Source organism: Populus trichocarpa, chromosome 4 (assembly GCF_000002775.5).
Source record: "Populus trichocarpa isolate Nisqually-1 chromosome 4, P.trichocarpa_v4.1, whole genome shotgun sequence".
Classification (NCBI taxonomy): domain Eukaryota; kingdom Viridiplantae; phylum Streptophyta; class Magnoliopsida; order Malpighiales; family Salicaceae; genus Populus; species Populus trichocarpa.
This window is the reverse complement of record NC_037288.2, coordinates 15969391-16033890: the sequence shown is the minus strand read 5'-3', so window position 1 is coordinate 16033890 and position 64500 is coordinate 15969391. Positions and strand designations below refer to the sequence as shown.

The following is a 64500-nucleotide window of genomic DNA, read 5'->3' as shown; positions in this document are numbered from 1 at the left end:
AATTCCTTAGTCTTGGCACTTCACTCCCAATTTGAAGGGGATGATATGAACACTTTCGACATGGGTGAACCGCAAGCAATCAAAGCTATCACCGTGGCGCCTGTGTTCCAAATGGTTCAACCTTAAAGTAATCCAAATTAACACAAGAAATACAAACATAAGAGAGAATGAGCCTAGAGTTCTCATTAATCTATTTATTTTAAAGTACGGCTTTTAACTTAAATACAAAGAGATTACTTATAGGTTAACCTAAAAATATTATTCTACCCTTAATAAATAAAACAAGATAAATATATTTCTTAACATCTTCCCTCAAACTCATGATGTGTCAGTTACAAGTATCGAGAGTTTGTCAATTAGAAAACGAAAATGAGAAATGGAATGCGACTTGGTAAAGAAATCTACAAGGAAGAAGAAATAAAAGGCAAAGTAATGGTGCCATGTTTGAGATGATGACGAGTAAGATGACAATCGATCTCAATGTGCTTAGTTCGTTCATAAAAAACCTGAGTTGTGAGCAATTTAAATAGAATTCTAATTGTCACAATACATAAGAGTAGGATGAGAAAGGAAAACTTCCATATCTGCAAGTAACCAACATAACCAAACAATCTCTTTGGTAGTAGATGGCATAACACGATATTCTGCTTCAGTTGAGGATTGAGAAATAATAGATTGTTTTTTTCTCTTCCAAGAAATAAGAGAATCACCTAAAAATACAAAAACCAGTAACAGACTTGCGATCCGTGAGATCATTGTCATGATTAGCATCAGAGCATGCAAGCAACTTTAAAGAAGAGGTGGATGGAAGTAAAAGACTCTGAAAGACTGTACCCCGAAGATATCGCAAAATACAAAAAACAGTTGCCCGATGAATAGTAATAGGAGAAGCAACAAAATGACTAACAACATGAACAACATATGCAATATCTGGACGAATAATAGTGAGATATACCAAGCTCCTAACAATAGTACGGTATAAAGTAGGATCTATCAAAGATAAATCATTAGAAGAAGAATACATTGTATTAACCTCAATGAGAGTATATATAGTCTTGTTATCAGTAAGTCTAGCCCACTCAATAATATCTGCAACATATTTCGACTGAGAAAGGTAACCTCTGGGTGAGTAAGCTACCGCAGTACCTATGAAATATCGAAGATAACTCAAATCCTTCATTTCAAACTGTCTAGCCAACTCTATCTTCAAAACTAAAATATCATCAATGTCATCACTAGTAATAATCATGTCATCAACATATAAGGACAGAATGATACGACCTACATCAGTGCACTTAATAAAAATAACAGAATCATGACTACTAGAAACAAATCCAAGAGACAAGAACACAATAGAAAATTTCTCAAATTAAGCACGAAATGCTTATTTGAGACCATATAACGCTTTCTTGAGTTTCCAAACATACCCAGATTCATGTGAACACTAGGAGGAGGTGCCATATAAACTTCTTCTTGAAGATCTCCATTCAAGAAGACATTTTTTGACATCAAGGTGAGAGATATGCCACTGACGAATCAAAGCTATAACAATAAGAGTACGAATAGTAGCATTTTTGCAACAGGGGCAAATATCTCCTCATAATCTATACCATATTGTTGAGAGTATCTTTTTGCAACCAACCTAGCTTTCTATTGCTCAATAGACCCATCATAATTAGTCTTGATCTTATACACCCAACGACAACCAACAATATTCTTACTAGGAGGTAGAGGAACTAAATCCTAAATATTCATCTTATGTAAAGCAGAAAGTTCCTCATCTGTAACTTTTTATCAAAGAGGATCAATAATTGCCTCTTTATAGGAAGAAGGCTTAGAGAGACAATGAATAGAAGCTAAAAATGAAGTAAATGATGAAGAATAACAAGAATAAGAAACATCTGGTAGTTTTGTGGACTTACGAATGCGTATGGATTGAAATAGAGGTGGATCCACAATCTCAAATGAAGCTTGAGAGCTTGTAGATGAGAATAGAGCTTCAGGTGTGCTAGAGAGTAGTGTTAGTACCTGCAGAATGATAAATACAAATTGGTCGAACATGGAGAAGGGTATCTGAGGTACAAGGAACCTAAGATGATAAACTATCAGAATCCTCAGAAAAAAAGATTTATATGAATAAGATCAGAACTAGTCAAGCTATGAGTAGTGGATGGAATAGAAAAGAAATGTATATGCTCAAGAAAGATAAATGACGAGACATATAAAGTTTCTAAGTTATTGGATCAAAATAATGATACCCCTTTTTACCTTCACCATAACCTAGAAAGACACAAATAACAGATTGAGAGGACAACTTATTGCGTTCTATGTGAGGATAAAGAACAAAACAAGTACAAAAAAAAAACTTTAAAGGAGAAATAATCAGGGATATACCCATATAACTTTTTGAAAGGAGAAATACCTGAAATATAAAAAGATAGAATTGTTTTAATTAAACTTATAACAGTAAGGACAGCTTCTCCCCAAAACTCACTAGGAACAAAAGCAGACAACAAGAGATAACAAACAGTTTTGATAATGTGCCTATGTTTTCTTTTAGCAACTCTATTTTGCTCAAGAGTATCTGTACATGAAGTTTGATGAATAGTTCAATCTAAGGCAAACAACTCATAAAATTTATTAGAGGTGTATTCCTCACCCAAATCACATCTAAAACATTTGATAACAGTAGAATGTTGAGTTTTGACATGAGTTTGAAAGGCCGTATATATCTCAAAGAATTCAGAATGATGTTTCATTAAATAAACCCAATAAAAATGAGTATGATCATCAATAAAAGAAACATATTATTAAGACCCTTCTTTTATGACAACAGGAAAAGGTCTTCATACATCAGAATAAATCAAGTCAAATAGGAAAGAAGAAATAGAAATACTTCGATTAAAAAGTAAAGCGGAAAATTTCATCAGTTTACATTCACTACAATAAAAATATCACAAGTTTGTAAATTTTCTAAAGCTCTTGTGGATGCTAAAAATATCAAACGAGAAGACAAAACATGACCTAGACGAGAATGCCATAAATAAAAATTAGAAGAGGAAGGACTCAAACAAAAAAAAGATAAATTAATAGTAGTTGTAGCAACAACAACAACAACAACTGATACTTTTAATTCATCCAAAACATATAGTCCATTATCCTTACGACTTATCCTAAATAGCTTTTGAGACTGCAGATCTTGTACACGATAAAAATAAAAAGAGAAAAATGACTAAATAATCACAAGAATCACATAATTGACCAACAAAAGCAAGATTCAATCTGAGTTTCTGAATAAGATAAACATTAAAGAGAGACATGTGAGATGTGACAACAGAACCAATATTTGCTGAGGGCATAAGAGTGTCATCAGCTATCATAACTAGAATAGAGGGTGAAGGGGACACAAAGGTAAAAGGTGAAGAATCTAGAGATATATAATGTGAAGCACTAGAATCCAAAACCCATTCAAAATATGACATACCTGAGGAACTATGAGACAACTGACCTACAGAAGAAGAAGCGGACATTGCTTGTGGCTGTAAGGGGAGAAACTTCTGAAATTGCATCGCCAGGGTAGTAGGATCGGTGATAGAGCCTGATAAAGTTACTGGCAGTATTGTGGTGTTGTGGTTTATAACCTTGAGATGGTCTATGAGAATTAGATTGTGACTGACTGTCAGGCTTTCAAACTTGATTTGTTGTCTCAACTTGAGATATTGAGCCTTCCAATGACCTTTTTGCTGCTTATAGAAACTGCACTTGTCGAAGGCAACCCTTGTGTAAGGCTTATTTTGATGATTAAAGAATGATTTAGAGGGTATTGCTAGTATAGAGGGATTCGAAGCAAAAAACAATTCCTTTTCAGAATAAGACTAATGATGAATTTTTTCAGCAAATAGCTCACTAACAACAGAGTCAACAAAAGATAGTGGAGAACGATACAGAATTGAACCTCTAAGTCCTTTAAAATCACTACGAAGTGCTGTTAAAAATTGTATCAATCATTGCTACTCTCTATGATCAATATAGGCCCCACATGCCTTTAATTCTGCAAATTCTGTAAAAGCCAATTGATTCCAAAGATCTATCATAGCATAATAAAACTCTTGAATACTCATATTTTTCCTGATGAAGAGCTTATATGTCATTCTCTAATTGATACTGCTTTGTAATATTTAATTGTGTAAATAACCTTTGCAGATGATCTCAAACCTCTTTTGTTATCTCATGCTTCGCCAACTGCGTAATGCTCAACATAATTGTTGATCCAAGTAATAATCTTTGCATTGTTTGCAAGTTCCACTAGCACATTTCCATATCTTTTTACCATAAGAGTGAATTGTGTATATGGACTCATTTTATGTGGATTTCAATAAATCCATGATTGTTTTGCCCTTTATTTTATTAGAAACTTTATTTAGGACTTTTTCATTAAAAACAATATTATCAAGGCTCGAGTTTCTTCACCTATAATCATGATCCAAGATTGTTTGAATGGTCCTATTCAAACAATGCGTCTCGGATGGTTTTTTTCAGATGATGTACATGCAGGATTCAAAGCAGGTTCTATGACCTATGTTTCTTTTGTAGTGGACACGGTGTGTTACGCTTTTCTCTGTCTATCTATTTTCTTCTTTGTTCAAACACCCTGTAACAAACATGGAGCTCTTCTCATCAGCCCATGATGAAACTGCAGACAAGCCTTTGCCTCCAACCCTCAACGAATCAAAGCTGCCAACAAAGAAACGACGCTCCTCAACACCATAAATTGTCATGCATTTTTTAGGTGCTTGCAAATTCTTTAAACACTACGATATTTCATTCTTCTAATTTGTCCCTTGGTATATCGGTGCGTGTTGACATTCTATTGTCCTTGACTACTGCTACATCTGCATCTTCTGCTTTTTTTGCTTGCACAAATTAAGCTAATGTCACTTTCCCTTTGCATATACAAGACTGCCTGATCCAACAACTTGCAGGAGCATCTTTCTTCCACTATTTGTAAATGTTTTTCTTTCAATCCCATCACAAACGTAAAAAACTTCTTCCATGTTTCTTGCCTTTCCACCATTTGATATGTTGAGCCTTTGCTGTTATTTTCAAAGATTTTCATTTTCATTTTTTCTTTTCGGGTTTCTTGACAAAATCTCAGTACAATAACTCAGTTGAAATAGACAGAGTCCATTGTCATGTTCTTCAAGATGTTGTTTCTGCACTGCCCACTATCATTTTTTTACCTTTTAGTTACATTTCAATGAGTTGCACATTGATTTCCATTTTAGCTTCAACTTGCTCTACGTTTGTAGTTTTTTTTTTTTTTTTAATTCAATTGCCATCCATTAAGCGTTTGCTCTTTCACTCTTCACCTTTTCGTTTACCATGCATGCTAACAACATATCATTTGAATGTAGGAAAACTTGCTCTGAAACCGTTGTTGTATGTTTTTTGCCTTCCCTTGGAAATGGTTGCTTATCTTCTCCATCGACATTCCAACTACGGTGGTCATCCACAGAATACTCCCACCAACTCTATTTTCTTCTGCATATCACTTTTGGTCTTTGTTTTACAGCTGCCACTGTTGAATGTGGATTGAGCATCGTTTTTTTAATAAAAAAAAAATCAGAGATTTTTAAAACTAAATTAGAGCTCAATTGTATGTTTTTTTTTTTTTTTGTAAGGGAGGGTTGAATTGAAAAAAAGATGATTGAAGTGAAAAAACAGATAACATAGGTGACGAATTGAAAATCTCTGTCAAAAATTCATTTGAGTCTCCAATATTTTTTATCTATTGGGTTATTGGTCCCTAGACTTTTACAATATTCGATTTTGATAGTGAACTTTATTTTACTCATTTTTCAGTCTTTTTTTTTTTTGTTAGAGAAGAGAGAATAATTTTAAATCTTGGTCATTGATTCAAACAGGAAAAATCTCAATCGTTGGCCAAAAGATATCACCACAAGTTGTGAAATTTGGCTGCAAAAGGCTGATCAGGTCAGCCTTTTTAGGGCGGCGTCGCAACGACTATAGAGATGACTAGATGACAAGAATTATGTTGAGGTATAGCACAATATCGGGTCTTTAGAGCAGTGTCTTGTTTGTTCTGTTTGGTGGAGAGATGAGACATTAAATTCCCTTGAAAAATAGCCATCTAAGCAGCTTTTTGGGTATAAAAGGATGAAGATGATGAATAGTGGCCAGACAATAAGTCGTCTGGCACCCTTTTTTTGTTAGTCAAAATGACGTCGTTTTGTACCAAAACAAACCATTTTGGTCAAAATACACTATTTCATTTAAATAAAACATCGTTGTTTTGACACCCTTAGATTTTTAATTAGGAATTTGATTAAAATTCAATTTAGTCCTTTGTCTTTTGATTTCTTTTAATTGCATCCTTAATTGATTTTTAAACTTTTAATTTTATGCGAATTTTTTCTTGCCAAACTCCAATATCAACCCTGAAGTTCAATGCCTTTTCATTTTGATCCTTGATTTTGGATTTATGTAAATTGATCCTCAATTGACCATCTAACTTTTAATTTGCTTTAATTTCACCCATGTTTTCAATCCAATTGAGTCCTCAAAGTTTAGCGTCTTTTTTCAAAAAGGTATTGGTTGTGAATTTCTTTAATTTGACCCTTAATTGACCCTAAACTTTGATTTTCATGCGATTTTATCCCTACTTTCAATTAAATGACTTTGTAAAAATTATGTTTGGTCCTCTAAAACTTCAATCTTCTCGATTAAGCCCAAATTGAGCTTACAAATTCAATTTTTCACCAATTAAATCCCTAATAAAATTAATTTGACTCATTAAAAGTATAATCTAGTCCTTGCACCTAATTAAATATTTTAATTTGACCCAAATTAATCCTTAAAAATAATTAAAATTTTAATTTGGCCCATGATTAAATCAAAATGGCCTATTAAAAATCAAATTAAGTTCCTGAACTTAATTTTCATATAGATTCATCAAATAATTATTTAATTTGACCTTGAATCTACATTTTCTGTTTAGTTTTTGGTACAATGAGGGTGTAATGAGGCTCATAATTTGTCCAAAACTCCAGTTTGATTCTTCTATACGTTTGAAACCCATCTCGACCTGTTTTTGCCAAGTTATCAGTTTTTATTATTATTATTATTATTATTATTATTATTTTTTGTTTTTTTATTATTAAAAGAAAAACGGTAAAAAAAAAAAATTGGGAAACCCAAAAAGTTTATGACCTTATTGATCGTTTGTTAGTTTAAGGTATGTGGTACGTTGTAGTGACTTGAAGCAGTGACTTATGGTGTGCCAATGTTGCCTTGGCCATTGTATGCAGAGCAGAAGTTAAATGGTGTGGTTTAGGCAGAGGAAATAAAGCTGGCATCAATGCCTATTTGAACAGAAGAAGGAAAAGGAAGGAGTGGTGCGCTCAAAGGAGGTGGAGAGAAAGGTAAGAGAGTTGAAGAGATTGCATCAATGCCTATTCTTTCACGCTAAAATAATAAAAATTCATTCTAAAATTATTTTATATATATATATATATATATATATATATTGAATGTAAAATAAAGAGTGCTCATCGATATTCTATCCCTCCAGTTGATAATGTATCTAGCCGGGTACAAATAATTTGTCTCAAATAAGATAAGTGTTATCCTATAAATTTTAGGATATGGATTAGTTTTTTTTCATGCCAAAAAAATTGCATCCATACATGTTAAAATATCCATTTGGATGGAGATAAACGTTACCAAGTGCATGAATTATTCTGTTCTAGCATCAAAAGAGTGCCTATCCAAAATTGCAATAATAAATTCTTCAAGCCAACTCCACAAGATTACTTTTCATCAGATAGTGACCAAAAATTTGTATTTGTCCATCTTCAATCCAAGGTCCATGTCATTTATGATAGTAACTCTCTACCCTCTCCTTGTGAGAGTACTTGTAACATCTCGCTTTTTTTAATTACGAGTTATAAGTTTGTCGGATTAACTTGTAGGTTGTTAAATTAATTTAGATTTATTATTGTTTAAAAAACAAAGTTGTTCAATATGTTATTTTTTGGATATAAAATCTTTGATATGATTATTTAGATTACATGGTTAAAATTTTTTTATATTTCAAAAACAAATTTGATCTAAGTTTAGATCCCGAGTTTCTAAACCATTAAATCGGACTGTCTAATCGATCTAATTTTGATAAATATGATTGAAACAATTTTGTCATTATACAAATTCTTTCATTCATGATAGTATAATCTAACTATAGATATGTTGGCACCCAAAACATTATGCAAGTACGATAAATTCTTATATAAATATGTAAATAAGAAGAAAACAAATAAAAGTGAAGAATATAAAAAATAAAGGCAAATCTCAAATTAATCCCTCAACAATTCATAAATTCTCAACCATGCATAGAAGCTAAGAGTTTCTTCAATTGGATCTTCAAAATATTAAACATTTCTTAATTGAGTTACTTCTTGTCTACTAGTCTTTTCTGTCTTATTGTACAATAAAGTATGCAACTATGAGGAAGATTTAACATTTTCTATGAAAAATTGGAAATATTTGGGGACCAGTTAAAGAATGCATGATCCTATGAGGATTCACATGAAAATATTTTAGTTTTGGGACTAGAATGAAACTCAGTTCATAGTTCAGGAACTATATTGAATTGTCCCCAAAATTAAACAAAAATGGGGGGTGTTGAGAAGTCACTCGTTATAACTTAACATGATGGTTCAGTTAGTTTACATGCATTTCAATTAATTTTATATGCATCTCAATTAAATTTATAAGTAATAATATAAGCTTCCACAAATTTTAAAAGAATTCAAACTTTTTTTATGATTATATATATCTCACTCCAAAAAGTTGATCATTGAAATAGTGTGTTTTTTCTGGTTTCTCTCCCCACAAGTTTGGTTTTTGCGTTAGACATCTTTGAATTGGATAAAACAGAAACAAGTTTGGTTCTTTTTTGTGTTTTAGTATTGAAGATAATGAAATGATGATGAATTGTGGAGCGATGAATGCTACTACCCCTTCTTCTACTTCTTGGTCTGCTTCTCACAGCTCCAAAATTCCCATGTAAGGACAATTCGCTACCTCTCTTTTTCTCCGGCTCTGAGTTTCAGTGAGAATTTTGAATTGTGGGTTGTGTAGAATTCAGGATTTTATCAAGTGGGGTACTAGTATTTGATGTGAAAGTTGATGGTTTGATATGTTTTTATTGTTTGTTGTTCTCATAGGTTGTTGCCTAGGGCAATTTGTAGCACACAAAGAATGTGTTGTGGCTCTGGTGTTCACGTGGATGCTTGTGTTAGTACTAATGTCTCAAGAAATGCTAAAGACTCAATGGTTTGGTCTGGAACATCACCATCTTTATATTCTAAGCAGCCAATCAACAAATTTTTGTTGCCTTTGAGAGCATTAGTGACTTCTACATCTCAAGATGTTCCCATTGCATCTCTTATTGGTCGAGAAAAGGTAGGAGTTTTGTTGCTTAATCTTGGTGGTCCTGAGACTCTTGAAGACGTGCAGCCTTTCCTTTTTAATCTTTTTGCTGACCCGGTAAGAGATTCCTGCCTTTGCATTTGATCTTAGAGCACGACTGTACATAAATATTTTGATTAAAGGACTGGAATGGATGTAATTGCTTTTTAGGACAAATGGATATAAGGCACTTGAACTTTGGACTGCTGGTTATGCTATGCATGTTAAGTAAGAGAAGCTGCTAGCTCTCTTCATTTTATTGATACAGAGTGCATATTGTACGAGTGCCAAACAAATGAGATTATCATGGAATTTTGTTATGTTGTCATTTTCATCAATGATTATCTACCAGATGTTATTCTAGCCACCTTACCTTATAATATAACAGGACATTATACGATTGCCAAGGTTGTTTCGGTTTCTTCAAAAGCCCTTGGCCCAATTTATATCTGTCGCGAGGGCACCAAAGAGCAAAGAAGGCTATGCTTCAATTGGTGGTGGCTCTCCTTTGCGGCATATAACTGATGCACAGGCATGATGTTGTTTTTCCTTTTCAAATAAGTTTGTGTTTTCTTAGTAGCTTATATTTGTTCCTTCAATATCTGGAGCATTAAAATAATTGAATAGAATCAGAATACAGTAGCTGATGGGAAGCGAATCCTATGCTACAAGGGACATACACACCCTATGAGCATTTTGCTTGGAATTGGTCTCTTTATTTTGCCAGGCAATTGTCTTCTGTTTTAATTGTTATTTCTTGTCTATTGTCTTCTTTCAGGCTGAAGAACTGAGGAAATCTCTGTGGGAAAAGCAAGTCCCAGCAAAGGTGTATGTTGGTATGCGCTACTGGCACCCATTCACTGAAGAAGCCATTGAACAGGTACTCTTATCAGTTCAGTTACTAATTTCTTTCTTGGTTATGTTCAATGAAATATTAACACACTATGCTAGTATGTAAGCTTCTAACATTGAACTGTTAAAAGGCTCGGAGTCTTTTTATATTTGAAGTAATTACTCCAGTCAGTCAATCTCTTTGCCTGCTTTTGACCACTGAAAATTATGGCTTTACATGATGATATTATACTAGTTTGTGTTTCTATCTTGACAATAAAAGCTTTTAATAATTGCTTCCAGTAAGCTTCATTATCTGATATATGGGTTATGAATGATGAAGTTATTGTGGTTCTAATTCTTTCTTTTTATTTGCTTTGTAGATAAAAAGAGATGGAATCACAAAGCTTGTTGTCCTTCCGCTTTATCCACAGTTTTCAATATCAACTAGTGGTTCAAGCCTTCGACTCTTGGAGAGTATATTCCGGTGATTAAAAATTGCATACTCTGTCCCTTTGTGATGCTAAAAAAATAGTAATGTAATCTAATTTTTATACTTTCTGATGGTCAACCAGGGAAGATGAATATCTGGTAAGCATGCAGCATACAGTGATACCTTCTTGGTACCAGCGTGAAGGATACATCAAAGCTATGGCAAATTTAATTGGAAAGGAATTAGAAACATTTGACCATCCTGAGCAGGTAATACCTTGTCGAATGCTTTTGCAGTATTGTGTTCTTCAAATTTAATTTCATGGTTCCTGCATTGTTCTCTCTTAGCGTAAAGTAAAGCTTGGAGCTAGCCAAGTACATGTGGTTGTGTGCATGTTTATGTTGGTGTATATCACAACATTTTAATCCCTCATGTTGCTTTAAATGCCTTTTTGCTGTACCTTTGCATTTAAAATGTAAGCTCAATTTGAAAATGTGCATTATAGGTTCTGATATTTTTTAGTGCACATGGTGTGCCACTTGCATATGTGGAAGAGGCTGGTGATCCGTATAAAGCAGAAATGGAGGAATGCATAGATTTGATAATGGAGGAATTAGAAAAGAGAAAGATTATGAATGCATACACTCTTGCTTATCAGGTACTTCTGTGTTTCTTCTTGATGTCATCTGGGTCGTAATTAGAGTATTTAGATTCACAAATTATCAGTAACAATGTGTTGCCTAGTTAACTTTACTTTGATTGTGAAAGCTTCCAAAGATTGTTGGCCCAAAAAAGAATCCTAGGTTGAGAAAACTGAATATCTGGCAGGAACACTAAAATTGTTCTGATTTGATGAACAAGCTGACTTTCTAAAAGCAAGTTCATATTTGCTGACATTCATTAAAAACTATAAATGGCGACATAGTTGTTCCTTTTTTTAAACTTAGACCCAAGGTGCGGTGCGGGAGAAAGCATATAGCATACCAGCTTTTAAATAAAGATATGGTTGGCACAATTGGAAATAAGAACGAGAAAGGTGTCAAATGAAGTTTTTAACTGAGTCAAGTTCTGGCCTAGTGTTTGAGTATGGAAGTTGATGAATTTTTATATTGAACAGCATATAGAATAAAAAAAAAATGGCAAAGGCATCATCTTATGGTAGCATCTGATTTGTAATTCTGGGCGGGATGAATAGAAATTAAAATTACAGAGTAGAAATCAAAATAATGCATAAAATACAGAGTAGAAATCAAAATAATGCATTAAACACACAAAAGCAAATAAAATATGGTAATAATCTGTAGGGAGATATCAGTGGTGATATTCACATAGATGTGACCTCCCAAGTGGAAATAAGCCGCCATAGTAGATATAAGGGCCCTTTTTGTGTGTCTACACAAACTTCAGTAGCATTTTGCGATGTTTTCTTGCATATTACAATAGCTTAATACTGAAGACTTCATTGACCTTTCAAACATCTCTCTTTCACCAACATGTAAAGGCAATGCATTCCAGAATGGAAGATTGATGCTGTATTCCTTTTCCCACTGAGAATTCTCAGGGACCTTCAACATCCAAATATCAATAATGAAAGTCGTACCACCCTGTACATGTTAGACTCAATTGACCCTTGAAACCTACCAGAGAAAAATAATTACCAGAAGGATATGAACATTCTAATGGTTCATCAATTATCAAGAAATCTTCTTTCATAATATCTATTGAGATTATCTTTTCCTTCTTCCTTTCCTGGCCATAGTGGTCAGGTTTCATCCACCAATAAACTGTTCCATCAACATTTTCTACAACATGCATTAACCATGGATATGAATGAGGAAACTGTTCAGGGACTAACCTCCAGGAATGGGAACCAGATTTACCATCATTCCTAATATCATATATCCAGAATGAAGTACGCAAAACCAAATCATTTTCTTCACAGTGAATATGGATCAAGGGAAGTAACTTGGACTTACTGGCAAAAGGTATATACATTAGAGCAAAGTATTTGGTGGTGATACTATTACCACACGGCTTAGGCAACTCGACTAGTTCATGGGTGTTAAGGTTACACAAAAAAATACACCCCCTTCCCTCTTTTAAGACAAACCAATTCGTGACCAGGAGGAATTACAATGACATCACCTTAACCTTCCAAAGACAACTCAAACTTGTCACAAACCCTACTGTTAGCATCCATTATAATTAAACAATGAGTTCCTTTCACAATAGACCTTCTCTCAGGAAACCATTCCTCGTCAAGGTTCATGCAAATACTTGGACTTTCTCGAGGAGATAGATCATGGTATATCAAAAGAGGAAGGTTCTCTTTCCAGTACTTGTCATGATACGGTTTCACAATCTTAGTGTCAAGCATCAAATTGCTCCATTGTTTTGATATGCACCTGAATCTGCAGAGTGACTTTGAGGGAAGTCTTAAAAGTATGTCAACGATCATATATCATTAGAAAGATTATCCTTGTCCCCAACCCTTTTAGCCCTTTCATGTTATAGTCTTGTGTGGGTTATCAAAGCAGATGGCTAAGAAATCCACAAAAAAAAAGAAATGAAGTTTTGATGAGATTAGAAGAAAGAAAGAAAACAAGATGGTTATCTAATGAGTTCCTGTTACCGGAAGTTTTAATGCACGAAGCTAGGGCTTGTTAAGGATTGCAAATAAAGGAAAAAATAGCAGGGTTCCTTAAGTTTAATTGGGTTTGTTTACTAAAGAAGAGATTTGGATGGCCTTAAGGTATCTGTTGTAGGGTTTTGGTATCCGTGTTTGAAAAGGACTGAACTCAAAGAAATTTTAATAATTATTATCCGAGTATTTTCCTTCTCTTTAACTAAAAAAAATACTATTAAGTGCATTAACTTGATGTCAGATTAGGTAAAAAAGAAATGTGGGAAGAATTATCTAATGAAAAGGAAAAGAAAAAAAAGTGGAAGAAGCATAAGTAATTATTGTGTGGTCATATTTGGTTTGCTTATGATTTCTATGTCCACTAGTGAGATTGATAGTTTTGTTCGAAATAAGATATGCTATAACTGCTAAACAATGTTTTATTTTTATTTTTATTTGTTTAGAAAGGTCTCTAATGACATGATGAGTTTTGATGCAAGTATGCAAATACATAGCACTAAGTGTGTTTTTTTTTCCTTATATTTTTTCCATGTTTTACGTTACTTCTGTTTGCATGAAACTTTCACAGCAAGTCACTTGATGATCTGGATATTCTAACAGAGCAGAGTTGGACCTGTCGAATGGTTGAAACCTTATACTGATGAGACAATCATTGAGCTTGGGAAGAGAGGGGTGAAATGTCTCTTGGCTGTTCCAATTAGGTAATTTAATTTTGCCATCATCAGGCTAAGACACTGATTTAACTGGATTTTTTACTCCAAGTTGTTGGTTCATTGCTGACTTGTTGTTCTAATTTATGCATTGAAGTTCTCAAAATTTTGAACGCTGATTCGCAGTTTTGTCAGTGAGCATATTGAAACTTTGGAAGAAATTGATGTTGAGTACAAAGAGTTGGCTCTTAAGTCTGGTATAGAAAAATGGGGACGTGTTCCTGCACTAGGATGTGAACCAACGTTCATTTCAGATTTGGCAGATGCAGTGATTGAGAGTCTTCCATATGTAGGAGCTATGGCAGTCTCAAATATTGAAGCTCGACAGGTACCCTTATTTTCTCAACAACTTAGAAGCAAAATAAGATGCTTGAAGTTTGCTGTTTGTAGATGCCAGCATGAAACTTCTCAATGCCAGTGGAACTTTTTATGTACAATGTTGTTTTGCTGTACTTCTGCCTGTTTGTGTGTTAGTGCCATGTTATCTTGTCTGTGTGCGTGTGCTCTCCTGTCTGTCGCTCCCTCTCTCTCATCCGTGTATGTGTGTACACATTTGTGTTTTTTAGATGAAATGAATTTCAGAGATCCTCCATCATAGTAACATAGTTGCCTATCCCAAGTTAAACATTAACCTGTGGTATTCCGTTTTGTTTTCTAAATATGTTTCACCAAAATTGTTCTTGTTGCCATGTAACATAGATTGCAACAGTTTGGTCTTCCCCTTCCCGGTCCTTACCCCTTTGAATTTTGCCCATTTTGTTCCTGCATTTCCAAATTAGCTGAGTTGTGACAGGGTGGGGCCTTTTCTGAATTCCAAATCTTTTCTCCTTTACTGACCCATTAAATTAAGCAGAATGGCATATAATCACCGTTGAACATTTACATGTCACTCCTTTTCTCATTGAATTTGGAAACCAGCTCTGAGAAGAACATGGGCATCTCAAAATGTAATTTTTCTCCTTCAATATCTAAATGAAAGCTTGCTAGAATGGTTGTTATCTTCTACTCAGTCTCTGTGCTGATGAGCTGCATGTATATTCTCAACTGACTTTTGTCTGATTATTAGTTTGGGATCTTCGCAGTCTTTAGTTCCACTCGGCAGTGTAGAGGAGCTACTGGCAGTGTATGATTTAAAACGAAGGGAGCTACAATCGCCTGTGATGGTATGGGAATGGGGTTGGACAAGAAGTGCAGAAACCTGGAACGGACGAGCAGCTATGCTGGCAGTTCTTGTTCTATTGGTTCTAGAAGTCACCACCGGGCAGGGTTTTTTGCACCAATGGGGTATACTGCCATTTTTTCATTGAACAACAGCGAACAAAACCTTCCCCACCTCTATCAAACGAACTATGCCAATTGTTACTGAAATCGACATGCTTAATTCCTTATGTATCATATATATATACATGCTAATTTGAACACTATGGCATTATTGTATATGGCCATACTTGGTTGGATTTGGGTTAATGGCATCGTACAGGCTGTGCAACCCTTCAATGGGTGAAAGTAATTGTATGCTAGATGTTCTATTATTTGTTTACTTACAGAATGTTCTTCGATTTATAGTTATAAAGTTTTGCACTGTATATCCTCTTTAAGCAAACTCTTAAAACCCCTGGCTCACTATACTTCTGTGAAGTGCGAAGACAGCTTGTAAGCTGTCAGCATATTGAATCTAAGTTCCCCACGGTCAACTTCTGGTTTTGTTGGTGCTTCAAACCATAGTTTTTAGATCCAGCCTGATCCAAAGCCCGGGTTCCGGGTTTTGACCGGGTTACCAGATCTTCCGGGTCAATTTTTTTAAAAAAAAAATTAAAACGATATCATTTTAGTAAAAAAACAAAAAAAAACAAAAGTCAACAGGTTGCAACCGGGTTTTTGACCGGGTCAACCAGGTCACACCGGTTTTTTCTTTTCCTATTTTTTCTTCAACCCGGCCTGGTTGCAGCCACGGGTCGACTGGGTCCCGGTTCGACCCGCCGGGCCGGTTTCAAAACTATGCTTGAAACAATTGTCTTCTCCATTTGAACTCCCATACAAGATAATTGCATTGTTCATGAAAATTAAACAAGCTTGTGATATATTCTATGTTATGATCCATACAATTAAACAAGCCATCCATCATTTCTTAAGGAGAATCAATGATGCATTACATGAACAGTGATACAAGTTAGAACATACCGAGTTTCAAGTTCACAAATTTATAGGTTTATGCAGCAGTTATAATATACATGAATAGCAATCCACTAAGGTTCACATTACTACTGAATTCATGTAATAATTTAACAAAGACCATACTGCTTAACTGATATGAAACTCTCCACTTGCATGAACCTCCTTGACCCTCTTATCATACTCATCTTCTCCGTCGTCCTCTTCTACCTCTGCATCGATGTCTTCATCATCTTCATCTTCTTCTACTTCCCAACCAAAACTTCTGACAGGCTTGGATGATGGAGGTGGCTGTCTTGCCTCGGCCACAATTTTCATGATCTCCTCCACACTTTGAACAGAAAAGCTTGGATTATCTCTCTGGTAATAAATGGCTTGTGATGATTCACTCAGTTCCTTTGGCAAGTTCTTTAAGAACCATGAGTGGCTTTTGATTTCTGAGAGTGAAATTCTCTGCAACAAAATCAGTCGATGTTCATATACAGGTTTATGGTAACTTAGCACTGCAAAATCAAGCCATTTAGAGAATTATACCCTGGAAGGGTTTGCAACGAATATACGAGATAGCAGGTGTCTGCAAGCTTGAGATACATGAACATAGTCAGGAATTTTGTATTGGACAGCCATAATTTTCTGCAGAAGAAACACAAGGAAAAAATGAGTAATGATAACTCATGGATTCTTCCAAGATCAAGGATGATAGAGATGTTTCACCTGAATTGTTTTCCTAAAATTTTTGGGGTCATCTTGGTCTTCAAATGGGTATGCCCCCACCAGCATCACATAAAGAGTAACTCCACATGACCAAACATCTGCCATCTGAACCAGAAAAAGATAAAAACAAAGGAATTTTTAAGGCTTGATTAACAAAATTGAAGATGGCCCCAAGAACCAGAGATTAAAGAAATGTAATGCAGAAAAGAAAAACCAGTGAATAAAATCAATGTTGTCTTGAATGAATTATGAAGGAAATGAATGTGCAGCATTTTGCGTTTAACCTCCAAAACATGGAGAGTTTTGTCAATGTTGAAGACTGATAAGATTGTGGATCATTAGCTACCACTAGTTCATAGTCTAATCATTTAATTATTATTAGGTTATCTCTAGAATCAAGTCTTTAACACAATGTCTATGGTATACATAAACTAATTCAGGGAATTGACCTTCTTACATCCAAAACCAAATTCACTTGGAAAGCCCGCTGCACTTCTGCATCCTACACCTTCTTGGTTACACACACACAAAGACAACTACTCATAAATATTAAACAACCAAATCATTTCTGTTATTCAAGATCTTTACAGATAAAATAACTTGCCGAAATCTGAAACTGATATAGCAACTGGTTAATGTAATTCAAGGTCCATCATTTTCTGATATCATTTATTCATATATTTTGTCTCAAATTTGAGCTTTATTAATTTACAGATCATGGTTTTTGGATTTCAGTCTGGTGAAAAAAATTGGTAATGCAAGCTGAAGTGACAAATCACTCGGCTGTGCATCAGCTAGTATCAATCATACTAATTGGTGCCATATTGTCAACACTTGAACAAATCCAAACACTAAGCAACCCTTCGAGATCTGCCAAAACCAAAATTAAAAACCACATGGCACATGGATCTGAAGTGTCTATGAAGCCAATTGGAAGCTTGTCTATGCAAAAAGATAACGAAGTCATATAGAACAATCAATAGGATATGATAAAATCTGTTATCTGCCTTGCATGTGCAATTAAGCTTATCCTTTCATAATGTATTCAGGAAAATAAAAAATGTCCACTAGGAAATAAACCAAAATGCATCCATCTCCTAACCCAAATTAGAAAACCATGTGCTTAATGCTTGAAAATGACAAAAGCCCTAACACAGGGACAAAAGTCCACTCTCTTGCACATAAAAGAAATGGATTCCCACTTGTCCCAGTTAGCATCCACCTCTTTTTTTATGGTTGTATGTTGGAAACAAGATTAGATCATTCAAGATAGTGCTGTCCTCACTAGTGATGTCCAACAAAAGTGCAGATGTGGACTAGATAGTGGGTTTTGTTAAAGCTAGAATGAGACCAATTCCTCCTGAAACTTGTGTTCTAAGGTGACTTGATATTCAGTTTGACAGACTAAAAGATTGGACAAGAAAAAGAAACTTACCTTTCCGTCATACTCTCTCCGAGAGAGAACTTCCGGTGCTATGTATGCCGGAGTTCCTACAGTTGATTTCGGCCTTGAATGCAGCAAAGAGGACTAAACCAGTATGAAACCAAAAAGGTTAGGAACATTAAGTAAAAAAGATGAAACTTGTTACCAAATTAACAAATCAAGTGTGATTTAGGAAGTTACAAACCTTAGAGTAACCAAAATCACAGATTTTCAATCGAGGCGCAGGACTTCCATCTAACAGAGTATTTTCCAGTTTCAAATCTCTATGGCAGATTTGCTACAAAAAAATAGAAACAAACACATTCAGAAATTGTAGCAATTTCTAGTAAACAGACAGAGAAGGTGAGATTTATGATAATTATAGATAACTCTGAGTTTTGATTATACCATGTTGTGACAAAAATTAACCCCAGAGATCAGCTGCTGAAAGAAATATCTAGCCTGAAAATTTAAAAAAAAAATGACAAAAACCACACTTGATTACTACTAAATAACTGCAATCAATCAATTAAATCAAAATAAATCAGAGAGGAATTTAACCTCATCTTCACTGAATCTACCAGCATTGCAGATTCTTTCAAAGAGTTCTCCACCAGCTGCATACTCCATCACAATTACCAAATGAGTTGGGGTCAAAACCACCTGCAAAAAATTTCAATTCACTTAATAATCAAACATAATTAACAACTGTGTTTATTGAACTTGTAAAATTAAACCATATTTCTAGTACTTGCCTCCTTGAATCGAATTATATTAGGGTGCCTTAATGATCTGTGATTTATAATCTCCCTTGCAACATTCTCGTCTATCTGTAACATCAAGAACCAAAAAGAAAAACCCAAAAAATCCTCAATCTTCCTTCTTGGTATTTCACAAGAGAATCAAAGAACCAACAAACTAGGTATATTATGAACATTAGCAAACATTTTAAGGATGCCCCATGTGACAAAACACAGAACTTTCTCTGGAAAAACTAACTTTCTCAGAAACCAAACAGAAAGAAGGACAAAAAGACAAATTACCTTGTGACCTCTTTCTATGTATTTCATGGCAACAAGTTCTTTGGTTTCTTTGTGCCTCAAAAGCCTTGCCACCCCAAAATTCCCAGCTCCTAAATCTTTCACCAACTCATATTTCTCCATCTCCCTTTCTTTCTCACTCACTATGCAATATGCCTTCTTGTTTTAGCTAAACAAATGTTATGCTACTCTCTGCAATATGCACGTACAGATCATATTACATGCAAAATCCCTTCTCTTTCTGTTCTCTTTATAGCCTGCTCATTTCTTGGTATCAGACAAGCATGTGTGATTTTCTATAAACCTGTATCAAAATGTTAAGAAATGTTAGTACAAATATATTTTTTTAATCTCAACCATTTGTGATAGCATCATGTCAGTTGTCTAGCCACCATATATTACTTTTCTAGGACAAGGACATTCATTTTTCCCTAAGAAAAATAATAGGAAGTTTTTGAACTTTTCTACATGATAAGAGAATCTTTTCCATCGAGTATTAATAAATTATTTATACTCGAAATTATACATTCACGATTTATTTTTTCATGGTCTTTTCTTTAATTCAAACATGAAATATAGATATATATAAAACAAAAACCGGATTACTAGCCACGCAAAATCTAAAATATAAGACAAGTGTTATATTTAAGCTCTAAGAAGTCTTCTCGGGCTGTGTTTGTTTTGCAGCTATTTTTGTGTTTACTGTGCAAGAAACATAGTAAAGTATTTAGTAATAAATTAAATTGTATTTTATATTGCGGGGTCCACTAAAAAATTAAGTTTGAAGCGCAGTTTTATAAAGCAGTTTTTATAAGTTTTTTTAACTGAGTTTCGTAAAACCTTGTTTATTTTTGCGTTTCAAAAACTCTTAAGAAAAAATTTACAAATTTTTTATTTTTTTACTTCAAATTAATATTTTTTTGTGTTTTCAAATTATTTTGATGCGCTGATATTAAAAATAATTTTAAAAAAATAAAAAAAAAATTATTTTGATACATTTACAAGTAAAAAACACTTTGAAAAACAACCGCAACCACACTTCCAAACACAACCACCAAATATTTTATACATGTTTTTGCTACACATAAACTTCAACCACAATTTTTACGAAACACGTATCTAAATCCAACTAACCACACCTAACCATATTTTTTTAAAACCATAATTATAAAAGCTACATCAAAAACAAACACACTTATAATATTAATTATAAGTTTGTGTAACATTACATTATTTTGGATTAATCACAATTAATTTATTTAATTTATAATTTAAGTTAGAGTTTAATAATTTAATTACAAAAATATAAATAAATAAATTGAATTTCAATATTAAAAAACTAGTAAAATAACATGGTGTCTACCTTATCTCACCTATAATTGGACATGGTAGTTAGGAATCATTGAGCAAGAAAGTGAATGGTGATGAATGAAATGTTCGAGACTTTGTTTTATTTAAAAATATATTATAATAATATTTTTTATTTTTTTAAAATTATATTTAATATAAACATATTAAAACAATTTTAAAATATTAAAAAATAATTTTAAACTTTTTAAATTTTAAATCAACAATGTTTTACCTATTAGAGAATAATATAAATCATATCCTGGGACCTCACCTAATAGTTTAAGCTATTGGGTTGAGATGGTTCTTTGCCATGGTATCAGAGCCTTGATGACCAAGTGGTCTCGAGTTCGAATCTCACCATCCCCATTTATTTGATAAAAAAAATTAAGCACAAGGTAATGTGGGCCTGTGCAAGTTTCAAGCCCAAAGGGTTTTCACTTGAGGGGATGTGTTAGAGAATAATATAAATCATATCCTGGAACCTCACCTAATAATTTAAGCTATTGGGTTGAGATGGTTCTTTGACATTACCCGCACTCTCAAACGGCCGACCTAAGAAAGTGAGAAGAGAGTGAGTGGACGTCTAGAGGATGTTAAATTATTGATATTTTGAAGAAGAAAAAGAAAAGAAAGAAGGGTTTGGGAAGCCATCCATCATCACCAGCAAAGCATGGCCTTGAATCTAATCACTGCCCCTTCATTCTTCACCAGTTCTTCCACTTTCTATTTGTTTATTTTTAGTTTTTGTGGTGTTGGATCTCTAAATACGCCGCTGTGCTAGGAAGCACAGCACGGCCGTCTTTGACTTTTGCACGCAATGGGATCTCCGTCACTTCACTTGGATCAAACACACTTGACTTCCAAGCTACTTTCACACTTGTTCTTCCTATTTTTTTATTTTCAACAAATCTCTTAATTAATGATTTTTTTTGCTTCCTGCATAACTAATCTATAAAAGTTCTTCTTGATGATAATCTTTTGTTTTTTTAGATTAATTTAAAAGTATATTTTCGTGTTAATTCATTTTCTCATGTTGAAATTAAGTTTATCTTTTCAATTTAATTAAAAGCATATCAACTTTTACTTCTCATAACTCTTAAAATCTTGTTGAACTATCAACCCAACTTCCCTTCTTCTTAGACCTAATTTTTAAAAGAAACAATACATGAAAGAAGACAACACTTTTCAATTCAATAACAAAGATTACTTCATTTGAATTCAATCATGAAACCTGAAATAAAATGTTTTTTTATTAATGTGGGTGTCCGGGTCAGCTTGAACGCACCTCGACTAATTCTACGGACCCTGAAGTTAACGATCATGTAAACCTCTAGTGGTTCTCAGAGAATACGAACTCATGATTATTAAGGAGTAAATTCAAAACTTAACGATTGATCTCAGAGTTTGAAATAACATGTTCTTGATTGGCATTGTGATGTGTAACATAGCATGTGAGGTACATGTGCAAGTGTCCATAGCCATTTATCAAACCATTATTTTTTGGGTATTTTTTTCAGCTGCAAAGGAAAGATACCTAAATCTCTCAAGTTGCTCCCATCTTTTTCCCTAGATGCCATGATTTTTTTTTTCTGGAATACTGATTTAGAGCCCGTTTGTTTTTGTATTTTAAAAGTATTTATGAAAAATGATTTTTTTTTATTGTTTTTGCATTAAAATAATTATTTTTTGTTTTCATATCGTTCTTACATGCTAATATTAAAATTAATTTTTTTTAAAATTAAAAAAAATATTATTTTAATATATTTTTAAATAAAATACATTCTAAAAATCAATCCCTACATACTCTCAAATCTCCCCAAATCTTTATAATGGCTGTGAAGACTTCAACTTGAGTATCACAAATATGGGATATGGACAAACTTAGATATTTACATGCATCCTTTTCAAAGTTAGGTTGGTCCTGTCTGAATATATATATATATATATATATATATATATATATATATTGAATCTCAGTAGTCTTCCTGAGCCATAACCAAACATCGCAGTCACCTCCACTGCCTGTCAGCTTTTAATATTTAATTCTTTATACTCCGGATAGATATTTTGGAGAGAACTTTCATACCAGTGGAGACTGGATTTTCTTTCCAAACATCTTTACTGAAACGGGACCTGACTGATATAAATCTCTTCTATTGGAATTTCTTGTTTTCCCCTTCTTCTCTGGGGTCGAGCTACGCAGCTGGGAGCATGCAGAGACTTGCTTGAACGATGCATAGAACAAGTAAAATTTGGGCCATAGATTTTGTGCATATTCTTTCTTTTGGTCTTTATGTGTAGCCTTATCTGATTTCTAGTTACATCCAATAAATAATACATGAATTATAGGCTCAATTTGGGCCAGGACTTGGGAGAATATGGAGATGTACTTTGCCAAGCTCAAATGGGCTTCAAGACCCAACAAACTTGGACCAACCTGGCCCAATAACATGAACTATATAAAATATATACTTGGCCCAAACTTATAAGTTAAAAATCCAAGGCAATTTTAGACTAACTGAAGGAAATAAGAGAAAAGAAGATCTAAAGAGGAGTTGGGAATGTTTGACTGGATCCACTTAGCTCAATTTTAAAAAGTTGGTATTGGACTGAAACAACATCAGAAGCTAACTTCACCCAATAGCGTATAAAAGCCACAAACTACTGTTGGAGGCTTTAGCTTGATTTGCACAAACCGGTGTGCTTTATACGTTACAAATATAAAAATAATGCTCTCATTTTACCATCCATTGCAATAGTGTGATGATAAATTTACCTTTTAATAATAAAACCTTTTAACTATACATCAAAGAGTAATTCGGTTTTTTTACTATGATGCAAGTTTTATTTTCAAATTATGTAGGAACAAATTAGTCTTTTTCTTTTTGTTTCCATAAAAAAAGGACTTAAGTACGCTTGGAATAAAAATAATAATTAAACTTGTATTCAAAGCCTTTTAATCTTTTAATTTTTTTTAGCATAATAAAATGATTTAATTACCTTTAAAAATAAAATCCACTAAATGATTTTTCAAAGGCTTTTTTGTCCTTTTATTTCTCTGTTATCATGAAGTTGATTAAGGAGAATTTCTATATTTTAATAAATATTTTAAAAATTTGTTGTCAGCAAGTGAGCGACCTCACTTGCCTTTCAAGTGGTGCATGCGGCACTGTTTGGTAATAATAAGCCACCTTCCACAACGATACTTGAATTGTTTCGGTAGCCCCTCTATTATGTGGCAAATCATGTGGCCAACATGCCTCTAGTTTGGTGTCCATGACTTATTTTTCTCTTTCTTCCTCGATTTCTACATTTGACCTTTTAGAATTTCAAAGTAATCTTTCAATTTGTTTTTCATTTAAATTCGATCACTATTCCTTTGATTACTATTTATTTTATTTATAAAAATTTATAAAATTAGATTTTTTTTAATTAAATCCCCTTTTGATTTTTTTTTTTTTATCTTTCAAATTTGATTCATATTCTTTTGATTGCTATTTGTTTCATTTGAGGTAATTTTTTAAATTGATTTTATTTGTTTCATTTGAGGTAATTTTTTTAATTGATTTTCTTAAAATCTCATCCTCCTTGAGTTTTTTTTCTTATCAATAAGTCCTTATCCTTTTGATTATTGTTTTCATTTATTTCGATAAAATTTTTAAATTGATATTTTTTTTTCAATTTCAATCACTTAACATTAAATTGATTGTGAATTGGGCTTATTGATGAAGTACAAGTCTAAGATTTCACGGGTGTCTAGTTTTAGAGATTAACCTAGGTTTAGGAGGTTTGCCTCGGTTTGACTATTTTTATTCAATTGAAGATTGAGTTATGTTATTTTTATTTATTTATTTATTTATTTGTAGATTTTTTCACCGTTTTAAAACTTGACCTGACTTTGTGGGTTGACCCATGACCCAGGTAACTCGAAGCATAGGTTGGGTCGAGTTTTCTACAAAAAAAAGGGAAGGATTAACTTAATGCTAACTAGTCAAAAAGTCGAGTTGCCCTATGACCCGGTTAAAGCCCATTGACTTTTTGCTTTTTAATTTTTTTTCTCTCAAAATGAAGCCATTTTTATTTTATTTTTATGTAAAATAAAAAAGATTTTTGGTTTACCCGGGTTAACTAGGGTTGACTCACTTGACCCGTGACCCAAGACTTGCTCGATCGACCTCTAGGTCAAGTTTAAAAACTATGAGTTTTTTCACTAATTTTAAAAATGACCTGGGTTATCTTTAGTATTTTTATTTGTCGTTCTTTATTGAATTTGTTTGGCTAATTTTTAAATTTATGTTTTTGTTATTGCATATTTCAACATTGAATTGGTTGTGAATTAAACCTCTTAATCTAGCCTGAGTCTAGGATTATTGGGTTGAAAGTTTAAAGAGATTAGCTTAAGTTTAGGACGTTCGTCAGGGTTTGCTTTTTTTTTTTCCCCTGTTTTTAGGCTCATTTTTTTAGTTTCATCTTTTGACATTTATGCAATTGGAGATTGGGTTCCATCTTTTTTATTTGGCTTTTATAGAATTTTTCACTAATTTAAAAAATAATCCAATTTATGTTGAGTTTTTTTTATTTGTCGTTCTTTGTTAAATTTGATTTTTTTTAAAAAAATTTGAGTTAAATTAGATTTTGATTATTTAAATATAAGCATGAGGTACTCACTTCATGGTATCTTGTTTGGATTGTTTTTCGAGTCATTGCTTTGACGACGCATGCGACCTCTTTCCATGTCATCGTGCAATCTTTCGCAATAACGCTAGAACTATCTTGGTGAGCTATTTCTAGTGGTGGGGTGGTTTTAATGGTGGAGCGATGATGAGTGTCAAAAGAGCTATTCTTTCAGTTTGATTCTAAGTATGATATTGACATCTTATTTTTTATATGTAATTATTGCCATGTTTTTTGTTCGTTCTATTTACTATCGATATCTTTTTTTAATCATATTATTAAATTAAGAGAGTTTATTGAACCTAATCAAGTCAATGACCGAAGTCTTAAATTTTTCGTGCTTTTTTAAAAAATATTAGCATAACCAAAACATATTTTTTTTTGCATTAAAAAAAATTTGACCATCTCGCGAGGAACACATGACTAGTTATCATCCAAATCTCAAATCCTGAAACTAAAGATATAAATCTTACACTTAAGATCTTATTACAAAGGAATTTAGTTTTGATATGGAAAAGGTAGTTTAAGAACAACCTAATTAAATAAGTTATTAACCCAATAAAAATTAATTTACTCAGCTATGTCAACATCAAATCTTTTTGATAAAAATTACTTGATCCGGTGGTTCTTGAGATGACTAGTAACCCAAACTACCTATTAGTCTTTGGATTAGGTGTGATAATTATGATTGAAAAAAAAATCATTTTCAGTTTCGAGTCATCTGTCTATCACTGATCTATTGTTCATCTCCTCATGTTATTTCACAAAGTGTGAAAAAAGGCTAATTTTAATCCGTTATTCTACCAAATAACCTCAACGGTTTCGCATAATTAACATTCATTGCATTACATAAATGTATTATTAACATTGATTGCCGCAGCTAATTATTTCTAAAACACCGAAATTCTTCGAGGGTTGGCAGGCACATCGATTGAGAGTTGGCCTGCCTGACCTAAAGCAATGAAGAATGTCAAGCATCTGGGCCCACTAGATGAGCTGGTCCCACTTCTTTTTCCACGGTTGGGATAATCCAACTGGCCACGAGACAGTGACATGAGGATCTTAGGTGTGTCCAACACAGCATCATCCAACGGTCTCTTTTTCATCATCTTTCTCTTCTTTCTTTGCAGACTGTTGTAGGGTCACAGACACTCCCACAGCGCATAAAAAAGAATACAAAATGCCTGCACATCCGGCGATGATTTCTAACTGTTGGAAGGGTAAACTACACTTTCATCCCTGTGGATTTATCAATGTGCCGTTGCGGCTAGCATGGTTTAGAGCATGCTTGAGCTCGTGACTTTTCAAAATGATTTTTACTTGGAGATGTATTAAAATAATATATATTTTTTATTTTTAAAAATTTATTTTTAACATCAGCACATCAAAACGATCCAAAAACACATAAAAAATAATTAATTTGAAGCAAAAGAAACATAGCCGTAATTTTCTTCAGAATTCTATTTATTTTTTTAAGATTTTTCATTTTCATCCCTGAATATGAAGTAGTTAATGAAATTCAACGATTCACTCACTTTCAGATAAGGTAGGAATGGAGTGTTTTTAAGTCATTTACATGTCCTGAAGAAAAAAAAGGAGGGTGATGAGCACGAAGCCCTTTAGTAAGAGAATGAGTTGACTTTACTTCTTCGTTTTCCCCTTGTTTCATATCTTTTTAGTGGTAAGCCATGGCGATGAAAATGAGAGCTCTCTGTTGAATGAGCTTTTTTTACTAGCTTAATGTGTGTTTTGTTTGACCAGACAATTTTGAATTTTTCTAGGCTTTCAAATACTCCTTATGAGATATCATCCATGTGTATAGATCTGATACGAATAATGGAGAGCTTTTCAAATTATTTAAACGGTTAGGAGCAACATCAAAACTTATATAGAACTAGATTGAAAACCATTAAACTATGGGCATGGAGATGAAACATTTGTAAACTTATAGGGACTAAAATGTTGTTTACCCTACAAAGAAAGTACGCCCGTTACAAATGGGGCAGAGAAGAAGGGGTCTAAGATCCAAGAAAATTAAGAACAAATGGATAGTTATGGGTCCACACACACACACACACACACACACACACAGAATCATAGACTTCAAGCTGGCTTTGTGGTTTGCACAGCTTGGCCCTTTTACCCAGCCCCCTCCTCCACACTCCACTCTTTATAACTCCCCACCTCTCCCCCCTAACCCCTCACAACACCCTCAAGGCACGAGCATTTCAAGAATTCAAGTGGCCATAGCCCTCTCCCTCTCCTTGTATATCTCTAAAATTTCTTGTTTTGTCATAAAGAGGTGGTGCAGAGAATGAGTCAAGAACAAGATGTTGTGGTGGTAACTGATGTTCCACAAGCTGAGAAAACAGCTCCAGTGCCACCAACAATGCCAGTGGTGGTGGAGAAAGAGCCACCAGTGCCAGTCCCTGAGACTGAAGAGGAGCCAATGAAGCCAAAGCAGGTTGAGGAGGGTGCTGTAGAGACTCAGGTGTTGAAACCTAGTGGAGGTGACGATGAAAAGATGCCTCAGTTGGTTTCTTTTAAGGAGGAAAGTACTAAAGTTGCTGATCTTCTTGATTCTGAGAAGAAAGCACTTCAAGAATTTAAGCAGCTTGTTCAAGAAGCACTTAACAAGCATGAATTTAGTGCTTTGACTACACCACCAGCATCAGCTAAAAAAGAGGAGAAGAAAGAAGATGTGGTGGTGGTAGCCGAGGAGGAGAAAAAGCCAGCCCAAGAAGAGGAAACATCAGCAGTAACAGAAGACAAGGAAAAAGTAGAGACTGAAGCTGCAGCAGAAAAAGAAGAGAAGAATGAAGTGGTGGAAAGTGAGGTTCTTGATGATCAAGGAAAGGTGGCTACTGCTGTTGCTAGTGATACTACTGCTGGTACTTCTGTGGATGATGATGGTGCTAAGACGGTGGAAGCCATTGAAGAGACCATCGTAGCTGTCTCCTCTTCAGTGGCTTCACAAGAGGAGACTCAAGCTCAGGCTACAAAAGAGCCCGAGGGAGAGACAAAGGCTGCCTCATCATTGGATGAGGAAGCTAAAGAAGTTGAATCTGAGACCGTGGAAGTGACACCAGAAGAAGTATCAATCTGGGGAATACCACTTCTTGCTGATGACAGAAGTGATGTGATTCTCTTGAAATTTCTCAGAGCCAGAGATTTCAAGGTGAAAGATGCATTCACCATGCTCAAGAGCACAATTCGCTGGAGAAAGGAGTTTGGCATTGATGAATTGCTTGAACAAGATTTAGGCTTTGATGATTTGGGGAAGGTGGTATTTATGCATGGTCTTGATAAAGAGGGACACCCAGTGTGCTATAATGTCTATGGAGAATTCCAAAACAAGGAACTTTACAAGAATTCATTTTCTGATGAGGAGAAGAGGCAGAGGTTCTTAAGGTGGAGGATTCAATTCCTGGAAAAAAGTATCAGGACATTGGATTTCAGTCCCGGTGGAATTTCCACAATTGTTCAGGTTAATGACTTGAAAAATTCTCCTGGACCAGCTAAGAGAGAGCTTAGACAAGCTACTAGACAGGCACTTCAATTGCTTCAAGACAACTATCCAGAATTTGTGGCCAAACAGGTATCTTTGTTTGTTTCAATTCATGTTTATTCTTTGTTTGACAATAACTAAATTCATAATGTTTGATTCCTTGGTGTCTACTCTGCAGATCTTCATCAATGTTCCCTGGTGGTACCTAACAGTAAATAGAATGATAAGTCCATTTTTAACCCAGAGGACCAGAAGCAAGTTTGTCTTTGTTGGTCCTTCCAAATCTGCCGAAACCCTTATCAGGTTTGTACTAAAAGATTTCAAATTTGCTACAGAAAATGTCGTCGCTTACTGACATGCATTTTTGTACCATTTGGGCTGTGAGTTAAAAAATTTCTTTTTACCACCAAGCAGGTACATAGCCGCTGAGCAAATACCAGTGAAGTACGGAGGACTAAGCAAAGATGGTGAATTTGGCTCAGCTGATGCTGTTACTGAGATTACCGTGAAGCCAGCAGCAAAGCACACTGTAGAATTCCCAGTTACTGAGGTGGGTTTTGCCTTTTCTCTTTTGACTGGAAGTAACATGTACAGAGTCAGTCTCTTTTCCCTTTTGAAGAATCCAAGAAAAAGAACATGTGACTTTGTCTAACATGCAGCACCTAGAATGGTGTTTCCTTGACCAGGGAATCTTTCCTTGGATACTCTGAAGTCTGAACTATACAGTGATATAATCTAGGGTTTTAACATTGATGAACACTAGCAATGTCTTTCCTTGGATACTCTGAAGTCTGAACTATACAGTGATATAATCTAGGGTTTTAACATTGATGAACACTAGCATTGCCATTTTAACCCTTGATTAATGTTAATCTAATTGATTTGCAGACATGCCTTTTAACATGGGAAGTGAGAGTTGCGGGATGGGATGTGAGCTATAGTGCAGAATTTGTACCAAGTGCTGAAGATAGCTACACAGTGATCATCCAAAAGGCTAGAAAGGTTGCTGCAACTGAAGAACCAGTGGTTTGCAACAGTTTCAAAATTGGTGAACCTGGTAAAGTTGTTCTCACCATTGACAACTCCACATCCAAGAAGAAGAAGAAGCTCCTCTATCGCTTGAAAACCAAGCCCGCTTCTTCTGATTAATTAAGGGACTATATATATTGAAACAACAATAGAAGATTTTGCTTACATTCTTGCTGCTGCTGCTGCTGCCAATTTTATCAACATGATCATATCACAGCTTGAAGGTGTTCTGAGGGTCTTGATCATGGAGAAGATAAAGAAATCTTGAAGATGTTTATTTATATGTTTATTTATAATTGAATTTTGTTTTGGTGTGGAATGGATTAAGGATGTTGTGCAATTGAAGGCTAGAAGCATGTATGGGGATAGGGAAGAAGCTCCATTACTAGTGCCAAGAATTTTCTTTGTAAATTCTTTATGGCTTTCTTTCTCTTTCCCTGTAAGTATCTTTTGGACATATTATGATATTAATGAAGACAGTATCTTTCCTATAAACTCTTCAGTTGGGATCTTCTACCAGAATCTCAAACGATGTAATTTCTTAATAAAATATACAATTTGGATGGGATTCATGTTATGGACTTGGATAGTTATACCGCGCTATGTTCTGTGTTTATTATTTCTTTCCATTGCAAAAAAAATAATGAGATGATATGTATTTTTTTAAAAAAGAAAAAAAAATCAATATTATGATAATTGTCTCAAGATGAAAAATATTAAAAAGTAATAAAAAAAAATCGAGTCAAACTTGATGAACTTGTTAAATTTATAACCCGAGACATGATATCAGAATAACTTAATAAAAAAAATTAAACAAAAAATACTAATATAAAAAAAAAAAACAAAAAACAAAAAACAAAATTGGGCCAACTATTTTTTTCATTGGAGAAAAGATATCAAAACTATGCAAACTTTGTAAATATGGATTAAACTTTCAAACATGTAATTCATTAAATTTTTTAACACGGATTCAACCTATAAGCTTTACACCTAAAAAATTAAATGATGAAGGATGAAATCAATTAATTTAATTTAAAAATAAAATAAAATTCTTTCAGAAAGTCTAAATTTAACAAAGACAAAAAAACTAAAAGTAATGCGACTTTTGTTATTTTTAAAATTGACTAAAAAAACTCATAAAAAGTGAATATAAAATAATAAAATGGTAAAGGATGAAAAAAAAATTTAAAAGCAAAAAAACCACGGAAACCCATGTTCATGTCTACTTCATAAACTGGAGTCAATCTCTTAAACCTGTGAACCGTTAATTAAGCACCCGTCTAATTAAATGTTGAAAGATAAAATAAAAAAAAAATTAATATAAAAAAAATCTTAGAAGGTAAAAAAAATAAAATAATAAAAAAGATTAGATTTGACAAGGAAAAAAAAGAATGATAAAACTGCTAAAAAAACAACTGCAAAAACCATCTAAAAAAGTAGCGATAAAAATAATAAGAACCAAATCTGATAGGTGAAAATATATATTGGGGGTGAAAATAAAAAAAATCTTAATTTAATAAATTATTCCTAAAAAAATTGCAATAAAGAGAACAACGATGAATTTAAAAAAACCCCTTAATTCCATAAATTACTTTAAATTTTAAAAATTATAATGAAGAGAATAAATCTTAAGTATAACAAACCTTAGGGGTTGATTTGATTTTTTTAAGACCAACATGACAATTAAGTAGGAAAGAGGAAAAAAGAAAAAAATAAAAGGCTACACGCGCCACCCCATCCACCTTCGAGCTAGACAAATTGCTTATTCATGGAGGGTACATTAAGATGCTTGACCATCCTGCACCCAAGATAACCATGTGTAAAGAAAAGTGAAAAAAATAACAACATTAATAATTTAATGGCAAATGATAAAACCAAATAAAAAATCAATTTTTAAAGGCCTGACACAAACTCCAGGGCACAAGAGAAAGAAATGAAGGGCAGGAGAAAAATACTCATCGCCACCAAATTGCCACTCAACTTGCCAAACGTGCCACCCAAATACTTGCATCATTACCTTGCGTATCAGATGAGACAGCGGTCGAGTTTTTTCGGCTACCATAATGAAAATACTTAATAAAGAATCTCTAAAACTCAGAGACAAAATTGTTTGAAGGAAAGATTGAGACTATCTATCAACATAATTGAGGGATCATTTTTGAGATTAGGCCTCCAATATCTTTATGATAAAAAAATAAAATAAAATCAGTTGACTGTAGCTTCCTAGTTCATGTATCTGTCTTGGTCTCATCTCTCATGGACAGTTGAGAATCTAATAATTATTAAAAAAAAAAAAAACTTATATTCCAAGAGTCTCTGATTGGTTTATTAGTTCTTCCAGCACTTCTATGACCTTTTTAATTTCCATGTTTACTTTGAATGAAATAGCAGGATGATCATAAGTGTCTTGAATTAAGATAATATGATGCTTGGAGACAACTAAGGCAATGGACCCATGCAATGATCTTTCTTCGTTGTTGGCACTAATTCTCAATTATGTCAGCCAACCGGAAACCCTTTGATTTTGATTCCAATTTCTGCTTTATGCATCAATTTCCACGTGTTAATCTGCTTTTGCCCCTTTCTAGGCACGAAGAAAATTAGGAAATAATTTATCTTTGGAGGTGGATCATCATTAACATCAACAATCATGCATCCTTTTAGTACATATGGAAATTTCATGTCATCATTGCAACGAGTGGGGAGAAACAATGCAATACCTGTAAAACCAAATTAATATTTACATTACTCAATGCAATACCTGTAAAACCAAATTAATATTTACATTACCATATCCCTGTCCTGGCAAAGTGAAAGCAAGAGGCTAAAGCAGGTATTGAAAATTAATGTGGTCGGGCTTAGAAAGGGCAAAAACAAATGAAGGGACAAAGGCAATGAAGATGCATATTTTCAGTTGTCATTATTTTGCCTGATCAGGAGGGTCCAGCAAGTGCAAATTGTGAACAGCCCATGTGCTTGCTAGGTTCTCCTGCTTCAAATTTTTGTCCGCCCTTATCCATGGATAGCGATGAGTGTAGGGAGCCCCACGGCATTGTTTTCAACAGTGTAGAAAGTAGCTAGCCATGCCATGCCAGCTGCAGGCTAAGCAAATCTTATCTATTTGTCACCCTGCTGTTCAATATATGTTTCTCAAGAGAAACAGAAGTTTGTGCTTCATAGATCACACCAAAGACAGCGACTCCAATCTGCTACATATCTAGACTGTAGCTGACCCATGCAGGATTTTCAAAAGATGTTTATCATGATCAACATATACAGTCAGGCCCCCCCTCCCCTCCCTTCTCTTTCAGCATTCAAATTTATCAATTTTAAATGAGTCCCACGAGAACATGAGATTGGAATTACATATTTAAAAACTTAAATTGATATATTTAGGATGTTATTAATGGAATGTCTTGTGGAAGACAGGATAAAAGTATGTTAAAAAATTTAGACACATCGAATATGTAATTAGATAAAAATACTTATATTTTTCAATCTGAATGTTAAACCGAACTTAGTTTTGTAATCAACCGAGACTTGAAAGGGCTTCATATTTATACCTTTAAGAAAATATCAAAGTTTTCTATATCAATTTCTCTAAGGGTTAAGATTATAATTTTGAGTTTAAAACCCCTCGTTTTTATCCATTTTATATATCACATATAAAATATATAAAGTTATGTAGAACTTTTGAGATCATTGTCAAAATGTGATTAGTAAAGTGATTTGATATGGTAATCTTCACACACACACACCGCGCGGGTCAAATATTTTTAATTTTTATAAAAAATTATTTATATAGATTTTTTTAATATATTTTGATAGTTAAAAAAATATAACAAATCAAAATATATATTTTCACGATAACCATAGTTATCAAACTCGATCTAAGAGTTGACCTGGTTAACGGGTCTTATCCTGTGTTACACGGGTTGACTCGGGTCAAACCGGAAAAATTAAAAAAAATATATTTGAGGTTTTAATATTTTATATGAAAAAATTAAGAAAATAATCCATGTGGATATAGACTATACAAGTAAAAAATTAAGTTTGAAATATCACCTCAAAAGATTTTTTATCCCATATTGAAAAGATGTTATCTTATTCTTCTAAGTTGAAGTATTTAAACAAAAAATTTTTTTATCCCACATTGAAAAAACATAACTTTTTTTTTTCTTGTGAACATAGAGTATATATACTAAATGACTTCAAATCTCACATTGAAAAATAAAATAATCTTCTAGTATTTATATAGTGAACTTTGAAATGAGTTAGTAATCAATTGAAATATATATAAAAAAGGGGTCTCTAGGTAGGAGAAAAAAAATTTCCAAAAAAAGAGGACTCCATCGGGGTTTTACCGGGTCGCCCGAATTCATAGTGGCAGCACGGCCTAACTTTAATGGGTCCTTCTCGCAGCTGTGGACCCACCGCTGATGGGTCCTACTGTGTCTAGGCCTACCGCTGCTGGGTCTTGGTGGAAGCAGGGCCCAAATTTAGTGGGTCGTGCTTCAACCGGACCCACCGTTGCTGGGCACCCAGACCCACTATCATTGGGTCTGGTAGCAAAGCCACACTCAATAAACTTGGGCCTTGGTATAAGGACCCATCAGCTGGGTACCCTTTTGGGTCCTCCACTGCTGGGCTGTAGGGCCTAGCATCATGGGTCATGCTTGTCAGAAGAACCCATAAACTCTGGGTCTTGTTGTAGGCAAGGCCAAATGCTGTCGTGGGTCTGGCTACGCAACCAGACCTAATCTCAGTATAATTTTTTTGAAAATGATATTTAAAATAATAATATAAAATGATGAAAAGAATATTAATTTGAAGTAAAGAAAAAAAGTTAATTTTTTTTTAAATTTCTTGGGTCTCCCCTCTCAGTTAGACACAATCTCAATATATATATTTTTAAATAATACAAAAACATAAAAAAAATATTATTTTGAAGTAAAGAAAAAAATTAAAATTTTAAAATTTCTTGGGCTTGGCTTCGCAGCCAGACACAATCTCAACATATTTTTTTATAAAAAATAACACAAAAACATAAAAAAATATTAATTTGAAGTAAAGAAAAAAACTTCAAAATTGTAAAAAAAATTTCAAAGAATTTTTAAAACGCAAAATCAAACATGATTTAATTAGGAAATTCAAACCAACCTGAAACGAAAAAAAAATTTCATCACCCAACTTTTGTACAATATAAAAAAAATCTCATCAATTTATTTTGAAAACTAAATTTAAATCAGAGAAGGCAATGCGCAAGAAATTTATTTGGGTATGGTTGCTGGGTTTGGCTACGCAACTATACTCAATATCCTTGGGTATAGCTGTGTAGCCAGACCCAACACCTTTTGAAAGCGATTTGAGTCCGGTTGCCAGGCCAGACCCAGCAGCTCTTGGCAGAAAAAAATTAAAAAGCAAAAAAACCACAGAAACCTATGTTCGTGTCTACTTTATAAACCGGAGTCGATCTCTTAAACCTGCTAACCGTTAAATTCTAGACCCGAACTCAACTAATAAACTAAGCACCCATCTAATTATATGTTGGAGGATGAAATAATAATAAAAATCAATATAAAAAAAAATCTTGGAAGGTAAAAAAAAAATACAATAATAAAAAAGATTAGATTTGACAAGAAAAAAGAAGAATGATAAAACTGCAAAAAAAAAATAATTGCAAAAACCATATAAAAAAATAGTGATAAAAATAATAGGAACCAAATCTGATAGGTAAAAATATCTATTGGGGTGAAAATAAAAAAAAACTTAATTTAATAAATTATTCCTAAAAAATTGCAATAAAGAGAACAACGATGAAATTAAAAAAACCCCTTAATTCCATAAATTACTTTAAATTTTTAAAAATTATAATGAAGAGAATAAATATGAAATCTTAAGTATAACAAACCTTAGGGGTTGGTTTGATTTTTTTTAAGACCAACATGACAATTAAGTAGGAGAGAGGAAAATAAAAATAAAAATAAAAGGCTACATGTGCCAGTACTCCAGCCACCTTCAAGCTGGACGAACTGCTTATTCATGGAGGAGACATTAAGATGCTTGACCATCCCGCACCCGGGATAACCCCGTGTAAAGAAATGTGAAAAAAATGACAACGCTCAAGGGCTAATAATTTAATGGCAAATGATAAAACCAAATAAAAAATCAAATTTAAAAAAACCAAGTCAACCTATGTTAACTTGACTAACTTGGGAACCGAGATATGAGATGGGGATAACCCCACAAAAAGAAAAGCTGAACAAATCACAAAGCTCAAGGCCCAATAAATAAATGTCAAATGATAAAAATAAAAGAAAAAAAATCTAAAAAGGATTAAAAAAATACTGAATTCAAACTAGATAAATCATTGAAACTGTTGGACTGGGTCATGAGAGTGAGACAACCCTGTAAAAGGCATAAATAATTACAAAGTAAAATTCTCAATTACAAAAAGCTAAAAAAAAAAACAATGACAACTAAATCTTGCACCAAAAATAATTGAAAGAAACTAATTAGGGATCAGATTGAAAACAAAATAAATGAAGAAAAGGACAAAAAAAGAGTAATGAAAAAAATGAGGATCAAAATTTGAAAAAAAAATGAATTAAAATTCTAAAGGGCAAAATCGAAAAATTAAAATAAATGCAAAGGATAAAAAATATCAATCAAAAGACTTATATTTGATACCAAAAATAAATTAAACAACATGCGGAGAGGGATAAAATTGAAAAACAAACTAACTTAAAGAAGCATTAATATCAAAGTAAATAGAAATTAAAAGAATAAGGACCAAACTCAAAACAAATATAAAATGGAGGATACAACTAAATTTTTAAAGGCCTGGCACAAACTCCAAGGCACAAGAGAGAGAAATGAAGGGCAGGAGAAAAATACCCATCGTCGCCGAATTGCCACTCGACTTGCCAAACGTGCCACCCAAACACTTGCGCCATAACCTTGCGTATCAGATAAGACAACAGTCGAGTTCTTTGGGCTACCATAATGACCCTCATACGCCTCCAGAATAGTGTGGATGACTCTAAGGCGCAGACGGCACACGTCTGCTTATTTTACCGATTTATTAGTATTTTAATAAGATAAATTACAAAAAAAAAACCAAGGGCATACCATTATTAAGAAACAACCATGGTGCAAAGACAAAAATACCCTCTGAAATCATTCTTAAAATGTGAAAAGTCAAAGGTTAACTATGTAAGTTTACTATACAAAAAAAGTTGCAAAGACAAATGAACCCTTCCCTGCAGGGTTATTTATCTAAGTAGCCCAGGGTATAAGGATTATTTTATTGTGCAAATAAAAAGAAAAAGACAAAACAAACCCTTAACAAAATACCAATTTTTTTCCAAATTTCAAGGGAAAAATATTTTTACTATACAATTTCAAAATTAAATGACAAATTCACCCCTATCAATTTATAATTGACATTTGAATCCTCTTGAAAAGAGGATTTAACCTTCCATTTCAAGGCAATTGTTAAGAATAATAAAGAGCAAAATTATTATTATATTGTTTAAATCCACAATAAATCTCTTCACATATTATAGGAAAAGGGCTGAGCTCTTTTAGTTTTTTTTTTAATAATAAAAATGCTTAATCAAGAATCTCTAAAACTCAGAGACAAAATTGTTTGAAGGAAAGATTGAGAGTATCTATCAACATAATTGAGGGATCATTTGAGAGTTTAGGCCTCCAATATCTTTATGATAAAATAAAATAAAATAAAATCAGTTGACTGTAGCTTCCTAGTTCATGTATCTGTCTTGGTCTCATCTCTCATGGACAGTTGAGAATCAGTTGACCCAACAACTCTTGGCAGAAAAAGCAACGCCCACAACCGCAATTCTTAACCAAAAAAATAGAAGGGAACGCCCCTCAAGGTGCCACAGTACTGTCCACAATGCAAAGACTATTACTACAGTGTTGTGCACAATGCAATGTTTCTGTGTCCACAGTGAATCTACAGTTGCAATCCACATTGAAATCCCTCAATGTATATAGTAATTAATTGATCCCTCAATCCCTTTACTGATCTCTTTTAGTTTTTGCATCAAACAGTATAACCATAGTAAAAATATTTACAGTTTACAAGAGTACTTCACTCTACAGTAAAAATACTATATATTTTAGAGTTTTATTAATTTATATGGAGATGATTTATTGAATGGATCTAGCCAAGAAAACATATAATATCAAATTACATCAAAGCAGAGATGACGAATGAAAAGACATAAACTAGTACTTGAAATCTAAACAACTGCCACCTTCCCCACCCCTCTGACCAAATCCATTTCAGAAAACATATTTATCTTCAATCATGTTGTGTATACTGTACAAGGAGCAATGTATAATTTTAACGAGCCACGAACTCATGGTTTGCAATACAATCTTTTTTTTAGTTTAATATAAGTGTCCGGGCCAGCTTACGCGCACCTCGACTAATCCCACGGGTCCTGAAGTTAACGACCATGTAAGCCTCCAGTGGCCATCATATGAATAACCACAGGGCTCGAATCTGAAACCACAGAGAGAGCAAATCTCTTAATCCCAAATTTTTACCACTGGCTACCACCTAGATGGTTGGTTTGCAATACAATCTTAAAACTACTGCTGCATACATTAAAAGAAACGATGAAGATGTTAAGAAGATATTTCTTAAAGTGAAGCAAGGCAGGCCACAAAAGGCCCAAGTCCACGCAAAGACTCAGCCCCAAGTCCCCATGATGCATTATATCTCAGCCCACTAGAAAAGGTGACTCCATCTCCTTTCTTGACAACTCTATCCTCTCAATTTTATTCCTCTTATTAAACTTTCACAGGTTTACCGTAATCCGGTAAACTAACTATAAACTTAAAAAAGAGGATACTGTTCTTCATAAAATATTATTTTTTAGAATAGTATTTTTCTTTGCTTTTTTTAATTTCATTCTTTAATATATTTTTTCTTTGATTTTTTTTTTCAATCAATGTTTTTTTTTTAATTTCATCCTTTATTATTATTATTATTATTTTTTCTATTTAGTTATCACACTCTCATAACATGGATCCCAAATTTAATGAGTTAATCTGGTTGACTCAATTTTTTTTATTAATTATTGATTTGATTGAGAATTAAACTTCATAATTTGTTTTATTTACTTTTTATTAGGTTTTCTTGATCTCATGATCTGAGAATTAACTATAAACTAAAAAAGAAGGGGGTTTTACTGTACCTCTTCTCACAAAGCACTATTAATTGGAATAGTACATTGCTTTGTTTTTTTTATTTCCTTTTATTTTTTTTCAATCAATATTTTTTTTTAATTTCATCTTTTAATATTATATTTTTTTTCTATTTAGTATCACATTCTAATGACACGGATTTCAGGTTTGACGAGTTAATCTAGTTTGATGAGTTAAATTGGTTTGGCGGGTTAACTTGGTTGTCTTAGATTTTTTTTTTTCCATTTTGTCTTTTAATATTGATTTGATTGAGAATTAAAACTTCATGATTTATTTTGTTTACTTTACATTAAGTTATCTTGGTCTCATGACTTGAGAATAGTGTTTAACGGGTTAACCCAAGTTGACTTAGGTTGTTTTTTTGTGTCTTTTATTTAATTGATTTTTTTTCAATTTTATCATTCAACATTGGGTCGGTTGGGAATTGAATTTCATAATTTATTTTGATTTGCTTTTTATAAGAATATCGTGGTCTCACGATCAAGGTCACGAGTTTTGATATTTTAACCCTTGTTAAATCATGTTTTTTTTTTCTTTCTAAAGGTAATATCAATCTCATGACACGGGTCATAGGTTCTTCAAAATTAGACTTGCTTTTTATTGGGTTGTTCCCGTTTCATGACCCGGGTCGCGGGTTTGACGGGTTAACCCAATTGACTCATTTTTTTCTCTTTTTTAATCGATTTTTTTTCCAATTTCATCAATTAATATTGTTTTTCATTAAGAATTAGGCTTCATGATTTATTTCAGTTTGTTTTTCATTAGGTTATCCTGATCTCATGACCTGAAAATAATACTTAACGGTTAACTCGGGTTGACTTGACTTATTTTTTATGTTAATTTTTTAATTAAGATTTTTACAAATTTCATCGTTCAACATTAGGTCCGATAAGGGCGATTAAGAATTGAGTTTTATAATTTTTTTTAACTTTCTCTTTATGAGGTTATCTCAATCTCAAGATCAAAATTGTGGATTTGACAGGTTAAACCGGGTTAAATCAGCTTATTTTTGTATCTTTTTTTTTTCTATAAGGTTATTTCAGTCTGATGACCCAGGTCATCAATTTGGTGGATTGACTCAAGTTGCTTTATATGTTTTTTTAATTGATTTCTTTTCTAATCGCATCCTTCAATATTGGACTGATTGAGGATTGTAATTCGTAATTTGTTTCAATTTACTTTTCATAGGGTTATCTCGGTATTATGACTCGGGTTGCAATTTTGACATGTTAACTTAGGTCATTTTTAATTGATTTTTTTTATTTCCATCCTTTAATATTGAGTTGATTAGGAATTAGGCTTCATAATTTATTTTGATTTGCTTTCTATAGGATTATCATAGTCTCATAACCTGGGTCATGAATTTGGCATGTTAACCCGGGTTGTCCCAGATCAATCCAATATTTTATTATTTTAATATTAAGAAAATATATCATCTTGAAATTTTGTTTAGTCAAATATTATTTTCATGAGTTATATAAGTTGTTTTTGGACCAGTAAAGTCAACCAGTTATATCAGGTAAATCCTCACACAAATTATTTTTTTTTCCCGCTAGGAGAAAAACATTAGCAACATTTAAATATTTATTTTACGTTTAAGAAAAAATTGACTTGACTCGCAACGTAGCGCGAGTAAATCATCTAGTTTATGCCTAGCCTAGATTAAATTTTATAAAAAAAATATTATTTAAATTAACCCGAGTAATTTTGAATTAACTTGCATTGAAAATTTGTTTTAATTAATATGATTTAAATAAATCATAGGTGAATGAGAAATTAATCTCAAATAACTCTTGGTTTTTCTACTTAAAGAACCCTTGGTTTTTCTAAATTTAATTCTTAATTTGTGGTGGCCAATCAAAGGTTGATAATGATGATAATTAATTTTTATTAATTCTTCAACTCTTTAACTTTCAAAATCCACTATAAAAATATTAATAGTAGCGAGAATCAATTCTTATTATGTTGAAAGCATGTGTTTGCCGTAATTTATTATTTTGCATACTTATAAATTTAAATTTATATGAAATTTAGTTTTTTCTTAAAATATTTTTATATTTAGTATATTTGGTTCCGATATTCGAAACATCATTACATTTTACTAGTTTAGTATATTTACAAACTTTAGCCTCATTGCTTTGCATGTGATTGAGTATCCAGTTAGCCAATGTTGTCACCTAATAACCTTGGTCGGCATCATATCCAGTCAGCCAGTGTTGTCACCTAATAACCTTGGTCGGCATCATATCCAGTCAGCCAGTGTTGTCACCTAGTAACCTTGGTCGGCATCATTCATGTATTCATAAATTAATATGGTTGCTTCTCAATTAAAATCTACATAGATTAACTAATTTGGATGAAGAACAAATTGAAATGAATGACACCATGACATTTTACACAAATGTTGAATCTTTAAGGTGCTGACAAGAGAGTTGGGCTCATGGGAGCTGGAATTTATGCCACCAAATCTTGCCTCATGCCAAAAACTCACCACATACAATAAGAACATCCATACACTTTGTCGAACACAGAAATCCAATTCCATCTAGTTATCTAGCTACCAGCTGGTATTTCCTTTACTTGAATCCCATGATGAACAAGTGCACTGTTATCGTGGCAGCAAAGACAAGTGTCTAGTCGACAAGCTTGCTCTTGTCATTTCACGTGAATAGCCTAGATCCTCAACTTCACCGTACCAGTCCTTCTCAACAACAATGCACTATCTTCTAGCTAGGCAGCAGCTCAGAGAGAGTACGTACGAGACTTCAAAATATATTCATTTTGAGGGACACAAGGTATTCCGTTCCAAGGTATATATGTTTTTATATTATTAGTCGGTGGTTTTGGGTTGAGAGATGCAGACATCAGTCATGGAGAAGAGAACCTTTGGGCTATTTTTATTGCTTCTCCTTGTCTCGGCTTCTCACAAGATTCCTTCCGCCCTCTGTACATCGCATTTTCTCAAACTAGTCGAGGAAGATAAGTGAAGATTTCACTTTGTTTTCATGACATGCATGCATGAGATCTCCTAACGATACTACGACTGATGGCTATTCCATTTGTGTACATGAGGAAGAAACGTGAAAGATATACAAATTGATGAACAATAGTTACAGAAATTAAGAAAAATCCATTATAGTTTCATTTCCTAATTAGACACTAATTATGATTTCTGCTTAATTATGTGTGCCTGCAGGGTACCGATTCTTTTCTAAGCTCATGTTTTTATCATTTGTTACCATTTCCAGTGTCATGCACACACACATAGATTGAGAGAGTGAATTAATAAATCAGAGAATCGATCAATATTAATTTATTAATCTTTTCTCAATATTTTGTTTTCTATCTTCTCTGTTTGAAAGATAGACGGACGGAGGGTAAATATCCATCTTCTTTGATCACTATTCTAACCAAACTATATATTCTTATTTTCGAGACAAAAACTCCCTGCTGTATGCAGGCCATGTGTCAGCTTGTGATACTAACACATGTTTAGGCATACAGAAATAGATAAACAATAAAAATAGTAGTGAAAATTCTCTCTTTTTTTGTCAATAAAAAACTAAAAAAATTCATAAAAGAGTTTGAACCATGATGAGACCCACCATGATAGAAGGTCCAACTGGTGAATCTCACCAATGTAACAGCTTGCTTCCTTCCTTTTTTTTTTATTTTTTTTTTAATTTCATTGTTTAGCATCACTCGGGAAATTTCATTGTTTAGCTGTGAAAGCTATGTTTTTATTGGTAAAAATATCATCAATAAGGAACTGTTTTGTCAGCTAGTATTGGGTCTATGATTTCATATCCATCAATATTTTTGTCATTGATTTAAACATCAACGGACATGCCAACATAATATTATTATCATTAATAAAAATATGTGAAAATAAATTTTTATTAGTCTATCGGTTGGTAAATATTACCAATAGATAAATCTTCGGTAATATATTGCATCTAACCACTAGATAAAGTGACAGAATCATTAATAACCATGTTTTGTCGGTGATTCCATCGGTCTATATCAAAACAATTAACAACTTTTTATAGTTTTGCGAGGAAAATTAACATGTTGTACCAACAGAGTTTCTATGTTGGTCGGTGATTCCATCGGTGGTGTACTAATTTATTTCTTTTTTTTAATGCTATAAAAACAAGTTGACATTAAACAACATTAACAAAAAATTTAGCTTGAACAACACAATTAATACTATTAATTTAACTGTAAAAATCAATTACAAATGTTTATAAATATTAAGAAGAGGCTACAGATGGAGGTGGAAGGGAGGAGGGAGGAAAATCTCATGGAGGTCTGTAAGGGGAGGATAATAACTAAACATGTATGCAATCATCTCCTCCCATTGCTGTTTTTTTTTTGCTACTTTGCCTCTATTGCGACCCTCAGAGCACCAATTTGTTGTTTAACCAACTCTTTAATAGGTGGTTATGGATGAGACCACACAGGATTATAGGGTGCTTAAAGTCGAGACACTATAACCTGACCTCATATCTCAAACCATAGTTATAGAGATACCATAAACTAGATTCTTATTGAGTTCATTGGATATTCCAGCCTCCAACCATAACTCCGGATCGTATTCTGAATGAATTAAAGGGTCCTCCTTGTGTTTGGCACCTGAATGCACCACAGGCTTAGGAACGTTACTGCTTGGAGATGCACAACTGCTCTGTTTAATCCCTAAACTTTTCCTTGACATTTAAACAATATAACTAAATAATTAAGAACATTCAATTAAATTCTCAATCTATAGTTTATGGTTTTCTATTTTAGTGCATCTATCCACTTGAAATAAATTTCAGCAACAATTTCTCTATACATGACCCTATCTAAAATTTAAAAAAAAATGCAGACAACCAAATGTAACGAGCCAAATCGTCACCCACAAGTCAAACACACACTCATTGTGTATTCTTTTCAAGGACAAGGTTTAAAGGTTATGAGCTATTAAAAACTACAATACTTAAGCAAACTACGAAACAAATGACAACATTTGAAAGGTTACCATATTTATTATTGCAATGCTTATATACCATCAAAGAGAGGATAAAAGGAAACAAGCACTTCCTTATATGTAATTGTAAGAACTTTCTTTGGTTTTTATTTCTATTTTTTTAGTCAAACTTTATTATATTTTTATTTGGTTCATTATAAGGCTATAAGCTATTAAAAATTGCAATTAAAAGCCATGATACTTTAGCAAACTTGGGATGAAAACTGTGGTATTTAAAAGAAGAAATTGTTGTATTAAAAATTGATTATACTAATAGAAGAAAACTATGGTATTTTGGTTGTGCTATTTTAACTTCTTCGAATCTCAAATGCTAAATAATGAGATCACTAATTGATCAAAACAAAAGTTCAAAGACAAGTTAATCCCAATACTATTTTCATTAGTGATCTAAAATCATCAAAATCTTCCCTTGATGATAACTTTCCACCAAGATCACCTTACAAATCACTCACCAAGTTATTTTATTAAACTAACTAACTAAATTACTCAAAAATCAAAATCATATTTTAAAATCAATAAAAAAACATATTTTATATCTGGTTAGTCTGAATTCACTATAGAAACCTAAATGCAAATTCATAATCAAATGATACGTCATCCTTAATTCTATTGTTAGCCAATAAATATACTAAATTTAGATCAGAAATCTAAATGCAAAATCATCATCAGATGACATATTGTTTTATTTAAATAAAAAAATTCAAAATCCAAAGATAAATCAATTCGAGGAGGAATAAATGATAGTAGTAATTATTAAAAAGAATTCTTTTAATAGTCTATTCAGATCATAAATTCACATAAAATCCAAAATCAGCATAAACCCTAACTTTTTTAAAATGGGAAATTTTCCAATTTCAAACACAAATAAGTGAGAAAATATAATGATAATTGAGAAACAAAGAATAAAAAATGATATGCAACACGTATAAGGAAAAAAAATATGAGAAACATAAAGGAGATATGCATAGCATGTAAACAATAGAGGCCAAAAGGTGAAAAGAAATCAAACCAGAGAGAGAGGGGGGGTATTAATTAGAAGGGAAATGGGGGGAAACTAAGGATTTCCTTGACATATCTGGGTTTAAATTCATCGATAGAATTTTATATCAGTGAGAATGCAATCATAAATCACATCAACTCATCATCGATGGACTCACTGACAGAAGATTTCAAAATAATCAGTGCATCCATCGGTCGTTTAAAAAGTTTATCAACTTTTTTTAACACCCATAAATTCACCGATGAATTTTGATATGTTGGTATGTCTATCGGTGAATCTAACCTCCTGAATTCTAAATTTTGAGTGAAGATTTAATTTGATTTAATAAATATTGACTTGTGAAGTGTAATGGAAAATTAGTGTTTGAGATGTGTATGAATAATTATTTTAATTTTTAAGATGTATGATATGGAAGTGTTTATGAATGAATTGTTAAATTTAATTAAATGAATATTAATGGTTGATGGTTTAGAGTTGTTGGAGAAGCTTCCGGAGCGAGACCTGGCTTCTCAGGAGCTTGCATAGTAGGAGCTTAATGTAATGGATTGCTCCTCACTTTTTTTTTTAATTACTTAAAATGATTTGATAGTTTTTATTTTTTCAATGGATATTTAATTGTGTTGCATATAATTTAGAAAGTTATTTATGTTTTGTAATTGACCACAAATATTGTAATATTAGAAGTGAATGGTGACAAGCCGCAACGGCGGTACCCGGTAGATTAAACTTGTACACAAACCAAGATGCACGTTTAGTGGTTCCATTAAAAACTAAAAACACACCCTATTAAAATGCTTTCAAGTTTTATCATTGAGCATCGTGACTCCATCCTCTGCTTCATGTGAATGATTATATGTCAAGTGCTCGAATGTCTTTAGAGACATAAATAACCTTTCTAGCCAAAGAGTGATTGAGAAGTATCTTAGTTTTTTGTATGCGATAAATGTCATTCCTTTACTTGTATTGGATTTATACCGAGTATGTCCATAGGTTTTGCACTCAGTTAAATTTATATTTTCATCATAGTATAACATACAAAACTTTAGGCGCATATCAATTTTTGGTATCCGAGACCAAAGGGTTTCATCATGAATTTTACAGCATAAAAATTCTCTTTCATCCTATTTCCTTCCGATAAAATGTTTTTTCCCCATTTGATTATGCTATCGTAACTGGCCTTGCTCATACTTTAATTAGACTTGATGGTAAACACTCGTGCAATGACCAATAAATAATTGTAATTTGTACACCCATCCCATAATGGCTCATTGAAATCTTTTAGAAGTTCAAAAAACCTAGCTGAATCTATATTTGGTTCTTCATCTACAAGTGGACTTTCACTTGAATAACCATGATTTATTCCCATTATATCCATCACTATACTTCTATAACGATTACTATTATCATCTATAATTTGATGTATATTGCTAGAACTAGATGTTATGCCAACAATCCTTTCTAATATTATCTCGTAAGGAACATATGGTTCTCCATGTGTAAACCAATACAAGTATTTCTCAAGGAATCCTTTTTTTAGAATATGCATCATCATATCATTTGATTGGTGAGACTTTTTATTTTTGCACTTCACACATAAATATTTAATTCCATCTCCACTAATATTCCTCAGATATGAAATTATAAAATTAATAAAACCCTTAATTCCTTTACAATAATCTTTCTTATACAACTCTTGGAGTGAATCTTGATACATTTAAAAAAAGATCATCCATTACTTAGAAAACTTATATAGAATAATAATGACAACATTTCTTAATAATGTAACAATCAATTTAAAATTTTACTTTGGTAATAAAAAATTAATTCACAATCTAATAACCAATTATTATTGTTTTACAAAAATATAGTGATACGTCAAAATATTAATTAAATAAATCCAATAGTTTACAATTAATTCATACCCAACTAATTTTTTATCATTTTTTAAATTCAAACTTATTCAATTTAAATTAATATCAATAAGTAAAAAGTAAAAATCTTAAAATTAACCTGCTAAATCATATTTAATAAAAAAATTAAATACATTTTTTTACATTTTAATCCTACCTGCAACACCGCAACATAGGTTGTTGCGTAGATGAATTTTCTAATTCACTCCAAGTTCTATAGCAAAAATCGCACTAATAAAATATGTTTTCTACTTTTGTGATACTTTTGATGCAAATTAAATAACAAAGGTCAGTGGCTTCCACCAATGAACAGCATGGAGAAAAAAATAATGGTGATCACGTGACATGCATCTTGAGTAGTATAAATACTCAAGAAAAGACCCCATGCAAGAACAATTCAATTCGAAGTTGAGGAAACTAGTAGTAGCAGTGAAAGAGTGTAAGCTTGCTAGCAGGTTCTAATACTTGAACAGAGATATGGAGAAGAAATGCTTCGGTCTTTTCTTTTTGCTGCTCCTTGTCTTGGCTTCTCGTAAGTCAATTATAAGTGTTTAACATCCACCATTGATTTTTTCTTTCACTTAAATCAGTACCGTTATTTTATTCTGTCTATGTGTTCTGAAGGAGATTGATTGACTAATTATTTTTTCATAATTTATGCGCTGTGGCATTTCAGAGGAAATGGTGGTACCAGCTGAGGCTAGGGTTTGTTTGTCGCAGAGCCATCACTACAAAGGACCATGTCTAAGAGGCCACAACTGCGCTATGGTGTGTAAGACTGAAGGTTTCGCCGGTGGTGAGTGCAAAGGGTTCATCAGCCGCTGTTTTTGCGCTAAGCTTTGCTAGTCAATGCAACCCCCACAAAATATGGCAGCAACTAATATTTATTATATGTAGATGCTGCAAGGCTCTTTGAAATCTAGCAAGCTAGCTCCGGCAGCTGATGATGTTAGTTGTGGTTTGTTTCAATGTTGGTTTATGATCTGCTTTTGGAAACCATGAATAAATGAACTCTATCTTCTTGCACCTTTCTGGGTTTTTTTTTTTTTTTTCTATATATGAAAAAAAATATGATCATTAAAATCAATCGAAGGATAGGTGTGATCCCACGTGACCTAGTATAACTAGTGTTGCAAAACCTAGGCCGAGTTTTTTTTTTTTTAAAAAAAAATCTTAAATTATGCATACGCAATTTAACTTAAGAGTTAAAATAAATGAATGAAATAATTAAAAAGAGAAAGGTAATTATGATCTTGTTATGTTCTTATTGAAAGTTTTTTTTTTTTTTTATCAATTACCAACCAAATTAGCAAGAGCTTAAATACCTTGTTCCATAAGAATCACAAACAATAAACTAATGAAAAAAATCAACAATATACAAGAGATACTAGTTGAAACAGACCACCTTAGAGCAAAGATATCGATTCAAACAAAAGTATACGTTGATCAATTGTTTTGCTCCAATTAATTACAAGAGTAGAGATCATTTGTCTACCGGTCCAACCACGATTTTTATAAAATTTATTTATTTTTATTTTAAATTAATATTTTTTAATATTTTTGAATTATTTTGATGTGTTGCTATTAAAAATTAGTTTTAAAAAATAAAAAAATATTTTTTTATATATTTTTAAATGAAAAATATTTTTAAAAACAACACTATCTAATAACAAATATTACATAAGTTAAAAAAAAATTCTTAAGCTTTAGGGCGGCTCTTAATTTAACAATTTTCCCGTTTTTATCATTAAAAAGAGAACATATAAAAGCTTTTTTATCCCTATATTATGCTAATTTCTCATTGTTCTTTAATTATATTTAACATAATCATCGGGTGTCTGTGTGTCCCTCACGTGATTTCTAATTAAAGAATGAAAAAAATACTTCTCCAATTGCAAACAGGTTACATTCTCCTGCTAATATCAAAATATAAAATTTCAAAAATTTCAAATAATAGCTCTAATTATTGTTTACTCACGTATTTTTCTTTTATATTGTACTAAAAGAGAACTTTCTTCGAATTTCCTCTTCTAAAACGGATTAAGTGAGGAGTACATAGTATTTAACAAAATAGTCCAATTAAGAAAAAAATTGTTTAATAATATAATTATAAACTAGAAATAAAAGGTGTCAGTGTTTTACTATAGTGAGAGTTACTGTACACCATGAGTTTCATTGTGAATTGTACTGTTTGGTGGGAGCATGGTGAGGGTGCAGGCCCCAAGTGCCTGGCTGGAGGCACGCTCATGGGGTTGCGGACACCTGATGTTTGTGCTGTCAGGCCTGGGTGTTGGCTAGGCCATGCTTGCCTGCTTGCGCCAAATGCTGCAACCACCTGACGCTGGGGCTGGCCGAGGCCCTAGCATACAGATACCTGGTGCGTGGTCTGCCCAGCCTTGGACGCTAGGGGCAGATCCGCCCGCCTGGCTGCAACCCCGTGATTCTGGGGTCTGCAGCCCCTGCCGTCGAGGTCTGTTATGATCGCCTTTAAGTTTAAAGGCCTGCACAACTAGATCGGCAGACCCTGCAGAGAAAAAAAAATAAAAAAAAATAATAACAATTATCATTATTATTATTGTTAATAATTTTTTCAAAAAAAAAAATATTACTGTAGAAACTTTGGCAACTTTGGCCAAACAAGTTTGATATTATTATTAATATCATAAATATTATTATTTGTATTCTAAATATTATTATCTTTATTGTAATTAAAAGTATTAATATTAAGAATAGAAGAAAATTGAAAAAAATATAATAACAATTATCATTATTATTATTGTTAAAAAAACATTTGAAAAAAATATTACTATATAAACTTTGGTCAAACAAGTTTAATATTACTAATAATATGATGAATATTATTATTTATATTCTAAATATTGTAATCTTTTTTGTAATTAAAAGTGTTAATATTAAGAATATTATTATTGTGATATAAATATTATGATTTTTATTATAATTAATATTATTAATATTAAAAATACCATTATTTTTATTATAATTAGAAGTATTAATATTAAAAATAGTATTATTTATGTTATAATAGTATTATTTTTACTATAATTAAAAATATTAATATAAAAATAGTATTATTCGTGTTATAAATATTATTATTTTTCATATAATTAATAGTATTAATATCAAAAGCAGTATTATTTGTGTTATAAATATTATAGAGCCTTGGGAGACCGTTCCTCTACTGTGTTTTTTGGCAAGAATTACAGCTGAGGGCATTGTCTCCTCTGCCAAAAGCTATTGTGGTTGTCCTGGTAGCTAGACATAACGTTGTTGGGTCTGGCAGCGAAGCCAGGCCTAAAACACTTCCAAAAGGGGCTGCCAGCGATGGGTCATGCTGCCCAGCAGGACCCAATAATGTTCGGGTTGTTTGAGTCAAACCCAACACACTTCAAAAAGGGGTTCGGTCTCACTGCCCAACCAGACCTACCGATCTTGGGTCTGGCTAACAACAAGACTCCATATCCTTCAGTCTAGCAGCGTAGCCATACCCAATGATATTATTATTTGTATTATACATATTTTAAATTTTATTATTATTAATATTAAAAATATTATTATATGTCTTGTAAAGATTATTCTTTTTATTATAATTAAAAGTATTAATATAAAAAAATTATTATTTGTATTATAAAAATCATTATTTTTAGTATAATTAAAAGTATTAAAATTAAAAATAGTATTATTTGTGTTATAAATATTATTATTTTTACTATAATTAAAAGGTTTGGGCCTTGGCTAATGGGTCAAGACAATGGACCCAAATTTAATGGTTCCTCTCGACTGACCCACGAGGGATGGGTCGAGCGGCGGGACCCAAATCTAAAGGGTCCTGCGCCGGACCCACAAAGAAATGAATCCATGGGTAGTGGGTCCTTTTGAAGGATCAAAATCTAAAGTGTCCTTCGCCGGACCCATGAGTCTTGGGTCCTGACGCGAGGACCCAAGGTAATTGGTGTGGCGCAACACCCAATTCTTTTAGGTCTTGCGTCTGGACAAAGGGCTATTGGGACCTACAACAGGACCCAAGGCTAATGGGTCCTTTTGCAGGACCCACACTATTAGGTCCTGTGCCAGACCCAATTATTTTGGGTCTAGCTTCAAACCCCAAGTTTAATGTGTGAAATCCAAGAACAAATTATACAAAAAATTAAAGGGGGGATTTATAATAAATTTAATTTTTATAATACATCAATAATGTAACTACAAAAAAATAATAATGATAATGATGATGATAAAATTTATTAGTTTTGGAAAACAAATGGCGTAACTGTGAAAAAAGAAGAAGAAGAAAGAAAGATGGGGCCAAAATGGAATTAAGAAAAAATGGGACTATAAATACCCCAATCCTTCGGCCGCCTGGACAACATCAAGAGGGGGGGGGATTTCATATTTTTCCTTCATCAAACATAAGAGTAAACACATAAATTAGTATACCTACACAAGTCTTGGAATTATTAAGTGGAGGAAACACATTTGGGCGGAGAATTAACAAGAAGAAAAGTGAAGAATTTGTGAAGAAAAATAGGGGGAGGGGCCGGCTACATGTGAAGAAAAAAAAGAGAGAAAGAGCTAGGAAATTCTAATCAAAACCAGAAATTTAGCTTAAATTTTCTCCAGGTATGTAGTTCTAAACTAATTAGTGATAGAAATGGTCTTGAATGTTGAGGGGTGCAATGAAAAAAAGAAGAAGAAAAAGAGAGAGAACAAATGCAAGGTGACCATCCATTGGAGGGGAAGAAAAGAGAGGAGGAGAACTTATGATTTCCTTGCTTAATTAATTGAGATGTGTTGTTATAATGTGGTTGCTGATTAGAAAAAAAAATGCATCACTTATAAGAAAGAGGAACCCTTCGTTCCTTTGGGTGGTTCGACCAAAGTAGAAATGAATTAAATAACTTGGTACAAATGACCTTGGGAGGTCACAATGAGACGGGTTGCCATGTAAAGGTGAAGGCATGGCTGTATCTAATGAGGAATAAGAGATTGGAGAAAAAAATTGGAGATACCTTGCCCATTGACGAAACAGGGCAGGTTTGTCGCCCTGATTCCTTAGGGAGTTCGGACATGAAGACGATAGAATCCAGGGAAGGTCCCTTCATAGAAGTTGTAGCCGGGAGTGTTAGCTTTCCAAAAAATCTGACCCTGCCTAATTTGGAGTTCTGGAACTTCAGATACAAATAAAAATATGAGAGGAGGTCAAGTTGTCACCTAAGCTGGCAAATTCGGCCAAGTCGATAAAAGGTGAAATTTAGCCATATTAAGTATAGAATTTTTTTCTTGCCCTTTGTAAAGTGTGTAACATTGTGTCTTGATCTTCAAAAAGAAATAAACTGTGATCAAAATTAAATTCATGATGTCCACTTGGGCTACTAATGAGCTGAAAATGTTAAAGGATAATAATGAGGAATGTAGGTGAGAAAGAAAAGAATGGTAAAAGAGAAATGAATATTATTGCCATTGTTGCTGTTGTGTTGTGATATGTGGACTAATATGGAATAATGATGGGTGTTTGTGGTTTCAGAAGAATCGCAGAAGGAGTGTAGCAACAACAAGGGAACGTAAGTCGAGCGTCTACAGCAGATAGGTACTCGGTACCTATATCTCCTCTAGTTAATAATTATTTTAACTAATTGTTGAACTATAAATTTTGATGCTTATTGATGAGGAAAAAGAAAGGTTAAACGATGGGAAAATGGAAACGAAGAACTAGATTTAATTTATGGGTCCTCTATGAGGAAATGGACAGCAACAATGAACTTTAGGAATGATTGTTCCTCAAATTTAATTACCTTGTCCTAGTTACGGGAGGCTGGTGATGTTAGCCAAGTTGGCTAACATCGGCATGACCGGTACGTGGGAGGAGGAATATAGAACTTGATTAACTATTCGGGTTCAGAATAGTTAATGATATCGACGGGTGACATCGATATCGACAAAATTTATGGGACTTGATTAGCTTTTCGAGGTGAAAGCTAATGATGTCTAGAATCTTTGACATCGGCATACCCGAGGACCTCCCAAGGTAACATGAAACATTGATTAACTATTTCAGCCCGAAAATAATTAATGTCACCAATGGTCGCGTTAGTGTCGGCATTTTCCTGAATTTGATTAGTTGACCCAAGGACGGGCAACTAAAGACATTAATGGGGGTCATTAGTGTTGGCAGTAGTCTTCCCAATATGGGGAGAAGTGTCTGGGTGGATACCCTCAATCAGAGCTTGGATTAAAAAAAAAAAAGGGACATGGTTGAAGGAAATAAATTTGCTAATTCTTAAAAGGAGCTAGTTGTGGTGTATAGAATGCATATGACTTAAGTAGGTAGATATGTTGTATAATTTTTCTTCCGTGAAATTGTTTGTATTTTATTTTTTTAATTATATGGAAAATTTATGTTTTACAGGTCCCCCCCATTCACATCAGGAGTAGAATTTAGGTTCTTTGATCCCTTTTTGTATAAGTTAGGAACTTAGGGATTATCCATGTAATTTTGTTATGCAGTAAACATGTAACCTGAATATAATAGTATACTCGTATTATTTTTGTGTTTGGAATATTAAATGTAGCAACATATGCTTGGAATATTATAATGTACTAGTTTATGTTTAGAATGCTAAATTATGTTGTATTTATATATGGAATTTCAGTGCTTGGATGGTTCTCTTAATTACTAATTTATGCATGTGATATGAGATGGAGATTGAGTATGAAGTTTTGTCCTAAGTATATTTTCAAATGAATTAAATGTTTGAATTGGACCTATTATGGATGTGTTTATGGGTGGAATGTGATTATAAATGCATGCAGGGTAAATTGTCGATAACTTGGGACCTCCCAGTATAGATGATACTCTGCCAAAATTTTGTTAGAAATTTCGGTGAACTCAATTAAAATAAAATAAAATAATGTTCCATTTACCCTTTAGGTGGAAGTTAAATGGATAAATTGATTTAACCATTGAGGCTGTTATAGTTTGTATCAGAGCCTCTGGACCCAAAGTTTATCGGTCCTGAAGCAGGACCCAATTTTCTTGTGTTTTACATGATGGTAATACTTTTTATAATCATAAAAGGTGAGCTCGCAACGTAGCACAAACCACCTAACTAGTACATATACTAAAAGGAAATGGTGTTTTCTTATAGAAATGTTATAATTATAAATTTTTCTTATTTGTTCACTGTAGTGGTGGCAAAATAATAATTTTTAGTATTTTTTTTAGAAAACAAGTTTTTCTTATTTTTTTTTCTCTTTACACTTGGCATTTTTATTATTTTATACTTGACTTATTTATCACCATTTTTTTCTTATCTTCACTTTTTTTGTAATATTTTCTTATTTTTTTCCTTTTCTTCTTTACATTTTTTTGGGGAAAAAAATATTATTTTTTATTTTTCATACTTTGATTATTTATCAGTTTACACTTGGTCTATTTATATGGTTCTTTTTGTTCTTATCTTTATTTTTTTGTCATTTGTTTTTTTAATATTTTTTCTTCTTTACACCTTTGTTTTTTAAAAAATTATTATACAAAGACTAAAAAAATGGTGTTTAATTGTAGCAATTGCAACATTGTTCCAAAATTACCTTAAGATCTTACATGTTTTTATTACTACATTTGATATTTACTGTATTGTATTATATGTAAGCATCGATTTTTTTGATTCATGATGATATTTTTTACTCGATATTAAAAAACATGTTAATAACACCTACATATTAATTCTTTTTCATTAAAAAAATATTATTCGACTTGCAACGAGGCGAGTTGAATAAACGCGTTAATAATTTGTTTTTTGTATTTATTAGCATGGATGGTTCTCAATGTAATTAATTAAATGCTAGCATATATGTTTTTATTAATAATTAGAATTTACAAAAAAAAAAAACACATTTGAAAAGCTTGCATATTTATTTTTTTCCCTAAAAACTTATCTACTCCGCGGTGAAGCGCAGGTCACATAAGTAGTTGACATTATTATAGAAGGTGCTAATAATATGTATAATGTTATAAACCAATTCTGGGTTATTCCCCAAAATTCACTTTTTTCAAAATAAAAATCAAAAAATAAAATAAAGGCTAGCAACATGGAGAAAGCAGGCCGGGGAATTATGCAGCAATTTTGGAGGAAAGTTTAAGACCTTATTGTACCACATTATGCCCAAAAAAGAAGAAAAATGCAAATTCAAGATCAAATTGATTGATTATTGAATGGATTTGCATAAAAATTAAGTCCAAGAACATAATTAAATTTTTAATAGGCCAATTTGATTTAATCATGGGCCAAATTGAATTTTAATTATGTTTAAGAATTAATTTGGGTCCAATTGAAGGATTTAATTAAGTACAAGGACTTAATTATACTTTAAATGGTCAAATTAATTTTATTTGGGCTTAATGGGTGAAAATTAAGTCTGGGAGCCCAATTTAGGCTTAATTGAGAAGATTGGAATTTTAAGAGACCAAATTTATTTTTTACCAAGTTAATTGATTGAAATTAGGGGCCAAATTGCAAGACAATTGAAGTTTTGGGTTTAATTAGGGGTTAAATTGAAGAAATTCGTAGCCAAGGACCATTCTGCATTAGACAACAAAATATGGGGGTTTAATTGACAAAAACCGGGGGTGAAATTGAAAAAATTAGAATTTTGATGGTTAATTAGGGGTTGAATTGCATAAATCTAAGACCAAGGACCAAATCGCAACAGGCGCGTAACTTTGGGGTTCCAATTAAAGTTTATCAGGGGTTAATTGCACTAAATCAAAAGTATAGGGTCAATTATGGGTGCAATTAAATCAAATTTAAAGAGGGAGGACTGAAGTGAACTTTGACCAAAAACAGAATTCTGGTACTGTTCATCTTCTTCTTTAATTTTCTCTGAAATGACAACTCAAGAAGGCTACTTTGCAGGTGCATTTAGTGCATTTAACGTCCATCAAAATTGACAAATCTTGCACGCAAATGATCCTCTGCAATTTCTCTACAACCCATATGGCCCGTTCAGGCTGAATGACAACCTATCGGCGCCAGCATCAGCCTAAAAAGGCCAACTCAGTTAGCCTTTTCCTGCAGATTTGACAACTTAGAATGCCTACTTTAAACCAACGGTTGAGATCCTTCCCAACTGAATCAAGAGTTGCAATTTTTCTCCAGTGTAGACAAGATTCCCCACTTCCACCGCCTATAAATAGAAGTGAATTTCATTCCCTGAGGGAGAAGAAAATCAGGTCCAAAGTCTGCGACCTTCTCTCTATCTTTCTCTCTCTCACTCTCCACCGTCCCAACAGCAAACCGCGGCCACCACCAATCTCACCAACATCTTTTCCACCACAAGCAACCGCTCGACCACCTTATGTGAAATCTGTCACCACGGTAGCAGCAGCTTCAACAATGTGAGCAGCAGCACCTCTGGCGGCCAAACTCTCAATCAATGCCGCCACCAGCCTCACGTTGTCCTCCACGCTAGCCAGACATCACCGCCATGCCTGGTGGTACCACTACAAGATTTAACAGTTTTACCGACGGAATTTTTCTGTCGGCGTAAGACACATTCCGTCGGTAATTAATTTACCGACGGAATCACCAACGGAAATGCTCCGTCGGTGAATCTTTCGTCGGTAATTTTTTGTCCGTCGGTAAATCCGTTGGTAATAAAAAAATAAATTTATCTGCTTCATTTCGTCGGTATATCCCTCGGTAATAATATTTTTTTATTACCAACGGATTTACCGATGGAATTTCCGTCGGTAATGATTTAAAAACATTTTAAAAAAATTCATTTTATAAAATTATAAAATAATTAAATTAACATAAATTAACACTGTATAATATATACTCAAAATGCTTGGAAAAAAGAATAAGAAAATCAACTCAAACAAATTTGCAACAAATAAATAAAACAAAAAAAATAAATTCAACTAAAAAAATTCATATGAAAAAAATGAAGTTGCAATTGCTAAAAATTTAAAAATCCTATAAATAAATCTACTAAAAATTGATCTCATATGAAAAAAAATCTCACAACAACATTTATACAATTATTAAGAACAAAAACAATTAAAAATAAAATAAAAAACAAATATAGTGAAAAAAATCATGAAAAATAAGAAAAAAGAAAAATCTTACCTTAATGTAGTTGCAAGTGAAGCTAAGGAGAGAGAAAAAAATTTCGTTAAGCATATTAATTAAAAAAAAACTAAGAGGATAAAAGAAGAAAGAATGAGAAGACATACCCAAGCATGGAGGAAAAGAGAAGGAGATGAGGAGAGAAGAAGAGAAAGAAATAGATAAGAAATGATGTTTTTTACATATAGTGAAGAAGAAGAAGAAGAAGAAGAAGAAGAAGAAAAAGAAGACATACCTTAATGATGTTTTTTACATATAGTGAAGAAGAAGAAGTAGAAGAACAAGAAGAAGAAGAATAATAATAAGAAATGGGTCTGTCTCTTGTGAAATAAGGGGATTCAGGCTTTTTATTGGGGCGAGTTACCGACGGATTTACCGACGGATAATTGAATATTAATATTTTTTAATTATTCCGTCGGTAATTCCATCGGTAATATTTAATTTAAATTTTCAATTTCGTAAAAAATTTATAGAAACCGCCAAAAAATTACCGACGATTTTTCAATCCGTCGGTGATTCCGTCTGTAATATTTAAATGAAAATTTTAAATTAATTGAATTTTTTCAGAAAACCGCCAAATAACACCGACGATTTTTCAATCCGTCGGTGATTTTGTCCTTAAAGAACAACAATTAACAGTTGAATTAGAAAGTGAACAGTTTTGAAGCTCTCTGGAAAATACCGACAGACAATTCCGTCGGTGATTCCCTTTGTAATTGACATGATGAACAGTGTTCATATTTTTACCAACAAATTTACCGATGGAATTTCTTCCGTCGGTAATTTCGTTGGTAAAAATGACACGTCATTATTTTTTTTGCTTTGTTTTAATTTTTTTCCCACGGTAATTCCCTCGGTATATACCAAGGGAATATTTCTGTCGGTAAAATCCCTTGGTAATGTACCGACGGACATATTCCCTCGGTATTTTCGTTTGTATTTATCAATTTTCTGGTAGTGTCCACTCCCTTTCCCCTTCTTCTTCTTCTGTTTCTTCTCCTTGCAGAGTTCCACTATTTTGAACAATGGAACGTGAATTATAATTCACGTCCACTGTTTCAGTGGACTTTAGGCCGGACCAATTCTGGCCCCAGACCAAATGTTTGGTCCGAGCCCAGCCCATGCATTTAATATATATATATATATAAATAAATAAATCTTGAAACTTTTAAATTAATTTTCTTTTTCAAAAGACAAAAAAAAAAAACAAAAAAATATATTTTGTTTTCATGCATACGACCAAATACTAAAAAAATTTCCAAGCATATTTTCATTAAAAAATTGCATCTTTCTCATTTTTTGAAAATAAAAAAAATGAATATCATAACCAGTTTATGATCATCCATTAGGGTTTGACCAAAATATCATAAACCTTTTTCCAATTTTTTTTAGAGTCCAGATGTAGACTTTAATATCTATAGGGTGTAAAATTACATGATAAAGTACACCCTCAGGTATTAAAGATACAAGGTGTAAATAAATGCGATGCTAAATTTTAGACTTTAGAACGGTTAAGATTTAACCTAGTAAGGTTTAGACTTTCTCATGAAGAGAGATCTACCTTAAACCTTAAAAAAGACCAACGAATAGAAACCCGACTTAGAAAACAATCAAACAACAATACAACTTACCTTAGGTAGGGTGTAGTGGGGGTGATCAGTCTTTCTCTTGCACAACCAGTTTCTTACCCAAACTCTCGCAGACCGTAGGTTCCTAGTAACCATAATACTAAGTGGCGACTCCTAAACATTAATCATAATTTTATGATTAAATCCAAAACCTATTTCCAACACATAACACCTCACACAGGAGGCACAACAAAAGCCTCTACTGTCGCTAGACGATGCCGCGCGGGCATGTGCGGCATATAATATGAAAATTGTATTTACCTTGTATAGCTTTATAGTCTTGATCCTATGTAGTGTGTTATATCCTTAATACTATATGTAAGCATAGTTATATAGAGAGAGAGTATGGCTATCAGAATGGTTAAGCCACTACCAGAAAATTGGCAAATATAAACGGACACATCGACATAAATATTCTGTCAGTAAATTGCAGTGAATTTTTCCAACTAAAAATGCCCTCGCAGTAGCCATCAGTAAACACCAACAAAATTTTTCCCTCGGTATATACAAAGGGTATTACGTGGGAAAAGAAGGAATGGAAAAAAGAAGCTAAAAAGTACGATGACATGTCATTTTTACAGAAAAAATTACTGATGGATTTAAATTTTTTGATTAAATCCATCTGTAATATTTAATTTATGACTTGACGAGCGACCCTCTTCTCTCCCTCCCTCATTTCTTGTTCTTCGTGTATTTTTCTCTGCAACAAACATTATAAAACCCCTAATTATATCACAAACTAACCTCTCAATACAAATCTAGCCACCTCAATACTTAGTTTGTCAGCATCGTTGTTCTGATTCAAATGTTATTAAGGATTCCCCACTTTAAGTAAGCAAAACTACCCATTTTTTATATGAATGTATTATTTGTACATGTTAAGGTTTGTTTGAGATTTTGTAAAATTATATTTGTTTGTAAATTGATGAAATTTAATTTGAATTTGTGACCTAAGTGTTTTGTGATGAAATACATAATGACTTTTTTAATGAATTCATTTTATATTTTGTTCATTTTATTATTGAGTTGAAATTTTTGGTAAATATATAAAAACTTGGATTTATATAGATATTGATAATAAATTAGTTATACTATTAAAATAGTTTGAATAAGTTTGAGTTAAACCAATGTTCTGTTATTTATTTAGTGTATGTAATTAATTAATACATGTTGTCATCAATTCTCTATATAGGCTTGACATAAGTAATGGATGATCATTCATGGATGTATCGAGATTTACCCAAAGGGTTGTGTATGATGGAATATTGTAATGAGATTCATGGTTTTATTAATTACATACTATCTAATATGAGAAATATTAGTAGATTCACCCATATGTTAAAGATAATTGTAAGTGGTAATTTGAAAGCAGTTGATGGCTGTCGATCGGTAGTTGTCACCTTTGACCTTTTGAATTGAGTTTACTACAACAAATCTTCCTTTTAAACTTAATCAAGGGATGTCATTCCAAGCATGAAAGTTAATATGATAAATGCCTCTCCCTTCAATGACTTTGTAAAGACATCTGCAAGTTGATCATTTATTTTGCAAGATATCACTTTAATTTCTTTGTTCTTTACATGCTCTCAGATAAAAAAAAAATGATGACGTGTATCGATGTGTTTACTTTTTTCATGATACATTGGGTTCTTTGCTAATGCAATCGCTGATCAATTATCAATATTAATCTTTATAGGATTTTTTTTGAGGAAATCCTAAATGCTTCAGCATATTCCTTAACCATATTAAATAGCATACAATTGAGTTGACAGCAACATACTCGGCTCCATAACTGGATAATGTTATTATCGATTTCTTATTGGATGACTATGTGAAAGATGTATCTCTCATAAATAAACAAATCTTGCTGTGCTTTTTCTTTCATCCAGGTCTCTTCCCTAATCACTATCTCAAGATTGAATTTTTACTTGAAATATAAAACATACCTTCATTAATTGTTCCTTTGATGTAGCAGAGAATTCTCTTAGCTACATTCAAGTTTGACTAATTTGAGGTCTCCATATATCTGCTGATAAGTCCCACTCTATAAAGTATATGCGGTCTAGTACATGTCAAGTATTGCAAGCTTCTCACTAAGCTTTTAAAGTAGGTTTGAACAACATTTTCTATTTTACTCTTCCTCAGTTCCACTCCATTTCAACTGGAGTTAAAACCGAATTGCAGATTTTCATCTTCATCTTTTCTAGAATATCTTTGGCATAATCATTTTAGGATTCAAAAATCCCCTTTTCTTTCTGTATTACTTATAAGCCAAGAAAGTGTGCCACTAAACCAATGTATGTCATCTTAAACTCTTGCACCATGCTTTTCTTGAAATCCTCAAACATGGTAGGATTGTTACCGGTGAAAATCAGATCATCGACATATAAGCATGTAAATAGTGTGCTTCCATCATCTTCTTTCTTTACATACGTTGCATGTTCATATGGATATTTTTCAAATCTATTTTCTTGAAAACACCTCTCAATTATGGTATTCAAAGCACGCAGAGCTTGCTTCAAACCATATAGGGCTTTCTTCAATTTATATATTTTGCCTTCATTATCGACTTAAACATATTCCAGAGGTTGTTCTACATAAATCTCTTATTCTAAGAAGACATAAAAAAATGTTGACTTTATATCAAGTTGATAGATCTTCCATTTATATTGTGCAGCTAATGAGATCATTAGTCTAATTTTCTCTAGCTAAGATATAGAAGTAAATGCTTCTCTATAATTAATGTTTTCTCTTTCATAATAGTCTTTTGTCACTAATCTTTCTTTGTATCTTTATACTTCGCCTTTTGCATTGCTTTGTCTTATAGACCCATTTGACACCAATTGCTTTCTTGCTTTTCTAATAGATTAGTCAGTTTCTAGGTATCATTTTTCTCAATGGCATGTATTTCTTCATCCATTGCTTCTATTCATTTCTCTTATCTGACAACTTCATTGAAGCTAAGTGGGTCCCTATTTGCGAAGAAACAAAATAAAGTTGTATCTTCTATTGCTACCCATTTTATAATAATAATAATAATAATAATAATAATAATAATAATAATAATAATAATAATAATAATAATAAGATAAGTGTAAAGAAATACATCTAAAACAAGCCTAAAAAGAAATGTTCAAGCCTAGTGATGGAAGACTAGAATGGCAAGTGAAGTTGACAGGCCAAAATAGTAATCCAAGGTTTTAATTAACAAAGCACATTAGTAAAAATGTTTGTTTTTGGTGTTTAAAGACTTAATCAGAATTTTTAAAAGTTTAATTATTTAATTGAGGGCTTAATCTCAAAAGAAATCAACTTTTGGAAATCCATTTTGAGGTCAATTAAAACAATTAAAGTTTAAGGACTCAATTGGAAGCTTGGAAAGTTTAAATTAGCCAAAACAGGGGTTTAATTATATAAAATTCAAAGTCTGATGAGCAAATAAGTGCTTAATTGAACTTTTTATGAACCAAGGATCAATTTGCAAAGCACAGGCGACTTTAAGGACTGGAATAAGGAGAAATCAGGGGTCCAATCAAAAAAATTAAAAGTTTAATGGTCATTTAGGGTGTAATAGAACAAATTAGAAACCAATGACCAACTTGTAAAAGGCGTTTGAAATTGGGGTGACAAATGAAGTTAACAAGGAAACAATTGCATGAAATTAGAACGAAATAGGGAAATTAAGGATAAAATGGAACGAAATCAGAAGATAAGGCATTGAATTGAACTTTGGTAGATCCTAAATAAAAAAAACCCTAATCTATATGAATTAGTCAAAATGGAGTCCTTCAAAGTACTGTGCTTTTTCTTTTTTAGTTTTTTGGCTGATCGAGGGGGCACTTTCAGATGTTGAATCTAACGTTTACGACCACTCCAAAGTCTACAACCACCACCATTCGATCGAGAAACACCCCCTCTACAACCCCATGTATTTAACATCAAATGTTTACATCCTATTTTCTTCATGGATCTCCACAATATCTTGTCCATAGTCAGCCAAGTCCACAATTTCAGACATCACGTTGTTTAGGTGGGTACTTTCAAAAGTTTGAATGTGGAGCTATAGACCTCCAAATCAAGCAAGAATAGGTTCGATCGAAAGGCATGCACTCCCTCTATCAAGTTCAGGTGGTCTCAGGCGACGTTGATATCGGAGATGCTCCGACGAAGCCTTGACAGGAACACTCATTTGCAAAAGAATGTTCAACTTTTTTATTTGCTCCCACTTAAAAACCTTTTAAAGGATTACATCAAGGGTAGAAAAACACCTTACCTTGGTCCATAAGCATTATACAAAACCATCTACACCAAAAACCAATAACTTAATGGCAAAACCAGTTAGGTTTTAGTCTGTTGGAACCCTAGCCAACCCATCTAGAAGACCTAAATTTGCCTATAAAAGAAAGGGCCAAAGAACAAAAAAAGAGGAGGAAAAATAGAGGGAAAGAGGGGAAAAAAAAGAAGAAGAGAGAAGAAAAAAGAAACTTAGGCTAAGTGTAAGAGTCATATCTAGAAAGTTTTTAAAGCTTCAGCTCTAGTCTAGGGAGGTCTCAAAACAAGAAGAAGGGTAGGCAACACCAAACCTTAAAAGTAGAGTCTATGATGCCTGTTGGATCGTTCTTTTGTGTTCAATACGAAGTCTTGAATTCCTTGATATGTTTTTGATTATTTTTCTACAATTTATTGCATGAAACCTTGGTTTAATGGATGTCAAATATGCCAGCAAAGGGGCATCACCATTTTCTATTAATGAAAGGATAATCCCTACTTCTAGGTAGTTGGTCTGACCTTTTAAATTAAAAATGGTCAGATTTTGAAGTTCATTCTGTTAAATATTGGTTGCTGTTTGAGTTCGTAGCTTTTAGGATTCAAAATCAATGCACTTTTTGAGTTTTTGGACTGTTTTGTTGTTTCTTTAGCCATAATCATGTTCCTCACCAATAGTATGGTCTGTGAGGATAAGGAGGACACACTTTAGAGGCCAAATGAGGCCATTCTAGGTGCATTTTTCCTTTAAGGTTTCTAGGCAACCTTTTTCTTGGTTTTATGCAGATTCATCTCTTGAATCTTGCCTTAGGTGCTAGTTTGAGGGCTTGATTGGTTTAGTTTCTGGTTTACATAGGGTCACCCATCATCTTTGATAAGTAATCTAGGAGTTTGTTCGCATCAATAACAACTTTTAATGCATTTAAATCCTAGGGTTTTGGTTTCAAACTGAAACCCATTTTCGCAAAATCGCGTGATTTTGTTGATCATTAAAAGAAATGAACCCTTGATTCTTGATCTATGAAGGATTACAAAAAGAAACATCTCTTCCTTTTTTTGAAATCTGCTATGGATTAAGAATTACATTTTGTAAGGAGACAAAATATTCATCTGTTTTATTTTTTTTCTATTTTAATCCGTTTTGGTTGAAAAAATTTCAAGTTTTCATGTTTTTGCCACTTATGATTTGTTTCGGTTCTATTTTCTTGTCATCAGTTTGTTTTTTAGTTGACTCGACCGTTTCAACCTGGCTGAATAATAAA

At 32.8% G+C, this 64500-nt stretch overlaps 3 protein-coding genes and 1 long non-coding RNA gene across 5 annotated transcripts; 2 read left to right on the top strand and 2 right to left on the bottom strand.

The window, feature by feature from the left end:
- The first annotated feature begins 8755 nt into the window (after positions 1–8755).
- On the top strand, positions 8756–15693 carry LOC18097764 (ferrochelatase-2, chloroplastic). 2 transcript variants are annotated; one of them, XM_024600239.2, is made up of 10 exons: positions 8756–9084; positions 9246–9567; positions 9878–10021; positions 10268–10369; positions 10704–10807; positions 10896–11022; positions 11259–11411; positions 13998–14098; positions 14234–14435; positions 15174–15693. In XM_024600239.2, the coding sequence occupies exons 1-10, from the start codon at positions 9002–9004 to the stop codon at positions 15234–15236; spliced, it is 1401 nt and encodes a 466-aa protein (XP_024456007.2). In that variant the 5' UTR covers positions 8756–9001; the 3' UTR covers positions 15237–15693. The 2 variants fall into 2 exon arrangements, with proteins under 2 accessions (XP_024456007.2, XP_024456006.2); XM_024600238.2 differs by having other exon boundaries at positions 8759–9084; positions 15190–15693.
- Positions 15694–16212: 519 nt separating this feature from the next.
- On the bottom strand, positions 16213–19908 carry LOC18097763 (serine/threonine-protein kinase SRK2A). Its single transcript, XM_024598604.2, has 9 exons — positions 19460–19908; positions 19172–19246; positions 18978–19079; positions 18825–18878; positions 18622–18714; positions 18429–18521; positions 16994–17098; positions 16814–16912; positions 16213–16732 (listed from the first exon to the last, which is right to left on the bottom strand). Exons 1-9 carry the CDS (start codon positions 19577–19579, stop codon positions 16409–16411), a joined length of 1065 nt encoding a protein of 354 aa, XP_024454372.1. The 5' UTR covers positions 19580–19908; the 3' UTR covers positions 16213–16408.
- Positions 19909–27580: 7672 nt separating this feature from the next.
- Positions 27581–30512, top strand: LOC18097762 (patellin-3). Its single transcript, XM_024599903.2, has 4 exons — positions 27581–29078; positions 29167–29291; positions 29403–29538; positions 29877–30512. Exons 1-4 carry the CDS (start codon positions 27795–27797, stop codon positions 30135–30137), a joined length of 1806 nt encoding a protein of 601 aa, XP_024455671.1. The 5' UTR covers positions 27581–27794; the 3' UTR covers positions 30138–30512.
- On the bottom strand, positions 27925–29909 carry LOC127905208 (uncharacterized). The gene is made up of 2 exons (XR_008059011.1): positions 29772–29909; positions 27925–29692 (listed from the first exon to the last, which is right to left on the bottom strand). It is a non-coding gene; the product is annotated as an uncharacterized LOC127905208 (long non-coding RNA).
- Positions 30513–64500: the final 33988 nt, after the last annotated feature.

Excerpts from the sequence above, each read along its gene's own strand:
- LOC18097764 (XM_024600238.2), top strand. The coding sequence starts at position 9,002 with ATGATGATGAATTGTGGAGCGATGAATGCTACTACCCCTTCTTCTACT. Across the intron at positions 11,412-13,997 it reads CATACACTCTTGCTTATCAG|AGCAGAGTTGGACCTGTCGA; the intron begins GTACTTCTGTGT and ends ATATTCTAACAG. Across the intron at positions 14,436-15,189 it reads CAAATATTGAAGCTCGACAG|TCTTTAGTTCCACTCGGCAG; the intron begins GTACCCTTATTT and ends GGATCTTCGCAG.
- LOC18097763 (XM_024598604.2), bottom strand. The coding sequence starts at position 19,579 with ATGGAGAAATATGAGTTGGTGAAAGATTTAGGAGCTGGGAATTTTGGG. Across the intron at positions 18,879-18,977 it reads GTAGATTCAGTGAAGATGAG|GCTAGATATTTCTTTCAGCA; the intron begins GTTAAATTCCTC and ends TTAAATTTTCAG. Across the intron at positions 18,715-18,824 it reads TTAATTTTTGTCACAACATG|CAAATCTGCCATAGAGATTT; the intron begins GTATAATCAAAA and ends ATTTTTTTGTAG.
- LOC18097762 (XM_024599903.2), top strand. The coding sequence starts at position 27,795 with ATGAGTCAAGAACAAGATGTTGTGGTGGTAACTGATGTTCCACAAGCT. Across the intron at positions 29,292-29,402 it reads TCTGCCGAAACCCTTATCAG|GTACATAGCCGCTGAGCAAA; the intron begins GTTTGTACTAAA and ends ACCACCAAGCAG. Across the intron at positions 29,539-29,876 it reads TAGAATTCCCAGTTACTGAG|ACATGCCTTTTAACATGGGA; the intron begins GTGGGTTTTGCC and ends ATTGATTTGCAG.